This window comes from Sminthopsis crassicaudata, chromosome 1 (assembly GCF_048593235.1).
Source record: "Sminthopsis crassicaudata isolate SCR6 chromosome 1, ASM4859323v1, whole genome shotgun sequence".
In the NCBI taxonomy this organism is placed as follows: Eukaryota; Metazoa; Chordata; class Mammalia; order Dasyuromorphia; family Dasyuridae; genus Sminthopsis; species Sminthopsis crassicaudata.
In genome coordinates this window covers 480,845,218-480,917,306 of record NC_133617.1, presented here as the reverse complement: position 1 = coordinate 480,917,306, position 72,089 = coordinate 480,845,218, and the positions used below count along the sequence as shown (strand labels likewise).

The window sequence follows — 72,089 nt, the reverse complement described above, 5'->3', positions numbered from 1 at the left end:
TTCCAAACTCTTTCCTTTCCCTCCTTTCCTTCTCCCAACCATTTAGAAGGCAAGAAAAATAAAAATCCATTACAAATATATTTAGTTATTCAAAACATTCTCTACAACAATGTAAAATTGGAAAAATAATCACAAAGCAATCAAAACTGAATGTTGGTTCATTATAAAATTTAAGCTTGGTTCCAAAGAAGAGATAAGAAAAGATGTCTCCTTTTGTTTCTTGCCAGGGGTCAAAATCTACAAAATTAATTGAATTTAAACATCATTTTTTATGTGTTAATCAGGTTTACTAATTTTCCCCTAGTCTTCCTACTTTTCTTTCTTAAAAAAAATCCTATTTCTTATAAAATATGGCTAAGTGTGGAGAGATATAGGAGGGAATCTAGGTAATATAAAAACAAAAAAAATTAATAAAAGGCTATTTTTAAAATTGACTCATCCTAATTTAACTAACAAAATGAGTTAAAGAATCAGTCAAAGGTTTTTAAAGAGATATGGACAATTGTTCACTTTTAGTAAATCAATCAAAAGCATAAACTAGATGAGAAAGAGTCCTTAATTAATTTGGAAGGACTGAATTCCTTTGAGTCATTGGACAAAATTATATGAAGCTCCACAGGAAGTATGTAAGGACTGGAAGAGACTCATTCATACCCTGTAGAGCTTTTATAAAAGAGAAAAACATTTTGGAATGTATTTCAACATCAGGCCAACTGAATGGTAAGCTAAATTTACCCAAATCCCTGAAAAAGAATTGATTGAGAGCGCAAAAGAAAGAATATCTGTCTTCTTTCCATCCTTTTGACCAGAGAAAAACTTTGTGGCTTTCAAAAGGTTAGAAGAGTTGGACAAAAATTATCCATGCATGTTTTGAAAATAAAAAGCTTTAATTAAAAAAAGAAAGTTGCATGTCTTTTCTCTTTCAAAACATCTTTCTCCCCTTCCATCCATATATATATATACAAACACATTGGATATTATCTCCCAAAATGAAAGTCTTCACAGTCATGCTATGGAACAGGGGAAATGGAAGTTTAAGAATATGTCCAGAGCTAAATGGAAATTCAGCTGTGAGAAAGATGAACTATGCTAGAGTTTTGCAGTTAGTATGGCATGCAAAGGGAGCAAAGCATAAAGATGGAGAGATGGCTTTGAAGTCAAAAAGACTTGGGTTCAGACAGATAGGTAGTACAGTAGATAAAGCACTGGCCCTGAAATCAGGAGAACCTGAATTCAAATCCAGCCTCATATCCTTACTAACTGTGTGACTCTGGGCAAGTCACTTTACACTGCCTTCAAAAAAAGAATGACTTCAAACTTTGACACAAACTGGGAAAGTTATAGAACTTCTGTTTTCTAACATGATAAAATGAGGAAGTTAGACTACATGAATTTTAAATTTCCTTCTAGTTCTTAATACATAATCCTAGGACAAAATTGGGAGATAATATCCAATATGTATGTATGTATGTATATATATGTATATATATATATATATATATATGTATATATATATATATATGGATGGAAGGGGAGAAAGATGTTTTGGAAAGAGAAAAGACATGTAACTTTCTTTTTTTAATTAAAGCTTTTTATTTTCAAAACATGCATGGATAATTTTTCAATGTTGACCCTTGCAAAACCTTGGGTTCCAAATTTTCTCTTCCTTCCCCTCATCCTTTCCCTTAGAGGGCAAGTAATCCAGTATGACATGTAACTTTTTGACCCACGAGGTAATGCAGAGAATACCCATACCTACTCATAATTGGGAGAGGATATTGATGATGGAAGGAAGGAGAGAGAGAGAGGATTTGGAAAGAGAAGAGGCATATAACTTCCTGACGTATGAGAAAATGCAGAGAATAGCCATAATTAATGGACCAGAGAGGTCTTTGACATTATAGCTCTTCTTCCCCATTTTTTCCTTCTCTTTATTATAAACAGATATAGAGACAAAAACACAGCTATACTTGGAGAGATGGGCATTCCTTTCCAAAGAATAAAACATCATGCCTGAGCATGATGAAGTTATGGAGACACCTAAATGGCATTCTGAGGCTGACAATTAAAACCAAGATGAATAAGACTGGGCAAGATTGAGTTGATGATCTAGAGTATTTTTATCTGTGCTTCTCAACAAAACATTTGGGGACCCTGAGGAGGAATTTTTTTGGTAGCTCTTCCCAAAGCAATCAGCCACCACTACAAGCATTTTTATAAGCTTTAATAGGCTGCTGCCAGCCTAAGATGAATTTTGTGATCAGTGCAATAAACATTTCCTTGGGTTTAGCTTACAGTCTCTTCCCCCAACCCACATGTACCCTTCTTATACACACAGACATGCTCATATCACGTGGGCTCTGCCCTAGCCCATACACATTAACGTTGCTATCTTATTAGAAACTCCTGTCAATGCACAAACACAATCTCACACAGGAATAATCACACTCAGCTCAAAACAGACATTAAAGATTTTCTCTCAGCCTCTCTCCCTGAAATGCATGAAAGTCGATCTTGTAAACACTTAACGGTGTTTATGACCTGACAATGTGAAAACGTATTAGAACTCTGAGGGATATCTAATCTACTAAAATAACTAGGCAAAAAATAGTATGAAACCATAAGCACTAGGATACAAAGAAATCAGATTTAATAAAATGGAAAACATTTAATTCCTAGGATTGGAATTGTCTTTCGGGGGACAAATTCAATTCATTAAGTTTGCTTTGAATAGTTATTGATGCCAACACTGTACTGGGCACTGGGGGAGGGGAAGAGGAAAATATAAAGAGAAATCAAACATAGATTTTGTCTTTCAGGAGCCCCCAGTTTAATTAAGGAGATAAGACAACTGCTACAGCTACCAAAGAAGTAGAGAGGTTGAATCTTAAATTGGGTCATCCAATGCTGTCAGCAGCCTAATGAGGATACCTACTTTTCATTCTGAGCCAGTCAATAATAGAAAAAGCAAGAAGACCTAGAATTTTGGGGCTAGTACTCCTAAAAGGACCCTTATGCATTATATTTTCACATCTGATTTTGCTAATGGGGGGAAAACAAGAGGGTCAGGTGGGATTTTTATGGCTGAGTTATGCCAATTTTGAAGGGATCTATTGTCCCAGGAGTCTTCCTTTGAGTGTCTGTGCTATCTTTGTTCTTGATGTCCTGGGGAAAGTGTCATGCACCAGACTGTGCTGCGCGTAGCCTGAGATCTTGACCACAGAAAACACTAAGGGATTTAGCCAGTACTGATTCTTTGTTACAAGTTTAGCAAAAACTGCTTCTTTGATAGCACTTCCTGAGTTCTGTATTGCATCAGGAGTTGTGGGTCCTAGCCATTATGAACTATAGGACCCTATTAATTCCCATGAAACAGAGGATAATACAAAATAGTATGTCATCAAATATGCCATATAGATACAAAGTACAATAAAAGTTTAAGTGAAGAAGAGATTAGAGTGGGTCAGAGTTGTTAGGGAAGACTTCTAGTAGAGATTTGCATAAGAGAGAGGTATGAGAAGTAGAACACCTAACATGATCAGAAGACAATAGAGGAGTAATTTATCTGACAGTGCAAACAGAAGAAAGAATTGAGGGAAATTAGATAAATGAGAAGAATTTGTCACAAAGCCAAAATCTAGCAAAATTGAAAGAACAAAAGTCTCAGAGATATATAATATGCATAAACATTAATTTTAAAAGTTGGAATAGTTATAAATATATATGTATATATATATATAGGTTTTGCTTCTAAAAGTTAAAGCACATAATAATTTAAAATAAGTAGAAGTACTAGGGAAAGGCCACTCCCTCAATGGGAAATATGTTCATACCAAGAAAGGTATACTGTGAGAATTTATTAAATGCAAATTTGAAATTTCTAGCAATAAGAAATCAGAGACAATTATTTGCATTATTTTTCAAGGTGTTTTTGCCTACCTAATTGCATTTGATCCTTATAACTCTCTGAAGTATGTAAAGGTTATATAGGTATCCATTAGTATTCAATGAAAACTCAGTCAACAAATTTTACCATGTGCCAAATTTTAATCTCCTATGTGTCAGGAACTGTGCTAAGCCCTGGAGATACAGTGTGTGTGTGTGTGTGTGTGTGTGTGTGTGTGTGTGTGTGTGTGTACATATATTCATTTGAAAGGTCGTTTCTCTCAGGACAGTTATAATATGTTGGGGTGACAGGAATAGGAAGTAAACAAATAAAAGGTAATTTATAGCAAGTGAGAGCATTAAAAACTAGAGCAATTAGAAAACCCACTCTTATAGGAGTGGGTACCTTTAGGGAATCTAAGCATCCAAGATATTGCGCTAAAGAAGCATTATATTCCAAGAGGGAAGAAAGGAAGGAGTTAAAGTGATTGACCTTTACAGGAAATTGAGTAGCTTCAACCCAACTATGCAAAACAATAAAAATAATAATAATAGTAAAAAAGCTCTTACCTCCTCTTTTCAGCAGTGGAATGAACTAGATTAGATATAGGATTACTTGTGTTATGATGTATATAATCCTAAAATGTAGTCCTATGTGATGAAGTAAAAATAGTTTATACCTTGTGATCATTTCATGAGGTCAAATCCTCTTTGATTGTATGAAGAAGGGAATAGCTAGTTGGCTAATCAAATGATTTAACCATACCTCTAGGAACTTTAAATAGCTGGAGGAATTCCAACAGTTGGACAGTGCAATGGTGAGCCAGTTCAGTAGTGAAGGATTTCATTTTGGAAGTTAAGAATTCCAGTTCAAAAGTAGAAGGGAGTCTGACATGGTATCACTTTGGGGATGGAAGAATGGGAAGAGAAGGTATCTATCTCTTCTTTTCTACCTCCACTGATCATATCATCAGAGACAGCACCAGTAGGAGACAATATCTCTTCTAGGATCAGAAATGTACATTGAAGACAAACATGGAAAAGTCTTCCAAGGGGAGTTGTGTAAGGACTCTTTGAAAAGAGAAAGGACCTCCAGTATTAGGAATTATAAAATAGAAAGTTTCAGGAAGTGTGACTTTGTAGTGGGTCCATAATTATGGACTCCAAATAAAGTCACAGATCTTCATAGGATTCCATGAAAGACTCTCAATACCATAAATTATGAGTTATTCTTTTGCCAGGAATGTTCACATATACCCCCACTATATTATACTCTAAATTTGAGCCCATTTTTCTCTTGGGTGGTGGTGCATATAGAAGAATGCATATTAGACATGAGGAGCAGAAGTACAATGTTTTTATAATTGTTCTTATGTCATCTAAGTGTCTTTGATAAAATGCTTTATAATTTTTTCTGTTTTCTTCACCCATCACTTTTTTTAAATTACACTATATTTTTTCAAATAAGAAAAATCATTTTCTCTCCCTCTTATCTTTCTCTTACACACACACACACCCACCCACACACACATACACACACCCTTGTAACAATCAAAGCTAAACAAAACAAATTCCCACATTGGTCAAATCACAAAAATTTATGTGTTTTTTGCATCTTAACTGTAACATCTCTCTGTCACAAGGGAAACAATATGCTTCATTCATTGGTACTCTGAAATCATAGTTTGTCATTGAGATAAGAATTCTTCATGCTGTTTGTCTTTATAATATTGTTATTGCTGACTCTGTGCACTTTGCGCTACCAGTTTATAAAATTCTTCTCACATCTTTCCAAAACCATCCTTTGCATCATATCTATAGCACAATATATCCATTACATTCATATGCCATCATATATATTCCTGCTGAACGATGGTCATTCCCTTAATTTCTAGCTCCTTCCTCCTAAAGGAAAAAGATCTGCTGTAAATAATTTTGTGCATTTGGATACTTTTTCTTTATCTTTGATCTCTTTGGGGTATAGACTCACTGAATAGTAATACTTGATCAAAGAATAGTATACAATTCAGTAACTTTGGGGCAGTTTCAAATTTCTTTCCAGAAAATGTACAGCTTCATCAATAATGCAATTCTGTGCTTGTCTTCTGAATCCCTCCTTCCCCCACAACAACAATAACAACTTCCATTTTCTTTTTTTATCATTTTTACTACTCTGATAGGTATGGGATGGAACTTCAGAGTTGCTTTCATTTGCATTTCTCTAATTATTAGTGATTTGGAACATTGTTAACACAACTATAGATAGCTTGAATTTCACTTGAAAACCACTTGTTTGATTGCAGTGCATGCAAGAAGGGTAAGGGGGGGTTACTTTGACCCTGTATCAATTGGGGAATGACTTCTAATCCCTAATTACAAGTCACAGATTACAAATGAGAAGGCTTAATTAAATATAGCCAATTCTTGGCTTATTTATGCTTAAATTGGGGAAGAAGCAGCATAGAATCCCAAAGACACTTAAAAGATCAGTTCTGGAAGGGATCTTAAAGATCAACTTAATTCAAGATTTTTATTTTCCTGAGGAGGAAACAAAATCAACTCTATGGAAAATGTATCCTTTCCCCACTATTAAATCAGTTTAGAATTAGGCATTTTTCCTAGGCAAACACTGCCCTCCGGTGGCTATGTCACTGTAGCCAAGACAACAACAAGTAGTCCTTTTAATCTGTCAAATGTTTCTTTCCTTCTTTTTCCTCAAGCATTAGCGAGTCAAAGCCTTCTTTCGTCTTTTGTTCCTTTCTTTTCCCTTCCTTTCTTCTTTTTGAATAAGAAGGTTCACAGATAAGGGAACCTGGAGTCTGAAGGCTGGGATAAGGTGGTTCATTTCTTTTTAGCTTCTCAAAGCAACACTTCAATGGTGCAACATTGGAAGTATGGTCATACACCTTAGGACTAAAAAGGGACCTTTAAACCCCTTGTTCTTGTCAGGAAAGACATCCACATCTTTACTTTATTTTAGTTTAGTTGTTACATTTATTTTTTCCCAATTATAGGTAAACGAAATATTTTAACATTCATTTAAAAAAATTTTGAATTCTATATTCTCTGCTTAACAGATGAGGCAACATTCATTGGCTAGAGACCTCTCTGGAACCATTAAAGAGATACTTGGAACAGCCCAGTCAGTGGATGGCAACATTGATGGCAGACCTCTTTATAAGGCCATTGATGATATCAATAGTGGTGCTGTGAATGCCCAGCTAGAAAAAAGCCAAAAAGGTGATTTGTAACAATAAATTGTAACATAATTATTGTAACATAAGTCAACATTTGTATAAATAAAAAAGTACAACTACCATGATGTGAAGATATTTAGAAACTATGACATTAAGAAAGGTTCTTCACAATTTGAAGATTGCTAGGATTTTATATGTTGGCAGAGAACCAGAGAGGAGAGAAGTAGAGACCTATCAGTTGGGGAATGATCAAACAAGTTGTGATCTATGATTTCTAGGAAAATTACCATATGGGAAGAAAGGACAACCTTTAAAGATTGTAAGCACTAAATTCAAGGAATGATAGTGCCCCAGGGATAACAGAATTTTTAGCATGACAGAGTATCAAAGAGATCTCCTGAGCTATTCCTAAAAAAGCCTATGAAGGCATCTGGTTGTCTCTCAAGAACATGAGAAAACATAAAGCTCTGATTCTGAATCTTGAGCACATCATAGTAAGGTACTAGATAAGGATTGAAGAAGAAAACAGTTCAAATCCTACCTCCAACACTTACTACCTATGTAGTTCATTTATTCTCTCTGTAACTTGGTTTCCTTATCTGAAAATAAAAGGGATTGGACTCAAAAGCCTCTGTTATAAAATACACTTCTTATAAGATAACAGAATATTATGAGTAACTGAACAGAAAAGCTATATATTAAACAAATCTTTTGCTTCAAATTAGTACATTATAAAAAGTAAGAATTCCCTTTTAATTCCTTTATGGATTCCTTCTAATTCTAAATTTAAAATAAGCTATAAGAACAGAAGTCCAGCTGCAATGGCAGAAGTAGTTTACTTATTGGAAGTTCCTTATATCAGTAAAAATTGAAATGACATTACTGTATTCTAAGAAATGAGGAAATAGATAATTTCAAAGTTATGAGAAGTCTTATATGAATTGATACAGAGTAAAGTGGGTGATGTTATTATTATTTAGTTGTTCCAATGATGCCCTACTCTTCGTGACCTCTTTTGGGGTTTCTTGACACAGATGACCAGAGTGATTTGCCATTTCCTTCTCCAGCTTATTTCACAATTGAGGAAACTGAGACAAACAGGATTATGTGACTTGCCTAGGGTCATATAGCTAATAAGATTCTGAGATCAAATTTGAACTCATCTCTTCCTGACTTTCAGGCCCAGCACTCTATCCACTGCACCACCTACTAGCTCTGAAGTGAACATTGCCAAAAGAATAATCTGTACTAAAACATCAGTATTATACAAACGAACAATCTTTTACAAACTAATGAAATTAATAGATTTGATTAAAAACAAACAAGAAAACAATATACACAACTACAAGACTGTAAAAGGGGTAAAAGAAACTCAATGAATTATATTAATATAATTGCTGATGTTATTAATTATGTTTTGGTATTATTAATATCGATGCTAATTCCAAAAGACTTGTGATAGAGCCATCCACATTCAGAGAGAGGACTATAGAGACTGAATGGAGACCACAGTATTTTCACTCTTTGTTGTTGTGGTGGTGGTGGTGGTTGTATTTATTATTTTTCTTTATTATTTTCCTCTTTTGATCTTGATCTTATTTTTCCTGCATAGCATGATAAATGTGGATAAATATGTTTAGAAGAATTTCATATTTAACCTATCTTGGATTACTTGTTGCCTAAGGGAGAGAGGAGGTGGAGAGGCAGGGAGAAAATTTTGGAATGCAAGGTTTTGCAAGGGTGAATATTTAAAACTATTTTTGTATGTATTTCAAAAAATAAAAGGCTATTTAAAACATCCAAACTATCAGTTATAATTATGCAATAATCTATATGTTGCAATGTAATTATAATGATGAAATTTGGCTCCAATGCATTGAAAAAATGCATGTAGTATGTAATATTGCTTATACATGATTGGTGTGTTGGTTGGATTTGCTGAATTCTATCTTTTCTTTCTTTTGTCTTTTTTATTCATTGTAACAATAGATTTAGGAGGGCAAGTAGAAAAGGTAAAAAAAATTTGAGAAATAAAAGTGAGGTAAAAAGAAGAGATATAAATTAAAAGATTAAAAACAAGAATATGATAATAATAGTCTGATTCCATGAGAATGTTTCTCCTCTATTGTTTTCCAATCAATGTTTTTGTAAGAAATAACATCAACAGCAAAACATAAATACAAAGAAGATTCTAAACTGAAAAGGAATTGATATAATGCATATTCTAGAATTCCTAACCAGAGAGTTATAAGACATTTCCATTTCATTTTTTAAAACTGTTTTTTTTTTTTTGTATGGGTGAGGAGAAGACTAGGAAGTCCTCTTTCCAGCTCCCAAGTAATTGTGTTTTTTATTACAGGCCTCTGAGAACAACATCCTACCTTTATTGTCTAATCCATTAGTAACTCTAATATTGTCTCACATGTTTACTTAATGTGTGACCCTGGCCAAGTCACTTAACCACTCTGTGCTTGTTTCTCATCTGTAAAAATGAGGGGATTAGACTCAGTGGCCTCTGAGTTCCCTCCCAGATTGATCTCTATGATCCCATGTTGAAAACTGCATTTTGAGAACTTCCAATGGCCAAGGCAAATAGAGAGGCAGTTTGGGGAACAGAAAGAAGGAAGAGCACAATAAAGAGTGGTCAAATCAAATTAACAAGCATTTATTACATGCTTGTTTATATGATGGGCACTATGCTAAGAGGATCAAGTAAAAAATTAATTCTCTTGCAAGAGCTTACAATCTAATGGAGGAAACCCCAATAAAAAGAGAGCTGAAAATCTCTGAATGGGTGCCTGGGAAGTCTTTTTTGATGGCCCTCTCCCTCTTGGACCTCATATAGAAAATGATTTGTACTTTATAATTTATGAGTGAATATTATAGTTTTCTTTATTTGAGTCTTTTCCCCTTACTAGACTATAAGCTCCATGAAGGCAAGAACTGTTCCTTCCCCACCTTCTAAACTAGGGCCAATCATAAGACCCTCCATTCAGTAATTGTTTAATCAATGTCTGAATGAATGGATGAATACAGGCATGAGTGAATCACATGCATTCTGGCCTTGACCATTATTATTCATAAACAGAAATATGACCCTTGCCAGGAGAAATCTACAATTCAAGGGAATGTTTTTGACAAGCTCCCCAGAGTTCACATTACTCCCTGAGAGTTGGGCTCTGCCAACTCCTAAATGGTGGCACAAAGATGCTTTTGAGTTATTTGAGTACAAAACTGATTCAAAACAAAGTACTCCTCACAAACACAAAATACGCCATTTTTCTTCCAGCTGAGCTCATTCAAAAGTGGCAACGATTCTGCCAAAACTACAGAGAAGAACTTGGCATTGAGCTGCAGTGAAAGCATGACTCACAGGAAGCCAGAAAATGGAATTTCCTTTGTTGGAAATTTGAAGCACCTGAAAGGGTTTGGGAATACTTTGTTAGTGTTGTTCTGATATGACACTCTTGATGACCTCATTTGGAGTTTTCTTGGCAAAGACACTGGAATGGTTTTCTATTTCCTTCTTTAGCTCATTTTACAGATGAGGAAACCAAGACAAACAGGGTTAAGTGACTTGTCTAAGGTCATACAACTAGAAAATGTCTGAGACCACACATGAAGTCAGAAAGATGAGTCTTCCTGATTTTAAGTCCAAGAATCTATCCACTGCACTACCTAGGAATACTTAGATGTGTTTTTCTTCTAATGCTAAGAAGAAAGAAGAGTCTTATGTATAGCAATGCTTCCAGCTGAATGCTATTCTATGATCACTCGCTTTCCTTATGGTGAGATCATAGGATTTAGAAGTAGAACTGGCCAGAGAATCAGAGTATTTCAGCAATGGATGGGGCCTTGGAAGCTAACTAATTTGATTCACACTTGAACAAAAATTCCCCTTATAGCATACTTGATGGAGGAATCCATTATCTCCCCAAGATAACCTCTTGAATTTTTGGATATTTCTAATTATTATGAAGTTTTTCCTTTACATCAAATTTAGATTTGCCCCTTTGCACTACTGCCTGCTATTCTAAGAAATGCTTCCAATGGGCTATATCTTTTCAACAGATCATCCCTTCTGATATTTGAAAACACCTGTTGAGTTTTTGCTCTCCTCCCATGTCTGTTCTTCTCAAGATCAAACACACTCCATTCTTTGAACAATCCCCATAAGGTAAGATCTGGAACCAACATGGGTTGTCCTCAAAGGTATGCGTATGCTGGTAAAAGTTAAACAACTGGCATTCTGGGGGGGGGGGGGAATTACATGACATGCTTTTAAACGAAATCTCCATTTATTGACCACCTCAGCATTACTTTAAGTGCAGACAATCAACAAAACAATAAATTAAGAAGTTGGGAGGGTTTTTTGCCTTTAGGCTATTTCCTCCCATTTTACAGATGATGTAGCTGGAACTTGGAAAGTTAAATTAATTTCCAACCTCACAAAACAAATAAGAAGCAGAGCCTTCATGGAGTATACAGTATAGAGGGGAAAACAATAGTAATAAACTTGTGAAATAAGTTTATTCTCAATAGAGAATGTGATGCTGTAAAGCTGGGTGAGTGTTGCAAAAGTATGCAGAAGGAAATCTACAGAGAGAAACAAATGTCTGCAATTATCTAAGAGATATTTAGAAATATCAAGAAGTGTCTTAAGGATGGTGTAAGTCATTGGTCACAGGATAATAGATTTAGAGCTAAAATAGACCTTAAAAATCATCTAGTGCAAATTTTTTGTTGTATAAGGAAATTGAGACTCTGAAAGTTTAGGGAAATTCCCCATGATGACACATGGTAGTAGATTCGAAAGTTTCTGAGTCTGAATCTTGGCTCGATTCTTTACTAGTTGTGCGACTTGTATGATCATATCACTTCATGTCTCTAAATCTCAGTTTCCTTACTTATAAGATGGGACAGTATCAATTGAACTACTACTTCACAGTGGATAGAGGAGAGGCTTGCTTTATAAAACAAGTTTTAAAATATTGGTAATATTATTTAGGAGCCAAATGGGCAATGACCAAAAAAAAATAGGGTCCATGAAATTAAAGGAATATTGTGCTATAAGAAGCAATGACCATGAGAAATACAAAGAAATATGGGAAGGTTTAGTATCAACTGATGCAAAATAAAGTAAGCAGTACTGGAAAGACAGTAAACATAATTGCCACAATGTAAATGGAAAAAACAACAACAAAGGAATGGAATAGCCTCATGTAATAATAACAACCAAGTTTGGACCAGGAAAAGAGAAAATGTATCTCCTATACGTCTTTGTAGAAATGGGAGGCTATGATGTAAAACATACCATAGACCATCAAACCTGGTTGCTATGTTGATTTAATTTTGTTGAACTACTTTCCCCTTCCTTAAAAAAATTCTTTATTACAAGAAATCACTCTTGGAGGGATATATTTGAAAATGAAGATGATATGAAATAGAAAATTATTAATAAAATGTTTTAAAGATTATTTAAAAGCTTAGAAGGAATCAGCAATAAAGCAGTTCCTTCTTGGTTTTTGTTTTAGAAGGCTCATGCCTAAAGGTGCAAGAAGCAAAACACTGAGTCTTGGGGAACTAGGCATGTTGAAATAATCTACAAAGATGGAGGACTTGGGATAAGAGGGAAGTCAACAACCTTGTCTGTATACATATGCTAAGAGCCAAGTCAAAATCTAGTCTTATTTCCAGAGGCCTTGCTTTTATCAGTTCAAAAGAAAAGAATGGAGCCTATTTTGAAATAGCATGTGTATTTCCCCATCATTATTCCTCATACACTTTATTCAGCTGGTAGGTCTCTACATCTAATGCTTCCCATTTTCCCTGTGCCAATGAAATCCCAGAGAGACAGGGTAAAGCCAGGAGGTGTCTGAGTCCTTCTTTTCCTCCTGTACAGAAGATAATTATATCTAGATCCATCGGGGTTTTAGCTCCCAAGAAAAGCTAATGGAAGATAGAAAAACAAAGTGGGGAGAAATCAGAACTCTAGACCTTTAATAAGCCCAAGTAAAGTTGAGAAATTGGCACAAGGGAGACTCTTGCAAATAACAAAATGCAAATTAAGCTGGGAGAAAAAAAAATTGGTAATCTAGATTTGGAAATGTTCAGTGCATTTGAAACCCTGTCACAGAAAAAAAGCTTGGCTGTTTTAGGAAAAAGTTTACACTCTGTTTTCAGAAAGCCACATCTTTTCAGTGCAGAGAGAAATAAATGCTCCTACTCAAGGTTTTGAACTGCTATTTTTTGTTGATTAATATCTGAAATTCAATTGATGCTAAAGAAGAGAAAACTAAGAATCATGGAGATGAAGTAACTTGTTTCAGGTCACATGCATAATAAGGGTCAGAGCCCAGTCTTAAAGATATAGATCTGACCTCGTAGGGGAAAGTTCTTGGCATAAATGACTAGGGGGTAAAGGGACTGCATTCTAAGGTAACAGTCACTTTATTAATTGCTGAGTTTATAATTCAGTGGAGCATCGAAAAGAGATATTGTAGCTCATATGGCTGCAATTCTATAGGCAATATCATGTGATTCCAGTAAATGGAGAGAGACGGATTATCTACTCAATATTATGGTGATCCCCTTGCCATTTCCCCACACAGAATATGGACTCAACCAGGGAAACTTAGGACCACCTGGACACCTTTGCCTCTTTAGAGTTTTCTTTTTCTCTTGATTTTAAGCAAACAAGTATCTCAAAGACTTGAGTGAGGTCAAAAGGTACAGAAGGCCCACTGGATATCCCATTGGTGATTGGAGCTGATGCAGCAAAGGTAGATTTCCACATTACTAAGAATGTGATGATTCTACAGTGCAGTGTCCAGATGAAGTTGTTTTTAAATGCCTAATTAGAAGTTTTGCTTTATGTCCTAGATAGATTTAAGTATCAGTCTCTCAGCAGATGATACTTATAGTTATAAATTAAAATACGAAATCCTGTTCTGCTAATGTAGAATAGTAAAGTTTGTTTTTTTGTGCATAGCTGAGGTAAAGTAAGAGAGTAGATCATGACCTTTTTTATTGTTGTTTGCTTGCTTTTTTTCTTTCTCATTTTTTTCCTTTTTGATCTGATTTTCCTTGTACAGCATTTAAGGAAGATGAGTAGAAGGAAGGAAGGGAGAAAAATTTGGCTAACAAAGTTTTGCAAGGATGATTTTTGAAAACTATTTTTGTACATATTTTGAAAATAAAAAGCTATTATTAAAAAAATTAATTAAAATAAATAAATAAGGTCATGGAAGTTGAGTAGATTTAGCCAACTGTTATCTAGCTATAGACTTAGAATCTGGAAAGGGAGGGTATTTGTGGTAACATGAACATGTATATTGAAGTTCCTTTTAAAGAGAAAGTTGAGGTGGAGAGGAAGACTATAAACCAGGCACTAAATTCAGTGAAAGAATAGTGACAATGTCCTGGTTGGTCAGTAAAAGGATATTTAGATATTAAAATCTAAACTGATCAACAAATTTGGAAAGTCACCAGCTGCTGAGTCATGTCACTAGAAGAGGACTTCATAGTGGCCAGAGTAACCAGCAGTGTAATCAGAAGGGAAGTAGGCCTTAATGAGTATCAGAAGATGGGGGAAAATGAGAAAAGAAGAGGTTTAAGGGGAGGAAAAGTGTGTTAATTATGAGACAAATATTTCAAGGTGAACAGTAAAGTAGCTGGCAGAGCTGGAGTAGGATGTTGGTGAGGTATAGTTAAAGAGAATATCAGATTATTTGTTATCTTTGAAAATGGAGAAGTAAGGGATGGAGAGATTTTGGAACACAAAACCTTACAAAAATGAATATTGAAAAGTATCTTTACACACATTTTGGAAAATAAAATACTGTTGAGAAAAAGTTAAAGAGAATGAGAATGAGGTAACAGACAGATGAGGTTGGGGAGAAATGTTTATTCTTAGGCAGCTTAAAAGGTCAGTATCAAAGGCATAGTGAGAGAAAGAGATGAAGGTATGCTAACCATAGAAGAATGAATCTAGAAAGAATAACATGAAGATCTGCTGATGAAGACAGGTGATTAGAAAGGTTGCTGTTCAATATTTTGTGCCAGAATAGGACTCAAACACCTGATTTGCCTGACTGCTATGAATTGGGCAGCATTAGGATCTTTGGGACCCAGAAAGATGGCTTTTCACTTCCCTTGTGCCCTTAGATCATCCAGAAACCTTGAAAGGAGACTAAGGTTAGTTTGTTCTGATCCCTCCTCATCAGACAAGAAAAAGATCTGGCTAAGGCAATGACTATCCATCAGATTCAGATGCACAAATATAACTAAATATGTCATTCAGTTCATTTTCCCAGAGAGATAGAACAAAAATCATTTTGGGGAAGAAGAAACCTCTAAAAACTCAAGTAAGTTCATAGGATCCAAGATTTAGAGCAGGAAAATCTCTTGGAAATATTTTATTCCACTCTTCCACACTTTTCACATGAGAAAATTGATGATAAGAGAAGTTAAATGATTTGCCTGAAGTAACTCATTAAGTGACATCACTGAGATTTGAAAACAAGTCTTCAGACTCCATTGCTCTTTCAGACACAGCATACCTCTCACTATTTTGCTCATCCTTTTATCTCTCTCCATTTCACCCTTAAATTAACCCTTGAAAAAGTTTTGATCACTAGACCATGAGCAAATAAAAAACTAAATCAAACCTGGAAATAGAACCTCATTCTTGCTTTATAATGTGATAATTACAGGCTTCTTTTCAACAAAGATCAAGAGAGGCATGAGGTGAAGAGATGGACTAGATGTTTACTCAAGTTCTTTTTCATTCTAATTACATTCTAATGATGGGGATCATATATAAATAAATATTTTTGAAAAAAATAATGTTTGTTGATATGTCATAATGTATAAAGAGCAGGCCAAGAGGAAGTGAATGCCACTTCTGACATATATTGGCTATTTCTGACTTGAATTGGTTAGAAAAGGTTTTCTTACTTGGGACTTCTTTACCACTAAATTCATCAGTCCAAATACCTTTGTAAAAACCTTTTGTTTTCACATAACCATCATTTCTGAATATGCCCCTTCTTCTCCCCTACCCAAGAAGCTAAACCTCATAAGAAAAAAAAATGCAGAACAAGGGGTAAAGCTCTAATTTATATATTTATATCTCCAATCCAGAAATTGAGTGAGAAGAAAAAAAAGGTTAATGAAAAACATTTGTGAAGCTTGGATTTTGCATTAAACTATCATAAATATATTCAGGGCTATACACTGGGTCAATTAGAAATTAGATATTTAATCTGTCCCTTTCCCCCTATCAAACCACACATCTCAGATATTTTTACAGCCACTTATGGGTGTTTTTGGATGACTGTCTGTCTTCTGTGTCCCCCGAATTAATTCCAATTGAAAAAACACATATAGCCTACTGTGGCTAGAGAAATACCTACTAATAGTATCCACTCATAAACAGTCTCATACTGACAAACTCTCATGTCCACTGTAATCATAGTGTTCAGGCAAAGGTTAGAAAATATGAAAGCTTTCCCTGTATGCTTTTTTCATATAATGCATGAGATATCTATAAAAGCTAAGGCATATTCCTGTTAAAGATATTACTAGCCAGCTAGACTCTACAAATTCAGCCATTGTGAAAGGGACATAATAGGGATAGATTAACCTCAGCTCTGCTCTAAGTTCACATCCAATTATCACAGGTATTATTTTCTCAGTAAAATTGAGATGGGATCCTCTGAACAAAGAGTACCTTCTGAAATTATTGTATACAAAAGATAATCCATCATCCTTCCAGAAGGAAGCTGATTGCTTTCCTGAGAAAAAGAAATTAGGTTATCTTTGAAAATGGAAGACCCACTTACCAATAATATAAACTCCTGGAAGGCAAGGACTGTTTTGTTTTGGTACACTCTAATACATGCACACATACATACACGCCAGCAACAGCAAAAGCAAAAAATAAGCTACAAAGGTTTGAGATATTTTGTGGATACATTTCTACTCATAAACATAATTTATAATCCTCCAATAAAAAGTCATCCAGAGAATACAATTTGTTCAAAGAAAAGGTTTTTAATGATATAGCATAGAATAATTTCCCAACAAATAAGACATGTCCTCCAACAAATAGACACGCTCTCAGTGAAAAGAACAGGTATGTGTAAGGAACACTTTAAGAGTATGGTTGACATGGAATAGAAGGGCAACTTGCACTTCTGGTGCTATCATTATGATAGTGGTCATATGCTGCATGTAATTTCTTCTGGATGTTGCCATCTGCCTGTTTCATGAACCTATGTATAAATGGTACATAGGGTATTGTGATTGCACTCATGGACTGTTTCTTTTTTCCCTTGTGACTTCAGTTGGAATCTTGTCTGAAATTTCTTTTAGCTTAAATTCCAAATATTTAAATTTCAGTTTTTTAAAAAGGCAGGTCTTTCATACACATTACCAGATTAGAGAAACATCAACTGCTTTTCTCTCCATAAGGAGGAGATCTGTCGATTCTTAAAGTCTTAGCAATAAGTGGCTGTTCTCTACTGGATAGTTTTTGCCTCTAGGAACCAAGTTTCTTTGAAACAGAGAACAGCCAATCAGTCATCTGAGTCCACAGGCTTTTATTCTGTCTGAACCTACTATGTCTGGGACTAAATCACATTTATTATCCCTGACAACTATCTAATTTAAAGTTAAAAATTCTTTGTAACTCCTGCCTAATTTCCTTATAGAGAAGCAATACTACAAAACTATTTTGGGAGGGAGACATGAAAAAATGTGGTCTGAGACACTTAAGCCTTTTTTCATCAGAAGATTCTTTTACTCTCTCACAAATGAAAGGGGAGAAGTTTAAAAAAAAACACACACAATTAGATCTATGGTGAAGCCATAACACTGTTATCTATTTCAATATTTTGTTTCAAACTTCAGCCTTCATTGAGTATTATATGAAATGTTGGATTATGTGACCACTGAAATTCTTTCCCATTCTAATATTTTATGATTTCTTCTTCCTTTCCATTAAAAAAAAAGTGCAAAGTGACAAATGAGTGTGTTGGCATAGTGAGGATTTGACATGTATAAGCAGGATGTGTATGATGAAGACCACCATATATCCTTTATAATTTGCTCTATCCCAAACACTGTGAAGCACAGCACCCCAAAAACTAATATATGTTCTATCCATAAAACTAGAACAATGCGTAAAACCAAATAGTTACAAAGATTACATCTCCTGAGTATCTTTCACAATCTTTCTCCAAAAAACTTCAAGAATTTCGTAAGTAGGGGCAGCTAGGTGGCGCAGTGGATAGAGCACCAGCCTTGAATTCAGGAGGACTTGAGTTCAAATGTGATCTCAGACACTTAACACTTCCTAGCTGTGTGACCCTGGGCAAGTCACTTAACCCCAGCCTCAGGGAAAAAAAAAAAAAAAAAAAAAAAAAAAGAATTGTTTAAGTACTCTTCTATAACTAGTTTATCCTAGGGAGGAAAACCTCAAGGAAGTAGTCAAGTATAAAGGACTTTTAAAAATGGAGAAACCAAAACATTGGTCATGAAAACTACTTTCTAACCATCTAGACCCAAATCCTAGCATTTCTAATTCTGAATTCAGTTCTGCAGTTGGCCCATGAAAACAGCTTATATTAGTGAATACTTTGGACCAAAGTAATTCTATAAGGCTACAATGAGTTATCAGCTGCATAGTGTTTGGATTATGGAGAAGAGAGAATATAATTAACAAATATAATGAAGTACAATAGATAACCTATTCTCTATTACTTCTCCCTGTTTCTCCTGTTTATACTTGCTCACTACATATCTTTTTTCTAATTCTCATATGCAGGCCACCTTCTCCTTCACATTGCAAAAGAGACATCTGGTCATCAACCCCACAACTATTTTTGAATATTCACTGTAACCAAATTTCATTTATAAACTGTTAACACAACCAATAGTAATAAAGCCAGATTTTCTGATTCTCTAGTATCATTAGGAATAGATCTCATCAATGCTCCAGAAGGAAAAACTATGATTAAGGACCTTGATGAATTGATAAGCTAAATTCCTTACTACTTAATGTCTTCCACAAAAAAAGTTTCAGTTTATCTCTACTCTTTGGATGCTAGATTCTGGTAGTGAATTTTTGTCTTATCTTGCTCAGAAAGAGGTTCTCATATTATTTTCCTGACAACATTTCCAACCATGTCATATGTGGACCTTTTTTCCCTACTCTACTTGGTTCACTCTCCGTTAGAACATAAGTGTAATCCAGGTTTAGCAAAGTGTCTGGCATATAATAACTGTTTAATAAATACTCTTATCTTTTTATCTCTGTCTCCTTTGGAAAGACTAAGGACAAATTGCCTATGCTGATTTACAGACTTAGGGCTAGAAGTCAAAAATTTAATTCACTATTGATGGATAGAGTACTAGTACTACAGTCAGGAAGACTCATTTTCCGTGTTCAAATCTGATCCAGACACTTACTAGCTATGTGACCCTGGGCAAATCACTTAAACTGGTTTCCTCATCTACAAAATGAGCTGGAACAAGAAATGACAAACCACTCAAATATCTTTGAAAAAACCCAGATGGGATTACAAAGAATTAGACATGAAATAACTGAACAACAAATTGTATTTTTATTTATTTTGTTAAATACTTCCATCTAAGATGCCATCCATATTTTGAGAGAACTATGGAGACTGAATGTGGATGCAAAGCATAATATTTCTACCTTTGGTTGCTTATTTGCTTTTTTTCTCATGGTTGTTTCCCCTTTTGGTCTGATTTTTCTTGTACAACATAACAAATATAGAAATATGCTTAAAAGGATTGTACATGTTTAACCTATAGCAGATTGCTTGCTGCCTTGGGGAAGAGAAAAGTAAGGGGTAAGTAAATGATTATTGCTCTTGAGACTATTACCTAAAATTTAATCCTTGCTTAATTATGACTACAGAATTTTGTCTTTGAGGATATGAGAGAGATTTTGAGAGGAAAAAAGAGACAAACTCCATGTTTGAACCTCTTTTTCTGATCATAAACAGAATAATTCATCTCTAACAGGCTTTATCAGAATGGCAAAAAAATTTTAGACATAACAATAATAGGTTTAAGATTGGAAAAGGAACATATTCCTGTGTATGTGTCTGTAAAATGTAATTTGATCTCCGCAACAATCCATTGCTGTAGTTGGTACTATTATCCTCAGTTTATAAATGAAGAAATTAAGACTGAGATTAAGTGACTTTTCAAAATTAGAGGTAGTAATAAAACTGGGGTTCAAAGGCTTTCACACTCCAAACCCAGAGATGGTTTGTAAATGTAAGATCTTTGAGGAACACTATGCACTATGGTTTACTTCACAGAAACTCAAAGGAAAGGTAGATAAAGTGATAGTTCAAGGAACAGAATTAAGATCTCATTCTTCTACCCAACCTAAAAAGCTCTCCCCTAAAAGTCCTTTCTATTAGTTAAAATTCCATCATTCAAGATTAATTCCTAATGATCCAACTATTCTGAAGAGGAATTTGGAACTATGCCCAAAGGGCTATAAAACTATGTATATCCTTTGACCCAGAAATGCCATTACTGGGTCTGTATCCCAAGGAAATCATAAAGGAGGGGAAAAGGACCCACATGTGCAAAAATGTTTGTAGCAGCTCTTTTTGTGGTAGCAAAGAATTGGAAAATGAGTAGATGTCCATCAATTGGGGAATGACTGAACAAGTTATAGTATATAAAGGTAATAAAATATTATTGTTCTATTAAAAAATAATGAACAAGCTAATTTTAGAAAGGCTTGGAAAGATTTACATGAAGTGTTGCTGAGTGAAACAAGCAGAACCAAGAATACATTGTACACAATAACAGCAAGATTGTGAGATGATCAACTATGAAAGACTTGATTCTTCTCAGTGGTTCATTGATCCAAAGCAGTGCCAATAAATTTTGGACAAAAAATGCCATTGGATCAAAAAAAAAAAAAAACTAAGAAGACTAAATGTAAATCGACACATGCTATGTTAACTTCTTTTTTCTGTTTTTTTTTTTTCTTTCCTATGGTTTTCCCCCTTTTCTCTGATTTTTCTTTGCCAACATGATTCACAAAGCAATGTATTTAAAAATAAATTATTTTACTAGAAAAAAAGACCTATTCCTAACATCTTCTCTGAGGGAAAGCATGTACCTTCCCCACTCTTGATACCAACTTACTGCAGGTCACCTGGTAGGTCAACTCACTTTATTTTTCTAGGGGTATTGATTCCTCTTTAAAATAAAAAGATTAGATTGAGGCTCTTCCAGATCCGACTAAACTCCATTAACCTAAATATTACTGGAAGACAAAAAGCTTTAGCTGACATTATACTTTTGTGTGAATTAGCTTATCTTAATGTTCTTTCTAAACATTAAGCTTGGAGCAGGTAAATATAGGAGTCCAGAGCCACAGGTCTGGCATGCCTGGGGATGAGTCCTAATAATCAGAGGGAATGAAATATTAAGGATAGGAAGGAACATAGGAGGGAAGATGGAGTAATGAAGTGCTTAATCACAATTTGCTTACAGATCAGCTATCCAGTCTTAAATTGTACTTTTCAAGACCTTGGACACATTTTCCTGTACTCAATCTGTAGGAGCAATGGCATGAAAGGGATGTAAGGGAGTCAACACCTTGGCTGTTCCACTTTATTCATTCTTTGGCTAGAACTGTTTTTAATAAATTGCTGGATTTTTCCTTTCTCCTCCCCTCTTGCTTTGGACTTTTCCTCCCTGGAAAACATGCTGTCAATCGCCCATGCCCACAGTACTCTGTGCCTCTAACCAGAGCCCACTGCTGGCTCAGGGCTCAGTGCTGGCTGTTTGCACTTTCCAGTCAACCTCTCACTTTTCCACAGTGAACTGTCCAGCATCCAAGCCAAACACCAATCCCAGTGCTGGTGTCTCTCTTCAGACCTTTTCACACTGCTGCTCTAAGTCTCTTACAAATAGTTGAGAGAAGAGCCAGATCTAGGGATGGCTAAGTAAGGCAGTAGCTTAGAGAAAAACATACCTGGAGGTTTGGAGGAGACATGTAAAGTACATGTGTGTGTGTGTGTATGAAATGATACTTTTATTTTTCTAATATGTGTATTGATATATTTTGTTTTTACCACATCTCTACTTCAAATTTTTCCTTTCCCCTCTATTCCTTAGAGGGCCAGTGTTTATAAGAAAATGAAAAGGAAGAGGAAGATGAAGTTGTGTAGGGGTGGCAGGGGAGAAGAAAAGTCAGTAAAACCAACCAAACATATCAACCAAATCTGACAGTATGAGCAATATTTACTTTATATCCATAATCTCCCACCTTCAAAAAATAAGGTAGATGCAATCAAGAAACACCTTTTTATATTGTTTTATAAATATATATTTTTTAAGCTAGAAAATTCTGTTCTTTGAGATATGATAGACATCTGCCTTGAGTTAAGTCACACAGTGAAAGTTTAAGGACCATATTGGAGACTTACACAAAAAAGGGATCAATTTTCAAATGGAGGTGAGAGTGAAAAAGAGATGTAATTTTGCAATCTTACCTACACAAACACCTTGTTTTAAATAAAGTTAAAATGACTCTAGGGTAAAAATTATATTCCCATGCTAGTGCATTATTGGTAGAACTGTACAAAATAACTAATTTGGAATTATACAAATAAAGTGACTAAAATATCTATATGTTTTGATCCAGAGATTCCACTCTAGGCTCCCAATCAGATAAATAAGAAAAATTCTCCATACACACCAATAATGTATATTTATAACAGTAACTTTTTTTAATAACAAAGAATTGGAAACAAAGTACATTACCATCAATTGGGGAATGACTGAATTGTGGTACATGAATATAATGGAATTACATTCTTACTGTGCTATAAGAAACAATAAATATGAAGAATACAGAGAGTAATCAAAGTGAACTGAAATGTAGTAAAGTAAATAGAACCAAGAAAACAATATATGCAAGGAATACAACAATGTAAAAGGAAATAATAATCACAAAAAAACCCAATTCAATACAAAATTACAAAAAACTAACAAACCACAAAACAAGCATGGCTACAAAGAAAAAATATAAGAACACAGTCCTACTGAACTCTTTGCAGAGGTAAGAACTCCACAGGTATGGTGCATTAAGCATATTTTTAGATCTTTTCAATATGTTTATCAGTTTTGCTGATTTTCCCCCTTTTGTTTAAAATTTGGAAATATTATTGTGTTGGCTGGTTCTCTGGGAAGGAGAAGGAATAGGGATACTAAGAAAAATATTAGTGATATAAAATATAGATTAATAATATTTTACTTAAAAAGAAAAAATATCTGAGGACAGTTCAGATATAGGTTTCCTTGTTAGGTTTACCCTGTTCTTCTAAGACTCTTCCATGGAAAATCATACTAGGCTGATCACAAGGTCTTTAAAATCCCAAGACCACAAAAAGAATGTCTCTGACCTTGTCTCTAGGTATTTCAGAGGTTGATATAAAGTCCTCAAGATAATGATTCAGTGTTTCAGTTACAAAACTTGAGGTATAGCTTGAGGTATAGCTTTAAGTAAACCCTTTAGAGAGTGAGGCTAGAAAAACCTATATGACACTATCAAAAACAAAAGTGGAGAGGGAAGGAAGGAAGGGTCAGAAAAATCTTGGATTGGGAGTCACAAAGCTAAAAATGAATAAATCATTTCCTCCTTTCAGGCCTCTCTTTCCTCTCCTACAAAATAAAGAGGATTGGACAAGATACTCTCAAATCCCTTCCAAGTCTAATATTCTGAAATTTTATTATCTAAAGATTATGATCTTATGATTAAAGAAGCCTCAAATGATTCATCCTAAAGCTATCCTTATGCATTTTTCCAAACCTTAAAATAGTTTTAAAATTCCTGGCCCAAGACCATTTCCAAATAAGAAATTCATAAATTTAAAGATGAAATGATCTCAGATATCATTTAGTCTAATCCCTTCATTTTACAAGTAAGGAAACTCAGGTACAGAAAGGTGCATTGATTTCTCTACAATCACAGAAATAACTTTGTGGCAGAACCAGGATTTGAACATAATACCTCTGATTCAAATTCATTGTTCTTTTCATTATATTACATTTTTTCACAGTTCTTAAATCTCATTCTTATAAGCCTACAAGAAAAATAATGAAAACTTACTCAGAATAAGTCTTCATCCTGGGAACAGTCTGCCATTTTCTTCATTCCAGTATCCTATCCTTACCAAACTGCCAAAGCATATCCAAAAGAATATGTTTGAAAAAAAAAAAAAAAAACCAAAAAACATTTTGGAGTCAAAATATTTTTCAACCAAAACATTTTTCAACCAAACCTTTTAGAAATCCAAACCATCCTAAAGTTAAGACAATTTGAAACCTAAACATTTTAGAAATTAACTTTGTAATTCCAAAATTTTTCAAGCAAAAATATTCTGGAAACGTCATTGTAGTCAAAATATTTTGGGGGGAAAAACAATTTGAAACAAAATCCCTTTAATGTAAACCATTTTTAAAAACCAAAATGTTTTGAAAACTGCTTTCAAACTAAAATTTCATTACAGCACTTGGATTGCTTGGGGACAAATATCTGGATTATAAAATACATAATAACTAATTTGATGAGTCAGACCAGTGACCTGTCCAATCCAGTATTCTGTTTCTAACAGCTGTTCTGATATCCCAGGGAAGAATATTATGGAAGAAATGTTTTCTTCTAGTTGACCAAAAAGCAAAGAGAAGGATGCTATACTGAAACCCCAAAAATGATTTGGGGTGTACAATATCCCTAAAAGTTTATATGGAGTTCCAGGAATTTTTCAACCTCAAGCTAATGAGCCATCTAAAATCACAGACTTTTGAATCAGTATCAGGCATAGGCAATCAAGAAGAATTGACAATCTCAGTCTAGGGTACTTCAACTGGCTTTTGTTAGTTTTGCTGGCCAGGTGGTTATGACAGTTATGGCTATTATGGCTCTTTTTTGGGAAAGATTTTTTAAGCACTATTCCTCTGCAAATGGAAATCCTTGCAGGTGGCCCTGAAAACAGGAAGCCCAGAAAATGGTAGCAGAAAGAAAAGCATGGAGACCACAAAACTAGAAGGGAAAATGGACTTAGAAAAGCCTATAATAGCAGATAGAACTATGATAACACTATCAAAAGACACCAGCAACACCTCAGAATCAGAGGTATGAGCCACCCTGGCAAGGTACAGACCCTGGCCACACATGTCTCCTATTTGTGTGGTGGCCATCTGTATTCCCTGTGTACATGTTCTCTGGTCACATCTCCAGTCTACGCTATTAGGGAAAGTAGTAACCAATGGGAGAGAATATTCTCTTGTGTTCCAGCTTCTTAAACTGTGGTTTGTGATCCCATATGGGGTCTTGTAACTAAATGTGGAGGTTACAAAATTATCATCAGTAAATGTTTGATTTGTGTACCTATTTTATACATGTATTTACCTAGAATCACATAAAAATTTCTTGGATAAAAAATGGTTTTAAATGGAAAAAAATTAAGAAGCCCTGCATTATGTAGAGGTGGAAGCATGTTTTCTTATCACTTTTTTGTTATGTTGTTTGAATAAATGTCTTTTTGTTTAATCTATGTTCTCTGGTAAATAAAAGCAAACACATTGATGGAAGCATGTGAGTATAGTTTTGAGAGCACTATAACCCAATGAGAAGCATTCTGAGGAGCTTGAATATGAGAGATAACCCTGGATGGGTACTACATCTTTAAAAAAAAAATCTGAACTCGAATCAATACAATACAATGACCGTCCTGACTCCAAAGGACTGATGGTGAAATATATCTCCCTTTTCTCCACAGAAAAAGTCCTTTCTATAGATATGAAATAAAGTATATACTATTAGATATGGTCAATATGCTGGTCTATTTTACTTAATTGTGTTTCTTTTTATCAAAGGGTTGGGAGAGCTGGCATCAAGAAATTTAAGTGATATTAAAAATCAATATCCTTAAAGTTCCAGTTATACTGCTCTACATATGCTCCCTCTATCTTATTCACTCCTTTATAATATTTATGATGATAATTATTATATCTGTGTAAATGGCTCCAAAATCCATTTCTACAACCCTGACTTCTTTCTCAAATTTGATTTCCAATTTGACATTTCTACCTATATATCCCAATGACAAATATCTAAAACAAACCTTATTCTCTCTTCTCTAATACTGCAAATCATTTCCTCTTGATTTATCAAGTTCTATAAATGAAAACATCATTCTTCTGGAAAAAAAAAGTTTATTCTGATCTTAACACAAAACAAAGTGAGCATTTCTATATTCAAAACAGACTATAAGAACTTTACATAAAACAATTATATATAGCTTGCTTTTCTGTTTAAGTACTTAATAAATTCAATATATAATTTTCACAACTATCCTGTTCATCTGTTTCTGAACTTTTTGTTAACTTTTGCATATTTAAAAATAGTAAAAATTCTTTCTTTTCTTTTCTTTTGAAACTCTATTGTTAGCCCTCTCTAAAAAGGGGGTGGGGGAAGGAGAAAGAAAACCCAAAACTCTTGTACTAAAGTTGGCACAAAGAGGTATAATCAGACAAAACACCCTGACATCCTGAAATTGAACATGCATGTCTCATTCTATCCCTTCAATCACTTTGATTCATCACCACTGATTAATCATTTGCCCTCTGAAATCATGATTGATGTTTGCATCAACCAAATGTCTAAGTCTTTCAATATTTTTAATTTTTTTTCCTTACTCACTTTATTTTGCATCAGTTCATACAAGCCTTCCTAGATTTCCTTGAAATTAACCCATTCATCACTTCTGAGAGCTTAATATTTCATTACATTTAGGCACATAATTTGTTCAGCCATTCCTCTAATATATGGGCACCTTTCCTTAGTTTCCCATAATTTATAAGTACCTCCCTTAGTTTCCTGGGATAGCTAGACTGCCAAGCCTGGAGCCAGGGAGATTCATCTTCCTGAATTTAAATGTGGTCTGACCCTGGGCAAGTCTTTTAACCATTGGCCTCAGTTTCCTCATTTGTAAAATTGTCTGGAAAGGAAAGAGCATACCATCCAGAATCTTTGCCACAAAAATCCCAAAATGGGATCCCGAGTCAAACATAAATTCAAAATGACTGAAAAACAAAAATTCCTTTATTTCCAGCTCTTTGTTACAACAAATAGACCTACTATAAAAAATTTTTCCTTCAACATTTAATCTCATTGGGGTAATGATCTCAAAGGTATTGTTGGGTCAAAATGTATGCAAAAATTGATAATTTTATGGGTGTGGGCAAAGTTCCAATTGTTTTCAAGAGAGACAGAACCAATTCAGGTTCAAAAACAATGCATTAGTATACCTATAATCCCACAACCCTTCCAACAATTATCCTCTTTCTTATCTTTGCCAATCTTATGGACAAGACATGAAACCTTAAAATTATCTTAGTTTACATTTAATTAATTATTGAGTTGGAGCATTTATTCAGACAACTTAACAGCTTGAAGTTCTACCTGTCCATGTCCACTAACCATTCATCACTGGAGAATGGCTCTTATTCTTATGTATTTGAATTCACTATTTATCTTGAATATCAAACTTAGGCTGAGAAATTTGCTGCAAATTTTTTTCCCTAGTTAACTGCTTCCCTTTTAATTTTAGCTGCATTTTATACCAAAAAAATTTACCTTTATGTAATCAAAATTGTCTGTTTTCTGGGATTCTCTTATTTGGTCATGAATTCTCTAGTTCATAGTTGCTACTCTAATTTATAATGATATTTCATAGTATGTATTCATTTGGAACTTATCTTGGTATATAGGTGGTACAGTACCAACTTTATTTCCTAGATATTTTTTGTCAAACAGAACCTGAGGTCTTTGGATTTTTATTATTTTTATTAGAAGTAGCAATAACAATAGCTAGCCTTTATACATATCTTGTGGTTTGCAAAATGTTTTATAAATATCTCATTTTATCTTCACAACCTTGGGAGGTAGGTGCTCTCATCCTCATTTTGCAGATGAGGAAATAGAGACAGTAAAGTGAAGCTAACTATTCATTTGCTTCTGTGTATTGTGTAGCTAATCTATTCCACTGATAAACTTTGTTTTAATCAAATGTCAAATAGTTCTGATGATCATTACTGTGACATAGTTAAAGATGTGGCATTGCTAAGCCTTTTTCCTTCTCACCTTTTTTATTATTTCCCCTGAAATTCTTGACCTTTTGTTCTTCTAGATGAATTGGCACTGAAGAAGCAAATTTAGTAGTATTGTCATTTTTATTATACTAACCTACCAATAAGCAATTAATATTTCCCTAATTATTTAAGACTATCTTTATCAAATTCAAAGTAATCATAGTTTCATTTTTCAGGTATTCAAGTCAAAGTTTTTCAACACCATAAACCCCTCAAGTGAAGAAATTATATTGAAATCTTAAATGAAAAAAAAAAGATAAATGACATCACATTATGCATGTTCTAAAACAATGATTCTCAAAAAGTGTGGTCCAGAGAATCTAGGGGTTCTCTGAAGGTCTTTCAGGAGTTTACAAATTCAAAATTAGTTTTTATTTCTGTGGCAAATACCTATAAACATAAAATTATTTGTGCATATCCTCAATAGTTTTTAATAGTATAAAGATACTAAGAACAAAAGTTTTAGAAACACTATTCTAAAAGGAAGGGGGAAAAGCAGATTTGCAAGACCTTTCTTATCTTGAATACTAGAATTTTGTACATGAGAAGCAGCTTGGTAAAAGAGAAAGAACTTTTGAATTTATGACCAAGAGACTAACATCCAAATCCTGCTTCTGATATTTATTACTCATAAGATCATGAATATATCAAGGTTTTCTGAGCCTTGATTTACCCAAGAAAATTTTTAGCATCTCCCCCATAGAGAAGTTGTAAAGATAATCTATAGAAAGCATTTTACAAACTTTAAAGGGGTATATAAATGTTAATTATTATTATTCATGCGAGAGAAAATGAAATTTTTAATCATTTGGCTTTCATTGAGCATTTAAAATCTCTGTAAAACTTGCTTTAAATATGTAACTTTACCATTGTAATAGAAGAATTGGAAAAAAGACTAATTTCCCTTTGCTCTGTTAACTGGAAGTAACAGATAAACCAAAAGCTTCCTGTTACTCTCATAAAACAAGGAAGAAAGATCACTCACCACTGGGTGAGAACATAGAAAAGCTGCAGCTGTTTTTGTTTTTAACATCTGGGAGAGTCTGGATGTTGGCCCAGACATCAAATGCTAAATAAAGCTCTGACACACATACAAACATTCTTTCCTTCCTGGTTTGGCCTGTTCTCTGGGGACTGTGGGAATTCTTGAGACCTCAGTGGGCTCAGGCTTTCTTTTGACTGACCAACGTTAACACACCCTCCCAACATGAGCTCTTGATACTTAGAGCCTAGAAATTCACTCTTGGGACATATAAGCCAGGCTAATTGACATCTATTCTCCACTGCTAAGCTCAGTAGCAGGCAATAGTACTATCTTGCCAACCAAAAATGAATTGAGAAAAAAAAATGAAGTGTATGAAATGTTAGGTAGCAGTCTTAGATAAATCTCTCTGCTTTGCAATCCTGATTTCTAGATAATGTTGACCCTTTTCACTCAAGGCTCTTTTAAAAAGAGAATAACTATCTCTTACAGTATACTTGTGAAGGTTCTCTGACAATCAAAAGAAGAAATGGATAATCACAAAGAAAAAATGAATAACTTTCCTCCAAACACAAGCGGGGGCACAGAATTTAATATTTCAATTCTATTATGCCTTAGTGACTAGATTGGTCAGTTATACTTGGGCTATGCTTTTAAAAAGAAATTCAAGTTCCCCTCATTGCCAATACACAATATTCTTTAATCCGCAGCTGTTGCCCAATGCTCCAAATCTCCATTATAAAAATAAGCAGTGTGTAAACAAGAAATGAATTCTGTTAATACATTATTTTCAAAATTCATTTAACAAATATTATTGCAAAAAGTCTGGTAGTACTGTTGAAGTGCATAAATATATCCATATGGTAAACTAAGGCAATCAAGTAACTCAAATCAAGATGCACAAGAAAAATCATTCTTTCCTTAAAAAGATAGATAATGCCTTGCAGAAACAAACAAAATAAAAAAAAACCCCATAACTGAATATAAACCAGGTGTCATCTTTCCCCCATTACTTGGGTCTCATGACAACTCTCATCATTTGAAAGCTTAAATTTAAAAGCCAAACAAGCAAACAAAAAATATAGCATCCCAAGGAAAGAATGGTCTACTATTTAATCTATTTCTCTGCTCTGTTGAGTCACTTGAGTGGTTTGTGTTTGGAATGGTGTGTGGGCTACCTTTGCTCTAGTCATTAGATTTTGGCAAAGGAAGGAAATGTTTATGACATTTCATTATTAAGTAATTGTCTCTATATATGTAATTATATTAACATACACAATGGGCACATAGTTTGGATTTTTTACTAAAATATCTATTTATATAACCTGTATATCAAACAAGTCAGAGGTTAGTCTCTGAATATTCATTTGTTTATGTGTAAAATGGAAATGATAGTACCTTATAAGGTTGTTGTAAGGATTAACTGAGAATGTAGATTGCACACTTGCACACCTCAAAGCACTGTATGAGCCCTCTCCCATTAATATCATACACAGCAACCCCAAAAGCTAATTCACGAAATGTTTGAGCTACATTGAGAAGCATAATGTACAGGAGAGAAATTATATTCTCTTATGCTAACCTGTATACATGACATCTAGAGTACCATGATCTACTCTGGATTCATCTTTCTTAAGGACATTGATAAAATAGAAGGATGGTGAAAGGACTCAACATCATGCAGTTGAATGAGGACTTAGGAGTGACATGATGGCTTGCCTTCAAAGTGTTTGTAGGGTTGCCATGCACAAGAGGGATTACAGCTGTCCTATTCATGTTTATAGGACAAAAGTAGGAGCATTAGGTGAAAATTTCAATGAGATATATTTTTAACTAAGGAAAAACCTTTTAATGATTAGAGACCCCCAAAATTGGTAAACAATGGGTCTCCCTCACTGTCATCTATCAAGGCTAGAAGAGTATTGATCCTATATGCTATAGAAAGTCTTTTTATTCATGTATAGGTTGGTCTGGATGACCTCTGAGGTCCCTTTTAAATTCTGATTCTCTTCATTAATAAATGTCCTTTTAGTATTTGCTTATTACCATTTATATAATGCTTTTCAGCTTACTAAGTGCTTGTTTCACTATCACCCTGTGAGGGAAGCTATGCAAATATGATTATCATTATTTTAAAGATGAAGAAACTGAGGCTCAGAGATGTTATATGACTTATCCCTTGTCAAATCCTGCAATAAATCAAAGCCATAAATTGAGGAATAAAGTATTTTTAATTGAGATGACAGATAGTACAACTGCCAACCTGGGGAATATTCCATGAGTACAGAGAGTACAATGTATTTTCCAATTCCAAGACCCATACAAGGGGAAGAAGAGGCAGTATGAAATAGCAAGGCCTGGTCATTAGACCCCCCCCCAATGGCCTTTGACAATTCAGGCAAGGAAAACCACTTTGTCCTGACTATTCTGCCCTTTCTGCCATGAATCCCAACAGAAGGGGGCAAGGACATTAAAAGCTGAGATCTAGTTTAAGGGAAGTTCCTTTAGCTCTCTTCTCCTTTCTTTCTCTACCTCCTCTTCCTCTGTCCATGTGGTAAGTCCACATGGACTGATGATTTTGCACAGTTCTACCTCATTTACATCCAACTCACTATGACTTATCATGTGGGTACTCTATCTTAAGGAATATAAATTTAATTACTTATACCTCACAAGGCCTCTTGGGATTTGAGAATTAGATTTTCCTCCCTGCCTATTCTTTTTTAAGCTGGAAGAATTACTCTTTTGTCTCATGCAGTATTCATTTATGATTTCTTGAGCTATAGCTCTGGAAAACAACTCTTTGATAAAGCCCATTGGGATTAAAACAGAACTCTTTGACTATTCCTTTAAACCCAAATTCACTCTGATTAATGGTGAATCCCAGCCCAAGACTGTTGAAGACCTTAGCTTAAAAGGGCCAAGGTCTTCCATTTCATCAAGGCCATCTCTAGTCATCCTGATCTATATTTGGCCACTGGACCCAGATGGCTCTGGAGGAGAAAGTGGGGCAGCCCTCCCTTGTACAGCTTTCCTTCACTTAAATCCAATTCACTCACATGTCACAGCATCTCCTCTTTGATGTCTCCCTGAGAACAAAGGACAAACAACAACAAGATGGCTCAAGGTGAATATAGATAGCAATGTTTCTGTTCTGGTCAGAAATTCTGGAAGGTCTTGCTCTTCCTGATTGATTCTTTCATGAAGGCAAAGTCAGTCATTTTTACCTCAATTCTTACCTAGCCTTTAACTACTGGATGCGCCTTGCCTTCAGACAGAGATGTTGGAAAGACTGTAGTTTCAAAAAGCCAAAGTCTCCTGGACCCTGTCCATTTGTCTTGTCACTGAACTTGGAAAGAATGGTACTGATGATTTTGCACAGTACTACCTCATTTACATCCAACTCACTTATAAATTAAGATATCATTCTCCTGATGTCATTAGTCCTCTTTGAGGAGGAAAGACAAAGAACAACAATAAGGTTCTCTGGTATGGGGGACGTCAGGTTTAATTCAGCTCAATCTAATCAACAGTAAAAATTGTCAGAATCCAAGACTATTCCTCTCTTTTTACTACATTGTTTGATACTTTGTCTAATGACAAGTATATAAATCAAGAGTTAGTCTTACTGCCTTGAATCTACTACTTGAGGAGGTACTAACATATATCTGATTTCCTTCCCCCCAGTGGAACAAAGCTTTTTGCTTATAACCTATGTTAGTTCTTTGGTATTTTGGAGTTAACAGAAGTTACAAAATCTCTATGATTCTGGTTATTAGTTACCAGAGTTTAGAATATCTTAAGAATAGAAACTTAAGACATTACTGAAATTCTGACATAACTAGGATCATTAAGGGAATCACAAGTAACATTTGGTATGAACAATTTCCTCTCATTTTAAAAAATAATTATATCCACAATTTTCTGTCACCCTCTAATTATACAACTACTAAGTGATTAAGCTGAGACCTGAATTTATCTCCTTAGTCTAGTATTACCTATTGTTTGTTCATCTCTAAGGTTACCAAAATGACAATGTTGAGTACCAAAGTAATCACACTATCTTAGTGCAATTATACTTCTGTTCAAATCTTAGTATTGAGTTTAAAGAATTATTCTAGGGATGGAATAATGGAATTGTTTACAGACAAAATATTAAATAACTGTCTCTACTCTGACTTGAGAGCAAAACTATACAGATGACCCTATAGCCCATTCTGAAAGTAATCAGAATTCCATAATTTAGCTGTTAGCATGAACTTCTGTGTTTTTTTAAGGGTGGGGTAACAGACTAAATATCTCCCTTTATAGTACAAATTCTACTAAACTCTCTGCCAAAAATATGATGTGGTTCCTAGGAGCAGCCTCTGCATTTCATTCCCAGGAAGGGAATGAAACTCCTAATAAGAGTGGGGGAGCATTCTAAGAAGCTCGCACTACACCAGTAAAACCTCATTTTCCCTTGAAGATGGGAATTCAGAGGACACTTCTAACACTAGTAGTTTGCCCCTAGTGCTTGAAGAGTTTCCATGGTGAATTCATTAAACAAAGAAAGTTAATGAGAAAGTGTTACACAATTGACCTACAATAAGTCACCATAACAAATGTAACAAAAGCAGCTGATGTAATACAACCTTTCCTTTAGGGACCAAAAAGATACATGTACTAAGCAGCTTCCAGAGTTGCCTTCTGATTAAGTAATAGGGCCAATCAGAAGACCACGGCATGCACAAACATCTATGCTCTCACAGTAGTTTAAATTTTCATTTATTTCATCACTGATATCAGAAGAGAAAAATCTTCCATAATTAATTTAACACATAGATTTCAGAGATCATCTAGTCCAAACCTCTCATTTCACAGAGGAAGAAAATAAAGAATAAATAAGTTATGTCCCCAATATCACTAACAACCTAGTAACCAGCACTAAAACCCAGATCAAACTACCAAAACATTCCTTCCCCTTCATCTTTTTTTGATCTGAATGACTAATTCTTCTCCCTTTACAATTTACTAACTTGGGTTCCTTTAAAGCAAAGTAATCTAATTTAGAACAAAGAAAATATTTTGTTTCACTAATCCTTCAGTTATATTGCAACTCTTAAGTCACCTACACTGCTCAGCATCATAATTCAGCACTGAAAACTATCAAAGAGATACATATCTTCATTAGATGGAACTGAATTATTGAATTGAATGATTCAAAAATTGACTAAAAGTCAAATTTAGTAAGTAACAATTCATATTTTTATCAGTCTTTTGGAGGATGGCAGAAATTGGAAGTATCCTCTAAAAATCTCAAAAGAGGAGAAAAATAATAATCAGTTCTCCACTTACTAGTTATTCAATCTGGAGCTCAAAGTTTCTCAAAACCTATTTTCTCCTCCTATAAGATGAGAATATGCACATCTATCCAACCTATCAGAGCTGTTATGAGTAATCAAATTAGATAACGGATGTGAACGTTTCTTATGAAATTATAAAGTACTATATAAATATAAGAAATGATCAGTAAATAAGGATATAATTTCAGTGCATTATACCAATAATGAAAAATCCTTACCAGTTTCTGTAATCAAAAAAGGATACTTATTAATAATAAATTAGTAAGCTTAAAGAGCTTAAAAAGCTGCTTCCTTTCATGATATTGTCTATCAATTTCATTTCCCATATCATAACAAATTCATTATGGCAGTAATGACATAATGGGGAGAGCTATGACTTGTCAAGGAAAAAAAAAAAAAAAAACTTCTAATCCTAGTTTTGATACTCATTGTGTTCCATTACTGGGAAAATTGATTCCCTCTTAAGAGTATCAGCTGCTCTAAGTGGTGAAATGGATAGAGCACCAGCCCTGAAATCAGAAGGACCTGAGTTCAAATCTGACATCAGACACTTAACACTTCCTACCTGTGTGACCCTGGGCACTTAACCCCAATTGCCTCAGCAAAAAAAAAAAAAAAAAAAAAAAAAAAAGAAAGAAAGAAAGAAAGAGTATCAGCTGCTTCTTCTATAAAAGAAAGTATTTGGGCTTGCCCTTTTATATTCTTCCAAATTTGAATCATCATATTCCTTAAATTCTTTACCTTTCCTGTTGCTATTTCTCATTTTTTCTTTATTTTTTTCCTTAATCCTGAGTTTCCTAGTAGTTTTCTTATTTCTTCCAAATTTGTCATCCACTCAATGATCTTGCTGCTAACCCTCCAGGGCAAAAATTCTTCAGAGATGATCACTGGAGATACAAATAAGGTGGTGATTCTGATAAAGTGAAATGAAGATTATAAGTGCCACAAGTATGCTTAAAATTTCTTACAATCTGCCTTTTCTCTTGCTTTTTCAATGTAGTCATCATTCTGTATTGTAATTAACATCACTTTTTAAAAAATCATACGTAAAAGCTACCAGGTTCCCTAAATAGTAAGTTGCTGGAGGAAATTATTAATATCCCATTGATTGCGTACACCACAAAATTTATGCTAACTTCAACTGAGTCTTCATTACTGCATGTGAACCCTTTAATTTATCTCTTACTACCTATTACATTCAACTGCCATCAACCCCTGGAGTTAATTAGTTGCAAACTTTCCCCTCTCAAGTCTACACTCTCACATGACCCTCTTATTCACAGTACTTGAATCAGAAGAATGTCCTCCTCTTTGACATAATTAGCCCCACTGTCCATGGTTTTTATCCCATACTCTACTATCTCATCTAGAAACTTGTTCTAAGCAATCATTCCCTCTTTTTCATGCATTGTCAACTTCTTCCTCTCTACTATCTTCTTCCTCACTGACAATAAAACTAAGCCCAAATGTTTCTAGCACATTTCGAAAGAAAATGACAAAACCCCACTTACTGAGTGAACTATATTACCAACCTTAAAAATAAACAAAATGCAAAACCATAGCTTTTCCTTAAACATGGATTTCACCCAGGAATCTTCCTTATTCCTCTTTTCTCTTCATTAACTGCTCATAGTTTCCATTTAAACTGCCACCTTTATGCAGATGACATCAATCCAACTCTTTACATCTAACCTCTCTCCCTCAGAATTCTAGCCCCCATGTTTCCAGTTGCCCACTGGCCATGAGATTAGAATTAGAAGGGACCTTAAATATAATTTATTTTATTTTCATGTTATTTAGATTAAGACCTGAGGACTGGAGAGACTAAATGACTTAATCACAAAGGAAGCAAAACTGTAAATCAGATCTGAAATTCAGTACTCCATCCACTGCCTAACCAGCATCACAGCCTGTAATTCAAAATGTCAGATATCATATCCTTGCACCAATGAGGGTGTCAGTCTGAACAGCTTTCATTTCACTTGCAGTGGATAACAAGATTCATAGGCTACTTATATATGGTGAGAGATAAAGACTTTGAGGACTCTTTATCACAAAAGTTCTTAATGGCACAAGAACAAATTGTCCACTATTTTAGGAATACATTGTATCAGAGGGAGCCAAGTGGCACCAACACTGGAATCAAGAGAATTTGAGTTCAAATCCAGCCTCAGACACTTGACATTTACTAGCTATATGATATTGGACAAGTGACAATCTTAACTGTCTTACACACACACAAGAATATACTGTATCAATTGATGGAAAATAAAGAGTGACAACCCTTTGAGAAAACTTTTGTAAGGAGCCAAGAGGACAGCATACAGGCTAAGGTCCATCTTAACTCTCCCAACATTCCCCAGAAGAAACCAAAGGCTACTGGAAGACATTTTTTCCAGCCAAAGACACTATGAGAGGTCTGGAGAAGGAATCTGCAAGAAGAGTGGGCAGAGATCTCAAGCATGGCAAAAGCAAGGGTGATGGGCCTCGGAGGCACTTATGATAACAGCAACAGCTGCAGCTTCAAAAGCACTCAATCCAGAAATGGTAAGGGGGTTGGACAACTGGTCAGAGATTACAAAGTACCCTTTACTAGCACTGGGTGCAGCTGGAGCTGATAGGCAACTTTCTTGACCATAAACAGTTCTGAGTTGCAGTTTCAGAGTAAAAAGAAGCACTTGTGATTAGTCATAATGGAACATGGGTAGACATTCAATGAAATAGAGGATTTTCAAGCATTCTTGATGAAAAGTCCAGAGCTGAATAAAAAATTTGATTTTCAAATACAAGACTCAAGAGAAGCATAAAAAGGTAAACAAGAAAAAGAAAATCACAATAATTCCTACTATCATAATTCCTACATGGGAAGTTAACTCTTGTAACTCATAATAACTTTTTCATTATTAAGGTAGATGGAATATATATAGACAGAGGGCACAAGTATAAGTTAAATATGAAGAGATATAGAAAAAATAAAACTAAGTGTTGAGCGAGGATAAATGGAAAGGGAATGCTAAAATTGGGTAAATTATCTCATATAAAAAAGATAAGAAAAACAATTTAACAATGGGAGGGGAGGGGAGGAAGAATGAGCCTTACTTTCATCAGAATTGCTTTAAAAGGGTACAACATACATACTCAATTGGATATGAAAATCTATCCCACCCTACAGGAAAGTAGATGGGAAAGAGAGAGAGGGTGGTGATAGAAGAGAAATAAATTGGGGGAGGGAGTCCAAAGCAAAACACTTTTGAGAGAGGGACATAGTGAAAGGAGAGAGAGAATGGAATAAATAGGGGAGGGGGATAAAATGGAGGAAAATATAGTTAGCAATCATAACTGGGAAAAAAATTTCAAAACAAATTTCTTGGATGAAGGCCTCATTTCTCAAACCAAATTTATAAAAAATAAGAGCTATTACCCAATTAATGATCAAAAGATACAGAGTTTTTAGATAAGGTAATCAAAGTTATCTATAGACAATAAAAATGTTCTAACTCATTAATTGAAGAAATGCAAATAAAACAATTCTGAAGTACTATCTCATACCTCTTAGATTCACTAATAGGACAAGAAAAATTTAAATGTTGAATGGGATATGGAAAAAATTAGACATTAATGCCTGTTGATGGAGTTGTGAACTGATTCCACCTTGCTGTAGAGCAATTTGGAATCATGCCCAAAGGGATATAAAAACATGCATCATACCATTTGATCTAGCAACACCTGTATCCCAAAAGAAATGTAATAAAGAAAAAGGATTTATATATACAAAAATATTTATCATAGCCCTTTTTTGGTAGCAAAGCATTGAAAATTGAGGGGATGCTTATCAATTGAGGAATGGCTGAACAAGTTGTGGTATGTAATTATGATGGAATGCTACTGTGCCATAATAAATGATGAGAAGGATGCTCTCAGAAGAAAAAAAAAACCTGGAAAGACTTACATCAGCTGATACAAAGTGAAAGGTATATGTATAAAGAGCAATATTGTAAGATTAGAAGCTATGAATGACTTAGCTCATCTAAGCAATATAATGATCCAAGACAATTCTGAAGGACTTATAAAGAAAAACACTGCCCATCCCCAGAAAAAGAACTGGTGGTATCTGAGGACAGACTGAAGCATACTTTTTTTACTTTATTGTTCTTGAGGGAGTTTTTTGTCTGTGTTTTCTTCTATAACATGACTGACATGGAAATGTTTGCATGACTACATATGTTTACTCTATATTGAACTGCTTGCCTTCTCAATGAGGGGTGGGGAAAAAGAAGAAAGAGAATTTGAAACTCAAAGTCTTAAAAAAAATGAACATTAAAACATACTTTTACCAGTAATTGGAGAAAAATAAAATACAAAATAAAAATTTTAAAACCCAGGAAAGTAGGGGCCCCAGTCACAGTTTCAAGAGAAGAGCTAGTACTCTTGACTGCAGGGAAATAGCGGTTCTAGCCCAGTCAAGACCAGAGCACATATCAGGAGAGCTGTGCTCACACTTCTCTCTGGATAACTCCACCTTGGAGCACCAAAAATTTGCAGACCCCCAGAATTAACTCTGAAAAAAAGCAGCATGAAAAAAGTTTAGCACTGTGCCTCCCCAAATCCAGGTGAGCAAAGCTTAACCTTAATATAAAGATCAAAGTAAAGAAAGAAAGAAAGAAAACAACAACAACAACAACAACAACAACAACAAAAGAACTTGACCATAAAAAAGCTATTATGGTGACAGGAAAGACCAAGACAAACTTAGAAAAAGACAATAATGTGGAAAACAGCTACAAGGAAAGCCTCAAAGAGAAATGCTAATTGGTTTCAATACTAGCAAGAATTCCTGAAAGAGGTAAAGAAAGTAATGAGTAGTAGAGGAAAAATTAAGAAAAAAATAGATACAAAAAAAATTATTAAAAGGGAATTAGCAGTTTGGTTAAAGAGGCACAAAAAATATTGAAGAAAATAACATCTTAAAAACAGAATTGGCCCAATGGTAAAGAGGCACAAAAATTCCCTGAAGAAAACAATTTCTTTAAAGACTGAATTTAGCAGAATAGGCAAATGGAAAAGGACATATACAAATTTACTGAAGAAAAGAACCCTTTAAAAAGAAATGATCAAATGGGGAAAGTATTAAAAAAAACTTCCTAAAGAAAATAACTCCTTAAAAATTAAATTTGAACAAATAGAAGCTAATGACTCAATAAAACTTCATGAAATAATAAAATAAAGTAAAAAGAATTAAAACTAGATGAAAATGTTAAATATCTTCCTAGAAAACCAAACTGACTTGGAAAACAGAGGAGATATAATTTAAGGATTATTAGATATCTGAAAGCCATGATCAGTAAAAGAACCTAGACACTATATTTTAATTAATTATAAAGGAAAATTGTTCTAATAGAAATTGAAAGAATTCACTGATCTTCTCCTGACATTCCAAACTAAAAAAAATTGAAGGAATATTATAGTCAAATTTCAGAGCTCCTAAGTCATGAGAAAATGTTGTAAACAGCTAAAAAGAGAACATTCAACTATCATTGAGCCACAGTCAGAATCACACAAGATTTAGCTGCTTCCACATTAAAGAAGCAGAGGGCTTGAAATATGACATTTTAAGAAGTTAAGATTACAACCAAGAATAACCTACCTGGCAAAACTAAAGTGGAATAAATAGGTTTTTGATGAAACCATACCTATTGAAAAAAATCAGAGCTGAATAGAAAATTTAACATTTAAACAGAAAACTCAAGAAAAGCATAAAAAGGTAAATATGAAAGAATCATAAGGAACTCAATAAACTATTTACATTTCTAAAGGGAAAAAATGCATTGTGAACCAACTCAAAAAAAAAAAATAGTTTTAATCCCTAAACCTTTCTTACTTTAGTATAAGAATGATATCTTCCTCAGAACAAAATGATAACCCTATTCTGCTCTACTATATAGTAGTGTAGGAGCCCCCAAAACTCAAGGCAGCAACTACTGCCTTTGTATAGATGCCTTTCAATGCAACATACCAGCACCTGCAAATGGCTAAAATCTGTTATAATTCATTATCAGCAGCTACTACCATCCAAACTTCTATAAGTAACCTTTTAAAATACAACCCTTAATGCCCTTCTAAGATCAGTGAATTCATCATTTTCTATAGCACAGTAGCATTTCATCATAATCATATACAACTTGTTCAGCCATTCCTCACTGATAAGGATCCTGGCAATTTTTAGTTCTTTGCCACCACAAGAGAGATGGTATAAACATCCCATTCACATTCTAAATTATAATTATCATTAAATTATCATTACTATTTGTGAATGTCCTTCCATCTTATTTTTACTATTTTCTTTCTTGTTCTTTGAGCAACTAAACAGTTCGATTATTATACAAATTAAAAACAAGGAACATATGAAGAAAGATATTAGCTGCATCCAGAAAAAGAACTGGTAAATAAATAGGATTATTATACTCTAGATTTGGAAGAGGAAAAATAAAGAAATTTTCATGATAACTTTATTATATTTTTGGAGAGAAGAGCAAGATGTATATGGTAAGTTTGCAGTTTCATGCATAATAATCCTATTTATTTTACTATGTTACAGAAATGCGTGTTTTGTTCTGTGAACTGAAAATTTGTAACACAAAAGAAATACAACACTTAAAAGAGAAAATTAGAAAAGTCAGAGGGAACAAGGATGAGTATAAAAGAGCAAGTATAAAATAGATAAATTATTTATAGTGGATATTTTGTGGAAAATAATTCATATGATAGACAAGTACTACAATAGCAATCAATATATTTTATCTTATCAATAATATAATCCAAATTACATTATTGAGAGGGTAATTTAATATAGTGTAAAGAGTACTGATTATGAAGAGGAGATAGCCCAAGATACAAATGATTAACAGAAAATTCCTGTCTTAGAAAAGGTTAAAGGAAATAACCTGAGACACAAATGATTAATAGAATTTTACATCCTTAAAAGAAATTCTTGTTTTATTTACAAAGCTCTCCAGAACCTGATAACATCTCTATATCCGAAGGACAAACTTTGTTTTATGACCCTGATTATGTATAAAATGAATCTCCAAAATTGTATTCCTTGCACTTGTTTTTTCCTTGCCTTGTGCCCACCAACTTTGCTCTGGCATCCCCTTTTTCAGGCACTCTGGCCTTTCTCCCTGGAGGCCAAATGCCTGACTATCCCTTTATACTTATCAATAAAGACTTTGTTTTAACACAGCATTGAGTAGCGAATTCATTCGCTAATACGGAACCTGGCCTTTGGTACTTAGGAGGAGAAGGAAGCATTGAACCATCTTTCCCTTTGAGCCTCAGTTTTTGTCCTCAATTAGAATTTACAAAAACTAGATTTCAACTTCATTTCTATATCTGGATGTCTAGAGTCAGGAAGATCTGAGGTCAAAGTTGTCTCAGATTAGTTGTGTGAACCTGGGTGGGTTACCTAATCTTTGTCTGCCTCAATTTTCTCAACTATAAAATTGCTGAGCAAAACAAACAGAACCAAGAACACATTATACACAGTTAACTGTAAGATTATGTGTTGATCAATATAAAAATTTGGTTTTTCTCAGCAGTTGGGTGATCCAAGGCAATCCCAATAAACTGGATAGAAAATGACATCTACATCCAGAGAGCGAACTATGGAGAACGAATATAAATCAACATATGCTATGTTCACTTTTTTTACTAGTTTTTTTTCCTCTCATGGTTTTTCTCTTTTGTTCTGATTTTTCTTTCCCAACAAGATTCACATGGAAATGTATTTTTTAAAATTGTACGTGTATAACCAGAAAATAATAATAAAAAAGTAACAGCATCTAACTCATAGAGCTGTTGTAAGGATCAAATGAAATATTTGTTATACACTTAGCATAATGCCTAGAATATATAAATATTTATAACAATAATAATATTTAAGACTTACTATGAACCAGGCACTGTACTAAGCACTTTTAAAAATATCATTTGATTTGATCCTTAAACAATCCTGGAGGTGGATGCTATTATTATCTCCACTTTATAAGTGAAGAAATTGAGTCAAACAGAGATTGACTTGCACAGTATCACATAACTAGTAAATATAATGCTTTCCCTTTCCCCCAGTAGCTGTATGGCCTTAAGCAAATCATTTAACTATTCTAAATCTTAGCTTTTGTAAAGATAATGATACTCTACAATTACCTCTTTCACAAGGTTAAGAGGATTAAATAAGATTCAAGTAAAGCACAAAAAGTTCTATATTTACAAATTATGACACTATTACTTCTCAAGAATTAATATTGTATAAAATGTCCCCTTCAAAGAATTAATCCAAAGTGTAAACTTTTTTGTGATGATTGCTTTACCATTATCCCCATCCCTCCACATATATTTATCACATCAAATCTAAATTATTCCTCATTCTGGAAAAACATGCCCCATTCTGCCTCTAGACTTTTGCTTATGCTGTTCCTTTCTTCTGGAACCTCTTCATCTCCATAAAAATTCCACCTACTGGAAGTATATAACACATTAAAGAATAAGACTCCAAACTCAAACTCTTGAGTCGTAGTACAAGTTTTCACACTTTGTAGTTATGACTATGGACAAATAATTTCCTTTCTCAGTGCCTCATCATGTGTAAAACTGTAGATATCAAAGTACTTGGCACTACTTATGATAATTCTTTAATTAATAATTCTATTAATTGTTTAATAATTTAAACATTGTTTTCTAACAATGTTTAAATCATAAAATGCCATGCAAGTTATTCATGGAAATAGATATGAACAGTCCCTCATAGCATTTTGTACTTATATATTTTTCCTTTTATTATATAATGGCACTTAAAACTATGCATTTTTTTTGTCACATCTCACTCTAACTATAGGTTACACTTTCTTTGAAAATAGCCATGTATCTTCCAACACCCCCCCTCACTATATCTAGCACATTGTCTTCATCATAAGGTACTCAACAAATCCTTTTATCCTTCTCTGATCAACTATATATTACCCTATGGCGACAATTCCCTCACTTTTAGCAAACTAGAATCTCACTTCACTGAGAAAACTGACATCATTTATTCTGAGCTCTTCTTCTCCACATTAAAGTCCCTCTGCACTATCTCTCATTCTCTGATTTATTTGAGTCTGATGAAAACATGGTCCTTTTCCAGATTAGGACAAGCTCAGTTACTGTGAGACCTATCTGGGCCCTAGTTCTCTCGAATCTTTTCAAGGAACTTGCCCCTTCAAATCACCATTTCTCAATTTCTTCTCCTTACCTACTGAATCCTCTTTGTTGCCCACAAACATATCCCATGTTTAAAAAAAAAAAAAAGCCTTCATTTTAGGACATCCCTCAAACCATTATTTTCTCTTTCCTCTCTTTCATAATTAAACTTCTAGAAAAAGCCATTCTCAACTCTCACTTCTCAACTAGTTTTTGATCTAATTGAAACTCTTCACTCCAAGGTTACTGGCAATCTCTGTTATTCATAATCTAGAGGCTTCTTTTCAGTTCTCATTATTTGACCTCTGTGTAGTTTGGTACTGACGTCCATTATCCAGCCTCCTGGATATTATCCTCTTTAATTTTCAAATCATGGCTATTTCCTTATTCTCCTTCTATATCTCTCTCCTCAAATTATATTGCATTTATATATGGGGGTAAATTTATCCTTCCAGTAGAATATAAGTTTATATAAGATTCCATTTGAAGATGAAAGTCCAACCATTCCTTTTAAAAATAGTTTTAATATACAATTATGTAGCATTTTAAAGTCTGTAAATTGCTTTAAAATATTATCCATGTGATCCTCACAACAATCCTATGATATAGATGCTATCATCATCCCATTTTATTACTTCAGAATCTGAGGCTTTTAAGTGGCTCAGATGAAAACCTACTTTAGGTTTTCTTGATTTACTTTAGTGCTTAGTCCATTAGACTACTCTGACAAGGACACAAGAAGTGAAATATGGTATAAGGTAAGTGTGCCACTGGCTGTCACTTTCTTGGCTGGGATTTAACAAGATTAGCACTCTGAAGGTTACAGATTCATTTTCATACTTAAGACAAAGACACAGAGTAAGACATGGTGATGATTTACTTTCACAACCCAACTACTAGCTGGCTCTGAAATTCAGCAGAAATTCAGCAACATTATAAACCAACATAGGGGTGACTATGATATTACATTTCATCATCTGCAAAATTAAATTAAATTAATTAATTAAATTAAATTTTTTTAATTTAATTTAAAATTTTAAAGCAATCAATAAAATTTTAGTCTTCTGTTTAAAAAAAGAACCTTCTTTTAAAATTTAATCAACATAATTTTCAGTATAGGAACAATATTATTGATAAATGATCAAACTTAATGCTTGAAACCAATCAATTAATAGAAAAAAAAAATCCTTCGAGTCAATTAACATGTAAGTTTTCCCACTGTTACCAACTGATAATGCTCATTTGTGAAATTTATTTTAGCACGTATTCCTACTGTTTTATGTCAAAAACAGTAACATTTTTGTGGAGTTTTTCTTTTGAGTCTGTTTTTTTCCCTAATATGCAAATGTTTTACATGATGCACACATACAACTTCTATCATATTGCTTACCATATTTCAGGAATAGAGAAAGAGGAAAAAAAGGAACAAATTTGGAACTCAAAAAATTTTAAAAACAAATGTTAAAAAAAATTTTTACATATAATTGGGAAGAAAATATTCCTCAGAAAAAGGCAACATATACTAAAGCTTTGAAATGGAAAATAGGTCAGAAGACAAAAATCCTGTTATTAACTTTTATACCACTATGGTCAAATTTCATAGTTCAATAGTTTCTTCTTGTTAAATTTTTAAGTTAAATGTTCACTTTTTAAGGAGCTGGCTTTTTTGTTTTATAAATATAGGTATGACATCTTGACAAGATAGATATATCTTGACAGACTTGACTAGCTCCCTTTTCTTTCTAGAAATCTTTAAAAAAAAAACTAATTAAACTTTAACCTTAGGTTTCCTAAGGACATTTCAGCAATAAAAATACTCAACTTACATATGCATTTACCACTTAGCTGGAAGAATGACCACAAAAGGCAACAAAAAACCAGACAATATTTTACTCCATCATTTCCTTTTCCATATTTCATATTAAATATCTGAAATATATTAATTTAAAAACAATATTAACAAAGGAACTCAAAGAACACAGGTAATGGAGTAAAAAATGGGTCTAGAATACAAAGTCCTAGATTATTAAAGAATAAAAATTAGATTGTTTGCAGTGAATTCCAGACTTTCCTGTGGCTCCATTGGTAGGAACATCCTAGAAATGTGCAAATAGAGAGGGAAAAACAATAGGGAGAAAATATATATGTGTGTGTATATATATATATGTACATATATGTGTGTATATACATATATATATAATATGCATGTATAATATATACATACACACACATATATATATTCATGATACTTAATTGTTCTGTCTCCAGTAGGAAAAAATCACGATAGGACAGATCGTTATTTTATTTTAAAATAAAAATACAAGTGTTTTGGGGAACTTTTCCCTTGTTGCTTAGTCTTTAAGTAAGTTCTCAGGCTTGGGGTACCCAAAGAGAACAAAATCAGCCTCATAAAGTTTATAAAGCTGTTGTCTCCAGGCTAGAGGAATTTTAGCAAACCAGTCTTCCTCCCAACTACTAGCAGTCCTGTTCCGATAACTAGGGGGGAAATGAAGGAGTTTGTCCACTTTGAGAAGTTGTAGCAGTTGAGCTGCATCTTCATCCAGGGTCTCTAGCTTCCCCACAAAGTCATAGTCAATCTGGCAAGGATGGCATAGGCGGTACACCTGTCTCCAATGCTCATTGAAGGGTGCCAGCTTTTCTGTCCGTGGATCAATTAAGTACTGAATGAAGTCAGGAAATGAGACCTTCAGTCCAGCACTAAAGGCCTCACTGACAGAGGTGGGGAGGCTAGTATGGTTAGAATATAGTTTCAGCATGGGAACTGCAAATCTCCTGTAGAACTCATCATTCTCCAACTCAAACTTGCTCCGAAAAGCTGAGATGAGACGCACAAAGGGGTCACGAACAAATAAAAATTTAGTATACTTCTTCAGCTTGATCTTCATAAGATGGCGTGAAAATTTCCCATATCGACGCCAGAATTTATTGAAAGTGAGATGAGTACTAGTATTGTGAACATGTTCCCTGGGAATGTCTAGGGGGTCTTTATATGGGATACCCTGATCCAGGAGGCTTTCACTTAGAACAATCATCACTCGTTTCCAATTGGTGCAGGCAACCTTTGGCACATAGCAATATATGATTCCGTGGCGGTCATCCACAATTAGGTGATTCAATTCATAATTGGGAATATCATCAAATGAACGATTCTTGGTAGGGAAGACAAAGCTAGAATTGGCACAAAATTCCCGCAACATATTTCTCCTCTCTGCCTGAAGTTTTTCCTGATCTGGGTTCTGCTTAGTATCATGGGTAGACCAGTCATAACCTCTAACATTCTCTTCCATATTACGAAGAATAGGTTTGGTGGAGCCATGAAGAGGAGGCTGCTCAGTCTTTTTTTTCAAAGGGTCATTCTGTTTCCCACTAGAACTAAGCAATTTATCAAGAAATTCATCTACATCTGATACAAATTCTCTCTCTTCATCTTTTCCAGTGGTAGGGAAGGCCCCTGGAGGATGAGGTCTGGAAAGTGATGTGTGCAAGTAGAAATGTGCTGTCCCTACATTATCCCAGTAAACAATTATCAAAAGGATCATAAAGACAGATCCCAGGACAATCCAAAGTCTCAAAAGTCTCATCTTGGTCATTCTGTCTGTGATGGTAAGAGGAACCTCCCCTCTTTCACTCAGGTTCACTTCCGCTTTACACAAGGGTCAGACATTGTACTGTAGTGAGAAGCCTAAAAGATAATAAGAAAATAAGGTTAAAAATTTAAAAATTAAAATCCTCTCTTAGGTTCTCTGAGTCAAATTGGAACCTTGAAAAACAGTAGCTTCCTTTTAATTGATCCTCACTTTATATATCAGTCACAAATTAATTAGGTTCTTAACAAAACTCAAATTGAAATTGGTAATAGATCGGCATTTAGTTCCACATTTTGTACTTAATATTTGAGAATAAGGAGGAAAATAAGTCTACTCTGAAATCCCTTTATCATAACACTAAAGAAGAAAAAGAAAAGGCACATAAAGAGCTGATATAATTACAAACACTAAAAATTGCAGTAATCAATTACATCTCATAAATTGAAATTTTTGATATACAAAAAAGGAAGGAAAAGTATAATGATAATTATAAAAATTGAAACAAACCTATAGAAATAGTGTCAGAAAGGTTAAAGACCAAAATAAGGTGAAGCTGGCAAAAAAAAAAAAAAAAAAAAAAAAAAAAGATAAGAACAAAATGGAACTTTTTTTTTAAAAGCTCCATTTAGAGGTTTAAAAGAGAATAAAGAAGGAATAGGACATTATCCTGGGGGGGAAGGTACTATTTTAACAAATGATAGACAGAAAGCAGAAATTTTCAAGTTTTGGTTCAATATTTATCTTCAATCAAAAAGAATAAACTTCAAAGCTGAAAGAAAAAAAAAATACACAGAAGGAACTGAACTCCAAAAAGGGTAAGGAGATAATATGAGAACTGTTAGCTATTTTAAGTAAATTTAAATTCCCAGGATAAATGTCGAACTTCTCTCTCATAGAGGAGTAGAAGAAATCCTAACAATAGGTCTTTGATCACATAATCTTCAAGGAATTAAGAGAGATGAAGAAAAATAAAAACTCAAAGATTAGAGATAGTCAAATGTTACTTTAAAAAAAAAATATCCAGACCAATGAGCTTGATATTAATACTGGACAAAATTTCAGAATAGATTATTAAATACATTTTAAGCACTTAGAAAATGAAGAAGGAATCATGTCCACATGTGTTTAAGAACAGTGAATCATACTAATTAAACCTCATTTTCTTATATGATAGGGTTAGTAGAATGGGGTGGAAAATGTTGAAAGGTATGAATCCATTTCAACAAAATATTTCATAATAACCTAACAAAGAAGGAGAGGGGGTAAGAAGATAGTTTGAATGATAGAATTATGTGGTTGCATAGTTATAACTACAAAGTGAAAACTAAGGGTTTGATAACAACCTAGAAGAATTTTCTAGTAGTAATACTAAGTTCTAGCTTTGGCCCTGTCCTATCAACATTTTTATCAATAATATGGATAAATACTTAAGATTGAAAGCTAATCAGATTTTTAGATTATATAAAATTAGGAGGTTAAGCAAATCTTTTTTCCCCTTGAGGCAATTGGGATTAAGTGAGTTGCCCAGGGTCACACAGCTAGGAAGTGTTAAGTGTCTGAGGGCAGATTTGAACTCAGGTCCTCCTGATTTCAGAGGTGCTCTATCCACTGAGCCATCTAGCTGCCCCACAAATCTTTTTAAAGATATCTTTATTAAATATAGAGAAAGAGAGGACAGAAAGAGAGAGGGGAGAGAAAATCACCTTTCCTGCATGTGGATTATTAGCAGACACAGGATTCAAAAAGATCTTAAATGTTTTAACAAAGAATCAATACAGTACACAGCATATGCAAAGAATCTGATTTTTGTCAATGATAGGGACTCTGATCATGGAAATTCCTATCAAGGGAGCTCCCATATGTCAACTGTCTTTTACTGAAAAGTTTGAGAGTTCTCTGAAGTACATAAAGATTAAGTGAACTACCAAGGATCACATATAGTAGTAGCAAAGACTAAATTTGAGCCCTGGTCTTCCTGATTGATTCCAAGTCTGAAATACTAACTAGAGTTACAATGATGTCTCCATAAATAAATAATATGAGGGGGCAGCTAGGTGGCGCAGTAGATGAAGCACTAGCCCTGAATTCAGGAGGATCTGAGTTCAAATCTAGTCTCAGACACTTAACACTTCCTAGCTGTGTGACCCTGGGCAAGTCACTTAATCCCAAGCCTCAGAAAAAGAAAAAAAAGAAAAAGAAAAAAAGAAAAAAAAAAAAAATAATGTGGTTAAAGTAATAAACATAAAGATGTATGTTTAGGTTGGGGGAAAAAAATGATTACAAAAGTACAGAACAGTCCTGACTTAATATCAGTAAGAAAAATTCTATTCAAACAAACCTAATAAGCATTTCTTAAGTGCCTATTCTGTGTCAGGAATTGTGAATATCAAGACAAAAGAGTCCCCACCCTCTGGGGTACAGTGGGGGAGGAAGAAGAGAAAGTAACCGGAATCCATACAACAATATAATATATATAAATATAAAATAATTTCAGAGGGGAAACACTATAAATTGCAGGAATCAAGAAAGACTTGCTACAGATGGTGATGCAAGCTTGAAAGCTCCTTGAAAGGAGATATGGAGTCCAAGAGGCAGAACTGAGGAAGAAAAGCATTCCAGAAGTAGCACTCAGCTTGTGCAAAGGCAGGAGATGGGATATGGGAAAAATAAAAACTTAAATGTTTTGATAATAAACAGCCAAGATGATCTACTTTTATATTTAGAGTTATCTAGATTCATACCACCTCTTGAAGCCCTTTCAGTTCTGAGAATTACACTTTAATGAAATGACCAAACAATTCCAGAAAACTGATGATCAGACATATTCTTTTTCACAGAGAAGTAGTAGTGTTCTAATAATTGAATAAATAATTGAAGAATGAAATATAGATCGGTCAGAAATGGTCAGTTTGTTTTGTTTACTTTGTTAGAAAAGTGGCTAGTAATGATAGTACACATCTATAATATCATTGCTATTAGGGAAAATGAAGCCAACAGGTCAAATGAATTCAGGAACTACTTTTACTTTATTTTTAATAGGGTTACTAAGGAATATTGTAAAGTTTACCTAGATTTTAGCAAAATATTTGACAAAGACTCTCATATGCCATTCTTATGAAAAATATGGAAAATTGTAGAATAGACAGCAATTACAACTGGGAAGATTTGGAAATGGTTAAATGACTGAATAAGTTCCTTTCTCTTTAGCAAATATGAACCTTTCCTTGTAATAAAGAAAAACAAATATGCAAAGAGAATCTATACAATAGCGTCTTACAATGTATAAACATTCTTCTTTCACAGTCCCAAAAAGAAAAAGATTGATTTCATTAACGGTTCATGTCTACTTAGATTTTTAAGTAGAATGTTCCAGGAATCTGTGCTTGACCCTATGCTGTTTAATATTTTTATAAAAAACTTGGACATAATTATGGATGACATGATTATTAAATTTACAGATGATGAAAAGGGATAATAACATTACAGTAGATGACAAAGTAATGATTCAAAAAGATCCTGAAAACTGTAACATTAGACGAAATCTAATAAGATACTATTTAATGGAGATAAATGTAAATATATGCTAGAGTTTAAAAAATAAAAAGACAAACACAAAATGGGGAGATAAGGCTAGACAGCAGTTTATCTGAAAAAAAAAATTGGCAATTTTAGCAGACTAATGTAAGTCAATGGCATGATATGGCAGCCAAGAAAGCTAATAAGTAATCTTTGAAAGGAAAGAAATAGCTTCCAGGAACAAAGAGATCTATCTTAGCCCAATCAGATTACATTTGGGATAAGCTGGAGAGTATAAAAGCTGGAAAGGTAGCAAAAAAAGCTAAAGCCAAAGGATTTCTATTTGATCCTGGAAGTGATAGGCAACTACTGGAGTTTACTGAATAGGGGAATGACCCAGTCAGACTTGCACTTTAGAAAATCATTTTGAGAGCTGAATAGAGAGGATGAAGTAGAAAGACTTGAGGCAGGGAGTCCACTAGCAGACCACCGCAATAGTCTAGAGGACTTGTACACCAAGGTGGTGGCAGTGTCAGAGGGGATAATTATGAGAGATCTTACAAATCTACCAGTTTTGGCAACTAATTGGCTACAGGAGGTGGGAAGGTGGAAAGAATAAAAATTTGAGGATGGTGCCTAGGTTTCAAGCCTGGGTGACTAGGAGGATAGTAAAATCCTTTAATAGTAATAGAAAAGTTAGGAAGGGGGAGTTCTGTTATGGAGTTATATAAAGTTCAAAATCTTGAAAAAGCAGTTGGAGATGAGACACCGGAGGTCTACAGAAGTTAGGGATGAATTAATAGATCTAAGAATCATTGTAGAGATTGTTTGAATCCATAGAAGCTGATGAGATCATTAAGTAAAATAGTATAGAACAAAGGCACCAAACTCAAACAAATGTCCTCTGATAAAATGTAATTGGGAAATGTTTGACAAAATAAATAAAAAATATAACACAACAAAATGCTGACTTGTGATTTTCTAGATCAATATGTGACACCTTGTTTCTATTTCACTTTGACACCACTATTACAGAAGAAGAGAAGAGGGACCAAGACAAAAAGAGCCCTAAGGGACACCCCCAAAGTTGTGACCTGGATGAACTACATAAGAGAAAAGCTTTCAGATAGGTGAGTGGAGAATTAGGTAAGAACAGTATCTTAAAAAACTAGAGAAATACATTATCAAGTAAAAGAGGGTGATCAATAATGTCAAAGGTTGTAGAGAGGTTGTAGGGATGAAGAAAAAGACCATTAGAACTTTTGTCAAGAGACCACTGGTAACTTTCAAGAAAGCAGAGTCTCCATTGAATGGAATGATTAAAGACAAATTGAGACTAAGAGGCAAGTAGAGGCTTCTATTGTAGACAGCCTGCTTAAGGAGTTTAGTCTCAAAAGGAAGGGAAAATATGAGACAACAGCTATTAGGGATGGTCAGATAAAGTGAAGGTTTTTTGAAAATGGGTGAGACATGAGCATATAATACACATCAGTAGTCAGTTGGGAAGTGACTAGAAGAGACCAAAGATAAGTGAGATCAGAGGAGGGCAATCTGCTAGAAAGGTCACTTGTGAATGTATAGATAGATTTGCCTTGTGATGAGCCACCTCTTGCAATGATACAGAAAAGACAATGGCTAAAGGCAATTAAGAAGTGTGAGATGAAGAGGGGAGTATAAGAGGGAGCTATATATATTTAATCATACAGAATATACTACATATATTGAACACCTTTTCTAGAAAATCAATATGTCTTCAACTATGGATGTACCCCAAGATTCTGTACTGAACCCTCTTTTCTCTCTACTATACTCCCACTTGGTAACCTGGGGTTCAATTATCACCTCTATAAAGAATACTCCAGGTTATGGAATATTATTGCTCTGTAAGAAATGACCAGCAGGAGGAATACAGAGAGGCTTGGAGAGACTTAAATCAACTGTTGCTGAGTGAAATGAGCAGAACCAGAAGATCACTATACACTTCAACAACAATACTGTATGAGGATGTATTCTGATGGAAGTGGAAATCTTCAACATAAAGAAGATCCAACTCACTTCCAGTTGATCAATGATGGACAGAAATAACTATACCCAGAGAAGGAACACTGGGAAGTGAATGTAAATTGTTAGCACTACTGTCTATCTACCCAGGTTACTTATACCTTCGGAAGCTAATACTTAATGTGCAACAAGAAAATGGTATTTACACACATATATTGTATCTAGGTTATATTGTAACACATGTAAAATGTATGGGATTACCTGCCATCGGGGGGAGTAGAGGGAGGGAGGGGATAATTTGGAAAAATGAATAAAAAAAAAAAAAAAAAGAAATTACACTTCTTTTTGACTCCTGAAAAAAAAAAAAAAAAAAAAAGAATACTCCAATTTATAAATTCAGTCCTGAAATGTCTCCTGAATTTCTGCTTACCATCACCAACTGCCTACTGGACTAGATGCTCCACAGGCATCTCAAATTCAGATGTCCAAAACAGAATTCATCATCTTTCCCCCCAAAAAATCTACTTCTCCTCCAAACGTCCCTATTTCTATGGAGAACACCACCATCCTTCCAGTTAACAAGATTCATAATTCATTCTCTTCTCTCTACTCTCAACCCAAATATCTCACATTTCTATTTCCACAATATCCCCTGAATTTATCATTTTCTTCTAATTATACAACCACCACATTAATTCAGGCTCTCAACACTTCTCATCTAAACTACTGCAACAGCCTTCCAATTGGCCTACCAGTTTCAAGTCATTCCCAATTTCAATTTATCTGATCAAGTCGTTTTTCAAAAGAATGGAGGCTCCAGAATCAGAGGAAATGGGTTAAAATCCTACTTGTAACATGTATTACCTGTGCAACTTTTGGCAACACCCTTCTTCTCAGGGCCTCAGTTTTCTCCTCTATAAATTAAAAGTTTTGAACTAGATGGCCTCTGAGAACCTTTCCAACTCTAGATTTATGATCTATGATAAATAAATATTTCTGGCTCCCTATTGCCAGACATAAATTATACTTTGGATATTTAAAGTTTCTTACAACCTGACTCTATCCTAACACTAACTTTACTACAGTTGAATTCCTCCACATATTCCCTGATCTAGCCCTACTCACTTTCTTGTTCATCCCCACAAATGATATTATATCAGCCTTTGCACCGACTGTCCCTCATTCCTTAAATAATTCAAAAATTCCTTGATTCTTCCTCACTTCTGATTTCCGTTTCCTTCTTTAAAGACACAGACACAGCTAAAACACTACTTTCTGCATGAGGCCTTTTTATTGATGCCTTCCACTACCTCTTACCTTTCATCCAATTCATATATTGTATAATCTAGAGACAACTGATAGAGCATGGTTACAACATCAGGACTAGAATCAGGAACATCTGAGTTCCAGCCCAACTTCAGATGCATACTAGATGTGATGTGAACAAGTCATTTAAAAGTTCTACAATTTCCTCAACAGTCAAACAAGGACAATAACCTATCTCACAAGGTTTTTGTAAGGATCAAATTGGGATGAGGGATAAAGGGGAATCCAGAAGGAGGATCTAAAGGGGGGGGGAGTGGAGAGAAGAAAAGAAAGGGAGGGGAGGAAGGCAGGAAAAAGTGGTTAACAAGGTGCTTAGAACATAGTAAGTGCTATTTAATTACTTATTCCCTGCCCTTCCCCCCCCCCATTTAGGTATTGTCTCCCCCATTAGGACCTGAGCCTTTTGAAGGCAGGGGCAGTTTTACTTTTCTTTTTGTATCCTTGGTACCTAGTTCAATGCTTAGAGCATACCAGGAGCTTAATGTTTGCTGATTGAGTGACTTACAAAGTAATCATTAGTTTGGATGTTTTGCAAAATTTTGTAGAAAATTATTAAAATTTTATTTTTAATTTAAATGCAATAAACAATCTGGTCCTATTCTTGTAGATGAATTACTAAAGCAATATAATAAAAACTTCACTAACAGGTCCACAACTTTTCTGGTATTAACAGCTGTCCCCTTCCAACAGAAGCAAACTTATTTTAACAGAAATTCATGGCCCATATTTTTCTAGCTATTCTCATGGATCTTATTCACAGGTGGCAATATTCTTATTTTTTCAGAGCTGAATTTAGTCAAAAACAAGGAAGGAAGACAAGTTTACTTGTAAGTTCAGCTGAATTGTGCTTCTTTGTTATATGAAAATCAAGTTGTTTCACTTCCTGGCAGTTTCACATTCACCAGATGCCAGGTCTCTGATCTTTCAGTAACAAAGAAGACACAAAATTGCACAATTACAACTCTATTTTGATACTTTCCTCACAATAAGTTCAGTTACATTCTTAGAATTTAAATCTAGCTGGAACTTTAATAACAAATTTTCCCTTCCTGTATTCAACTCAATATTCATTTCTGAAAAATGGACTATGCCAGAGTTGAGTCATTTGACATTTCATTATTTATTAAAAAGTTCAAAGCTATGTGTTTTCTTTTGTTTAAAAAGATGATGCTTATTATGATTCCTTCAAGTTATTCAAACTTTTCCCCCTTTACATTAGCTTTATTAGCTATTTTAAATCTTTTAACCCATAGCCCATTCTAAGTATGCTGGAAAGAAATTTGAATAAAGAATCAAAATGACTCGGTTTTTAGTCCCAGTTCTTCAACTTATTTCTGCCACTATGTGATATTAAATAAATCACTCCTCCAGACATCAATTTCTTCATTTTTAAGATGAAAAAAGTTGAATTATATCTACAAATTCCTTCCAGTTCTAAAATTCCATATAGCATTATAATATCTTAATTTTCCTCCTGAAATATTGATAACTCTATTAAAAGTATTTACCAAATAACCTAAATATAAGGTTTATGTAATAGTGAAGCGATATGTAATCAGAATCCTAAAATTAAGAGGCTTTTCTTGGAATCACAGCTCATCTTCATGCCAAGAACAAAGTAAATTACTAAAAATATTATTTTGTCTCATTTTCTGCATATGTGTATACATAAATGTATGCTGTATATTTCACATGCACAGGCACACGTGCGTGCGCGCGCACACACACACACACACACACACACACACCCCTGTTTGGTCCATATATAACTACATACATAAAAAACATACATACCTAATAATAACATACATACAAAGAGGCATGAATGAAAAGGAAAGACAAAAGGTCTTATGGTTTTTAAATAAAAGGACCTTACTAATACTATTGCAAAAGCCTTGCTTGTCTAGCTAATCAACTTTAAAACCTGAAGTTCAGCAGCTGAACCAGTTTTTCTTCTGCTCTTTCCAATTTTAACCAAAAAGGTGGGGGGAGGAACAGGGGAAAGGAGATATAGCTAACATTTATGGTTCCTGACTTTTCAAAGCCAGATGGTAAGTATTTTAAAAAGCATTGTTCTGTATCAAAAAAAAAAAAAAAAATTTAATTCAATCTTTAAAAATTAAGTTAAAAAGGCAATATTTTACATTCATATTTCTGTAGTAATTTCTAATTTCAAAACAAGTCACATAAATAGCAATTACAAAAACAAAACTACTGAATGTATGAAATATACCTGTGAAAGGAACCTTTTTTTAAAAGTAATCTGGTTGCTTTCCTTCCAAAATACTTATATAAAATATAAATTGGCTTGTGGTCAGTTTGAAAATAGCTCACAGAATTGGCAACAGATGTAGAAAACAAGGAAAAGAGTATGGGTTAAAGAATTTCATCAACTATCAATTTCATTAAAAAAAAAAAAAAACAATAACACTTAAGCATCTTAAATTACTGGCATTGGAGCTTAAATGGCTTAAAACTGACACTGTATTTAACACCTTATCCCATTTTATAAGGTAGGAGTATCTACCATAGGATCAAGAAAAAAAGGTACAACAGAAAGGACAAATTGAGAGTTAAATTAATGAACTTGTGGGTTTCAAAGAAAAAAAACATAACTAAAACCCTGACTCAAAAAAAAAATTATTTTTGTCATACAAATGAGTCCACAGAATTATTTCCAACCAAAAATCTAAGGGGAGGGAGAGAAGGTGGGAGAGAGAGAGAGAGACAGAGACTGAGAAAGACGGACACAGAAAGAACACTAACTTAGCTAACTTTACAAATAAAAAGCAATCCCCTTTTGTATTTCAATCAAATATGATCACATTTGAAAGATTTACAGGGAAAAGCCTATCTTTTTTGATATTTTACTGCAAGAACTTATAATAATAAACATCAGAATTTGGAACTAAGGACTTATGCAATCCCTTTTACAAGAGTAAAATAAAGAAAACATTTAAGATTAAAACTAAAATGCCATAGTTGGAAAGTTAAGTTTGTTTTTGAATATGGGGTGGGACTGCTTATTAAGACTCACAGGGAGGGGCAGGCAATATTACAGGATTGCAAGCCAAAGGCTGGCTTGGCAGTCCGGGAGAAGCATTCTGTGCTGCCATACAAGGCCTCATGCTTGTCAAATGACTGTTCAGACCAATAAGGGGTGGAGGAACTGTTGAAGAAATGTGTTTGTCTCTGCTAAGTAAAGGAATATAAGCATTGCTTTAGTACACTGAAGAACTCTGTATTGTTAAACACAGAACTAAATAAAAAGATAATTGTGTTCAGTAAATCTTGTCTGAAAAAGATGTCCCCTAACTGATAGATTAAAAAAAATATAAACTCTGCAAAGTCTTGTCATTTACTCTGATTCCATATTAAAATTCTTATTTAAAAACTGATTTTCACATCACATCAATAGTTTACTTGATGAAAAATTGCTTGAGGTGTATTTAGTTCATCCTGTGAACATTTTGAAAAAGCTTTAAAAACATAAGGCAGATGGCACAGTGAATAAAGCACTAGCCCCCTAAAGTTAAGAGGACCTGAGTTCAAATGTAGTCTCAGACACTTAATACTTCCTAGCTTCGTGACCCTGGGCAAGTCACTTAACCCCAATTGCCTCAGCAAAAAACAAACAAACAAACAAACAAAAAAAAAAAAAAAAAAAAAAAAACTTAAGGCAGGAAATGAATGAGAAGATAAATTAATCAACATAGTGACAAATAGGTGGATGTTTAACAAATGCCCACAAAAAATGTCAAGTCCTACAGCCTCTCATTACATGACATTACATCCTCTGTACCATGATGATATGGATGTCAAGTTGAGATTCTTTTAAAGTGAGGAAATATTTCATAAGAAGATATACAATTTTTTTCCAGCTACATGTACTGAAAGGTCTGAGATGTAGCAAAGTGATTATTATATGAAGACACAATACTTCTAAGATGAAACTAAGCTTAGCCAAGACTCAGCAAGACTTGAGTTCTATTCCAGCCACTAACACTTATTAGCTATGTGATCCTGGCAAGTCACTTAACCCATTTGCCTCAGCTTCCCCAACTGTAAAATGAGGGTAATAATTGCAACTACCTTGCAAGAATATTGGATCATCAAATGAAAATATTTGTAAAAGTGCCCCATGTTTTTTGGACAACCAGCTATCATTAAATTTGACTAGGCTTTTCACCCTATTGTAAAATCACCTCACTATTTTGCACATAGATGAGTTCATTCTGTCAACTGTTCTACAATAGCTCACTTAATTTCCGGAAGTCGGGCTTTAATTTTGTCTGGTTTGACTAGCTAAATCATTATGCAAAAGGTATAAGGTTTAATCTTTTTTTTTTTTTTTTTTTTGTTGCTTGCAGGTTTTTTTTTAAGGATCTTTCAAAGTTCCTTCTCGGTACTATCGTTATTGTGCCTATAAATTATCTATTCTATCACCTAAACTAAGATAAATAAATGTTTTGAAAGATAAGGAAAATAGTTTAATTATTTTTATTTTTAGGACTAGGTCTCTCTCAAAATGGTCAGGGTTAGCTGAAATCTTTTAGGCACATAGCAGGAACTATATAAAAGCTTACTCTCTTCCACTGCCCCTCTTTTTGTTTGAAGATTTACCAAACTGTTAAAAATGCTATTATACTAATTAATAATTCATATTAGCAAAAGACTAACAGATTTACTAAGAATCTCCAAGATTCAATTTTTCTGTTTTAATAAATTCAATGATTCCAATGTAACTACTCAGATCCTATATGTAAATTTTCAACTAATAGCCAGCTTCTATCAGCCTAAAATCATTTTAGCTAACTTGGCCTTCTTACTCTTGCTCACTCAAGCCAATGCATCTCCCATCTTCAAGTCTTTTCACTGGCTATCAACATGCCTAGAATGTACTCCCATCTCACCCCTACCACTTTAAAATAATTCATTTTTTCAAAACTCTGACCAAGTGCTACCTTCTATATAAAGCCTTTCCTGATAGTGAAAAGCTGATAGTGCCTTCCCCACCAAAACCCAAACAAAAACACCCTTCTATTTACTTTGATTATATAAGTCTATATGTGTCTTCCCTGATAACATTCCCCTAACCTTTGTGGGATCAGTATTATATTCATTTTTTAAAATTTGTATTTCCAGTGACTAGTCCATGGCAAATGCTTAATAAGTAAATGTGCATTGATTCTATAGTACCAGAACTGCTTGTTCTACTAAGAAACAGACCTTGGTCATCTCAATTTCTAAAAGCACTGGATTTTTTCTCACAAACGCAATTCTAGATTTGGGGTGGGGGAAAAGGAGATTGGGGAGAGAGGCAGTTGGGGATAAGGGACTTGTCTAGGGTCACACAGTTAGGAAGTGTTAGATGTCTTTGGCTGGATTTGAAATTCAGGTCCTCCTGACTTCAGGGCCAATGCTCTATCCATTGCACCATTTAGCTGCCCCCTCAAAGCAATTCTTAAAAAAAAAAAAAAAAAAAGTATTGCCAATCTTGAAAACTTCATGGCATTTTATTTGTTAATTAAACTGGCCACAAAACATGAGAATACACACTTGTTTGCAGGTTTCATAAATATCACATAGCTTGGGCTTGTTAATGCTATTCCCATAACTGTAGCCAACAATAATCTATAGTTTCTGTTACTGCTGTCAACATTTGCTCTTGGATCCACTATGTCTCATCTGTAATTTACATTATGGTTCTATTAAAACAGAATAACTAAAGCTGACTTTCATTGAGTTATAGCAGAATTGTACCTTGAGATTATTTCCTTTTTTTTTTTTCCTGATCCAAAACTGCAATTTCCATATAAAGTTGCTTAATTAGTATTTAAATTGATCCTGGGAACAATTTATCACTAGATTTATAAGAATAAGTAGTCAGCAACTAAAGAACTAAACACTTAATTCTTACAGCAATATTATCAATTCAAACAACCTTTTTCCTGCCCCCTCCCCATCCCCAGCAGCTAGAGCATTCCTTTTCAAAACCACCTTGTGTTCATTTTGTCCATATGCTAGATATACTTAAGTATTATCTCCATTAAAATGTAAACTCTTTGAGGACAGGACTTTTTCACTTTTGTCTTTGTATCCTCAGAACCTAGAACACAGTAAGCACTTAATAAATGCTTATTCATTGATTCCTGCAAAAACTAAATGAAAGTCATATATGTGTATACATGTAGAGTATAGGCTAGCTCCCTGGAGGGCTTTGGGGTCAGACAGAATCAGGATAAATTAAAGTCCTTGGTCTTTAAGGGGAGAAGTAAAGGAGGCAGACAAGCAAAATCCTGGATTCTGGAGTCCAGAGTCACCAGCCTCTCTTCTCCTAGTCTTGCAGCTAAGTGCCTCTGGCCTACCTCCTGCCCTCCACCCTATGTACTCCACCTTCTGCCCTCTAATCCTAGCCTATGATTATCTTAACACCAAACATTCAGCTAGCACCAATGGTAAGAAGAGCCATTTATCCAAATATATGCTAATAGTCATGGTTTCACATCAAATAGGTAATTAGCCTTAAATGTTCAGTGGTCTAATTCAAACATATCTTTTTGGAGTTTTAGCCCCCCTACATATTCACACACACATGTACATATGTATGTCCCTATATGTGTGATTGTATCTATATTTATATATTGTATGTTGGTTATATATATTACATGTGTGTATGGGTATATATTATATGTATATAACATATATATATATAACCTAGTTTTCTCTTTTTTATACTTATTTCCTAGGAAATTTCATTCATTTTCATAATTTTAACTAATATTTTTTTGCAAATGATAAAAAGACATCTTCATCAAATTCTCACTAGTCCTCCAAACTAGAATTTCACTCCATTTCCACTTGAATATTATCACCATTTCTTTAAATGGAATATAATCAAATTATAACCTGTGATTCTTCCTTAGAAACTGGCTTTCCTTCCTATATTCTCTAATTCATTAGCGTCTTCAGCCTTCCAATCTTCTAAGCTAGAAATTATCTTTGATTTTTTTCTTCTCCTGGATCCAACAAAATATAAGCTTCCTAAGGGAATGAACTAATTCCCTTTTGTCTTTGTATCACTAGGGCCTAGAACAATGCCTTACATAATTCTTTTTGGAAGAGAACCAATGACAACATGGTGATGTCTTGACTTGTATGTGAAATGGATTACCTAAAACACTTGCACAAAGTTGTAAGCCTTACTTTCTCTCTTCCTGAGTTATCAAAGTCCAGGGGTACAACAAAAGTCAAGGCCATTGGCAATGGCCTGGAATGCAGTGGATGACCCTGGTGTCCTTTGATGTCTGTTCAAACTCTATAATACCTGCTTCTGTTATCTTGATGGCTGTTGGCACAAACTGCTGTCCATCCACTCCACTATATGCTTATAGTAGATACCCCTCTTACTCTAAGAGGTCTGAGACCTGTTGGTTATCCTCAACCTGTGGCCACTGTATATTACAGTTTCTTAGATATTTAGTTACATAGTACATTGGACAATCTGAACATTATCTCCATCAGGAAAACAAAACTCTAACTCCCTAAGATTCTCAGTAAAATTGCTAGTATTTAATACTTACAATTAATAGGAACTAAAGATAAGCAGAGCTGGGTTTTTTTTGATAGTTTGATTAGATTGCTCCCCAAGAACTTAATGCTTGAAATGAATCTACCAATGTTACCAAATCCTGCTATTTCTTCTTCTGAAACTTCTCTTGGCTTTCCCCTACTCCTGTTTCTGATGTACCAACCTAATTTGATCTTCCTTATCTTATGTCTGGATTATTTGCATTAACTTCCTAAATTGCCTATACCTAGCCTTTCCCTTTCAGTTATCTCTGTAAATTGACAAACTAACTTTTGCTTCTATGCTACCATTTGTAATGGCTCCCAATCTCTACAACATCAAGACCAAATTCTTTCACCTGATTTTCAAGGCCCTCCAGAATTTGGTCCTCGTCTATCTAATTTCCCACCTTTATTTAATCCTATAGATGAGCCAGGTTAGCTAGGCTCAGTATCCCCAACCTAAACCAGACTAATTTCCAACCTCTAGTCCGTGCTAATTCTTCTTCCTAGAATTGAATCTTTTCAAATCCAGACTACTCTTCAAGGTCCAATTCAAAACTCCACTTTCATATTGAAGGTGGCTTTATAAATATGCTTTTGTAAGCACAGAAAGTTATAGATAGAAGAAATCATATTCATTTTCCAAATGAAAAAGGAGAATACGATGAAGATAACTGATTCATCCAAGGTCAAAGAGGAAAATTAGGGATAGAACAAAAGTCTACAGTATCTAGAGATTCTCCTCTGAATACCTAGAGCATTTTCAATAAGTATCTCATAATTTAGTGACTGAAATAACTGTAAAACCTTCTCTTCTAAGAAACAAAGATGAGGCACTATAAGTGTGTACCTTTGCATATTCTGTCAGATTTGGTTGACAGTTTGATTAATTTTGTTCAATTTTTTTTTTTTGCCTTATCATTCTTTGATACAAAGGGGAGACTTATTAAATAATGAGAATGGGGGGAGATATATTCACAAAAAAAGATATAAAATTTTTGAAACAATTAAAATTAAATAATTAATGAGAATTGTTTCAACTTTGACTGTAAGCTCCTTGAAGGTTAGGATCTGGATTGTAGCATCTATCAGAGAGCAGAGTGTGACTGCTAAATATTTTATTGATATTTGACTTGCAAATTTTAAGGAAAAATAAAATAGCTTCTACAAAAATCACAAAAACAAGTAAACTCATCTCAAAAGGATAAAGTAATAATAGATTACTCAGACCAGAGTGATTAATAATCCAATAGTAAACAAGGAAACAAGTCAATGACATATAAACTAGATGACAGAATGTAACAACAATGAATACAATAAAGATAAAACTAGAAAGCAATTAAATTCTCAACTTCACTGACAAATGGGGCAAGCTGATTGATCTGTCTGGGTGTGGGAAGCAGCAGAGCCAAAATTAGCGTCACCTAACAATAAGAATAGAAAGCCTGTCTTTCAGACATTCTAATAATCTATGGATGGCAATTACTATGGATACAAGCAGGAAATACTGTCAGTTTCAAGATAAGCCAGAAAAGACAACTACTAACACAAGTAAATGGAAACTTCCTGACCAATCTAGACACATCATAAGCCTGTACAAATTGTGTATGAAATAAACAACCACCTTTTGTTTTCCAAAGTTCCAGAGAGTAAATATACCCCAAAATAATTTAGAAAACAGCTGGAATAAATAATGTAACATTAAAAAATAATTACCTAGAACTATCAGCTTTAATATTGTTTAGCATGTAAATCTCCCTTCTGCTAATAACATGTAGAGCATTAAGATTTCAAGGAAAGAAGAGGATTAATCAGCAGTCTCAAATAGTTCAGATAGAACAGACGATAACTATACTACTGATCTCAAGCAGTATTGCTCCCTCAAAGTCTTATTCTTAAGTCTTATTGATAAATTTTTAGATGTCCTGTTTGTCAAATCAACCTATAATAAAGTGGGATTAAAATGAGGCTTTTTAAAGTAATAGGTTCCCAATAATAATTTTCAATGACATATCTAATAGCTGCATGTAAATAAAGCCTTACATATTTAAAAATATGTAAATTTCAGAGGTCTTCACAGGTGTTATGGTAATAATATAAGCATAAAGATTTTCAGGCAATTTTCAGGAAATAAGTATTCCTACTTTTAAATTATGATTTATTAATGTCTCTATTCTTCCTTTCTACCTAGATACTAGCACTGACCTATTCCAAAAATCAGACTGCAAAGACAACACAAAGTATGAAAACACAGCACAGAGTTGGAAGTAACCCCCTCTCCTCAAGGCCATCTAGTCCAAGTAATCCCAGAACAGGAATCCCATCTATAATATACCAACCCTTGTTTGGAAAACTACCAGAAAAGAGAGCCTACAAATTCCTGAGCCAACTCACAGCTCAAAGTTTTTCTTCATATTGACACCAAATCTGCCTTTCTACAAACTTGCTTCTTACTGGTTATCTAGTTTTATCCTTGGAAGGCAAACAACAAATCCAACCATTCTTCTACCAACAATCCTTCTTGAAAGATAAGAAAGAATTCAGGGTACATGATAGTTATATATGATGCCTACCCTGATCTTTCATCAAATCAAAGGAAAGACTAAGGAGGTTAATGAATGCTACCTGAAATCCGGATTCTGTCATCTCTAGCATAAACACAGTTTAGGCAGGACTAACTCATAAAGCCACTAATGCAACCACTTTGCTTGCCATTCACATTCCTATTCATACTGAGTCTTCTATGTTGTTGAATATAAAATAAATAATTTAATAATTACAAAAACACCATGGTTTGTTGTGTTTGGTGCCAGACAGAATCTCCACAATTGCCAACAGTCTGCCAGTGATGTTGTAATGGCTGAAAGCCCAAATGGAAGATATAAATTCTACTATTAGCAACTAATACATGGTTTCCTTTAGCTGAAGAGGTAAAACTGTTTCTGGAGCAAAAGGTCACTTATGAAACACTATTCCACAACCTAAATACATCATGCTAGAATCTACACAGTAGCTACTTTACAAAAGTAAGAAAGAAGAAACATTAACATTTGAAAGTACCTTAACAGAACCAAGTAGATTTAGTCAATTTAGGCAATAGTGATAAGAATAGTAGTACAAAAAAAATATTCCATGATGGAGAACAGAGTCCTTTCTCTGCTGAAATTAAAAGTTAACTAAACCAGAGTGAGGGAAGAAAAAAAAAAAAAAACTAATGAAAGCATCTATAATACTGAAGCATCTTTGTGCTATTGAATAAATACTTTTTCTCCTTTCCAGCTCAAAAGCAGTAAATGAATTAATAAATGTACAAACAAAAACTCCACAGAATCCTCACTCCCAAAGAGATCTGGGTTTTTTCAATGCAAAAAACAACACAATTCTTTAAAATCAGGCTGGGAATTGAAGAAGAAGAAGAAATACAAGATAAAAGCAAGGTTAGGGTTATTAGCTCAAAAAGATAGGGTTTAAAATTAATAAGTTAAATTGTTTTCTGAGTGGAAATTCTATCAGTTTACACATATATGCACATGTATGTGTGGATATCTACACATATACATGATGTGTTGCTTAGTTATGTTCAAGTCTTTGTGACTTTTTTTTTTTTTTTTTAAGTAAAGATACTTTAGTGATTTGCCACTTCCTTCTCCAGCTCACTTTTTAGATGAATAAACTGAGGCAAACAAGGGTATGTGACTTGCCCAGGATCACACAGCTAGTAAGTGTCCCATGCTGGACGTGAACTGAAGTCTTCCTGACTCAGCACTCTATCCACTGCACCACCTTGATGCCTCATAATGCATATACACAATGTATGATGTATGTATATAAGTGCAAACATATGTATTTGCACATTCATATAGCATATATCGCACATAACATGTATGTGATATTGTGTGTATTATGTAATGTTTGCTATGTGTGTATGTTATGCATATACATAAATATACATAAACATGCACATGTATAGATATACACACTTATATAGAACATTGTACGTGTATATTTTATATAACATGTTGTACATATATGCATGCGTGTATGTATAGGTATATACATATATGTATACATACCTATACATCCACTTGTGTGCATTTATATAAATGCAACAGTTTCCCAATATCAATTTTGAAAGGCACTTGTCTAAGTAACAGCTGGGAGGTATTAATTTGAATGCAAATTACAAAAGGTTTCCACAGAAGTTAAAACTGTACATACATGTACATTACACACACACACAGTCCTGATGGCACATGGACCCTGGAGTTCATCATTCGCCCGAACAGGAAACTAGGATGCACTAAGCCGGAGAAGCAGAAGAGCTTGGGGGTGGGGGAGACATCTTTCTCTCTACAGAACTTTGACTCCAAGGTTCTTACCGATACAAAAGGATGCTTCCTACCGCCTCCTCCATTCCCCCTCCTTCTTAGGGGAGCCCAGACCCGGTGTTAGCACTTTCCCTTTCCACGCCCTCCTACGTGCCGATGTCTTAATACCTTAGAGAGGAAAGAAGGAGGGAGGAGGAGGAGGATTAGCCCCGAAGAGCGCGAGAAAGGTGGGCTGGACGGAGCACCTGGCCCCGTGCCACATGCTCGCACGGACTAAGTGTTAAATGACTTAAGGGCGGAGAGGTGTCGGGGCCGTCCCCGAGCTCCGGGATTCTCAGGCTGGGATGGTCCCAGGAATGTTCCCGATGCAGGCGGGGCGGGAGCGCTGGGGGTGCGAGGGCTAACATCCGCCTGGACCCTGCGTCTAGTGTGCGAATGGGCGTGCGTGCGAGTGCATCGAGAGTGCAAGGATGAGGGTGAATGCAAGGGGGACAGACCTGCAGCTGCAGGAGGTCACGGCAGCCCCTCGCAGCCGCCGGGGGGACCAGGCGAGCCCGGAGCTCCCGCACCCCCGGGAGGACCTGGCAAGCGCCGAGACCCGCCAGGCAACAAGCGAACCGTTAGGCAAAAGCTCCCCAGTGCCGGCTGAGGTCCCCGGCCGCTCGCCTCGGGCCGCCCCGTGCCGCCCCTCCTCCCTCTCGGCTCCCCATCCCTCCTCCGCCCGCCTCCCTGCCCGGACCTCGCTTCTCCTCTCCCCTCCTGCGCTGTCCCTGTCTCGCCGCTCCGTCGGCCGTTGCCTGCCTCGCGCCACCAGCCTCGCCTCACCTCGCCTCGTCAGTCAATCGCGCCGCCGCCCCGCGAGTAGCGGATCATAAAGAGGCCGCCCCATTTCCCGGGTCCCGCCCCCCCGACCGCCGAGGGGCACCTCCTCCGACTCCGTACTCTCGCGAGAAAGAGGCAGAATTAGAAGGAATTGGGTCCGAGGGATGCAACATTGCGCCTGCGCTGACAGCTCTAGCTCTCTCTTTCGCTTTTTTTTCCCTTAAAATCCCTTGCGTCTTTTCTCTCCACCTCCTGTTCTCCCCTTCCCCTGCCATGTGGCGCCTTATTTATGATTTGAGATGAGCTCCATCCACCTGGTTCAACAAGCTCCGCCCCCTCTCTCTTTAACCAATCCTCTAGGGTTTGTAAGTCCCCGCCCCTTTCAACTCCGCCTTAAGCCGCGTGCCTGCCTTCTACAGTCGCAGAAAGAGGAGGGGGTGGGGTTGGGGAACTAGCGTAGGCCGACAGCTGTCGGCCAGTTCATAAAATAAGCCCTTCACTAACTTCCTCAGCCCTGAAAAAGCCCCGATCTAATTGGTAATCAGTTGATTTTCCGTTTATTGTAACCTCAGCTCTCAGTTGCAATCTTTGCTGATTTAGAAACATCCATTGCAGCTGGAGAAATGACGAAAATGAACTCGAGGGGGACAAGACTTCTGAGAACTACCAGCTTTAGCTGAAAAGACGCAGATAACCTACGATCACTAAACCCAGGATTAAACCGTCTCTTTGAATGAGCACTAAACCCAATGACCTTTTCTTCACATTTCCGCAGGATTGGACCGCTGATTATTCCCTCTTCCTTGAAACGCTTTTTCTCCAGTGTCCACACTACACTGTCCTTAACTTCTATTTTCTAGCTCCTGTTTAATTCAGTGATTCTTCCTCTTTTCTTATCTAATTATGTTTATTCCTTAAAGTGTAATTGTTGGCCAGTGCTCTTTTCTTTATGGTATCTTCCTCAAACTCAAAGCTTCGGCTATCTCCTTCCTATTGGCTTCCCCGCAGCTACCAATCATTCTAGGAGACCTGTAATAATAATTAAAAAAACAAAAATAAACAAACAAAAAACCTGACCCTACTATAGTCCCCTACAGCTATTGTTCTTTCTCTCTCCTCCCTTGGACACCCACACTAGAAAAAGCAGTCCGAACTTACGGCCTTAACTTTTTTTCCTCTCAGTCACTTGTCAGTCACAAGCAATCTGACTTCTTACAGCTGATCTCTTAGTTCTGTTACCTGTCTGTCGGGCTTCTCTAAGGACCCTATTGTTTCTCTCGCTCGGAAAGCGTACCCATTAGTTTGAATACAAATGCGTTAGACTGGTTAGAATGAGGACTCCTCAGATCACTAAAAATTAGAGCCTAGCTCAGTCCCCCTCAAGAGTGAGACTTTCTCTTCCCAGCCTATCTACTTCGGAGTTTTAGGGTGAGTCACACTGTTCAGAGCAAGAGATGGATTCTAGGATCCAAACCTCGGGAGAGATGTGGAAAGGGGAAAGAAGCCCTAGGCACATTAAAGCCACTTCTAGGGAAGCTTTCATTAGGAATAAGGGGAAGAAAGGAGCTCTCTGGGGGTGTAACTGGTAGAAAGGGAAAGCCTAATCCCTTATAGCAATGGTCCTCAAACTTTTAAAATAGGGGCCAGTTCACTGTCCCTCATACTGTGGGAGGGCCAGCCTATAGTAAAAACAAAAGCTCACACTCTGTCTCTGTCCCTCAGCCTATTTGCCATAAACCGAAGGACCACATAAACGTCCTCAGCATACCGCATCTGGCCCGCAGGCCAGAGTTTGAGAACCTCTGCCTTATAGTTTTCTATTTTAACTAATTTTAAGGAAGTACTAAACTTAATTGTTTCTATACTATATTGTGACTGCCCCAGTTACCTACTTAGCTCTGAAATATGCTGATTAAAGTTATCATTTGGAGAAAAGACTCTGAGAGGAGTAGGGGGGATGAATACTATGCAAGATTATATTATAATTCCTCAGGCCAGAATCTGGCAAAAAAAAACAAAAACAAAAAAAACAGGTTGTGTAATATTCCCAAACGTTGCCTTTTTTCCCATCTACATAAAGTTCTTTTAGTCCTTGAAGATAACCAGTTTCTCTATGATCTTTTATGCAGAAGCTTCTGTGGGAAAAAGTCAAGCCCAATCAGAAGCAGAAAGAGAGATAGAAGAACAAATAACATACTTCTAGTATATGCTTATGTTGGAAAATAGAGACATTGTTGATGTGGATTGACGATAACTATGCAGTTTGAGGAAATATTTTATATGGGGAAATTGAGACACTAATTCACTGTTGGGAGATCTGTGAATTGATCCAACCATTCTGGAGAACAATTTGAAACTATGCTCAGAAGACTATAAAACTGTATATATACTTTGATCCAGAAATACCACTACTAAGACTGTATCTCAAAGGGATAAAAGCAAAAGGATCTATATGTTCAAGAATAATTATAGTAGCTCTTTGTGTGGTGGCAAAAAAATTGGAAATTAAGAGGATTTCCATCAAGTGGAGAATAGCTAAACAAGTTGTGATATATGATTGTGATGGAATACTATTTTGCTGTGAAAAATGATGAGCTTTCAGAAAAACTTGGGAAGACTTAAATGAACTGATGCAAAGTGAAGTTAGCAGAACTAGGAGAACATTGTACACGGTAACAGCAATATTATATATAATGACCAACTGTGAAGCAATATGAAGATCCAAGATAATTCTGAAGGGTCTGAAAGACCTATGATGAAAAATGTTCTCTACTTCCAGAGAAAGAACTGAAAATCTGAATGTAGGTTGAAATAGACTGTGTTTTTTTTTTTTTAATTTTTAAAAAATTGTCTTGGTATTTTTGTCCCTGTTTTCTTTTGATGAGAACTAGATAAGGAACACCTAAATGAAATTAGGTTTAATTGAGGTCTAGTGGCAGGTTCAGGGTACAGGGTACAGGGAGTCAAATAGGGTTCTCCTGCAACCCCTTTGGATTCAGCGCAAGGATACAGAGTTAAATGAGGTCTAGTAGCAGTGCAAGAGTCCTCTGTAAAGGAATTTACAGACCCAAAAACCTAGATTGATAAAAGAGGTTTATTGTGGGGTTTGGAAGTAAAGTTTAGTTAGTAAAGTTGAGGGTAGAGATAAAAGGACACTGGAACCACAGTTCCAGTGGGCAGAAATTCTGACATGGCCGGCATAAGGATGCCATGTTTGGGACCTCTGCAAAGAGTGGACTCCAGTTTAGCCCTTTTTATAATAGGGGGGCTTTGGACCATGTGAAAGGGCCCGTGGGTGAAGTCCCAGGTTGGCTTCCTGCTTGAGTTCCAGCCAGGGTTAAAATTTGAATAGAATTCAGTGGGTTTTTAGATACTGTTTGTGCTTGGGGTGGGGTCCCTTCCTTGAGGCAGAGTCCAAGGAGATTTTAAGAGTTTTGGGGTTTTCTCATTACTTTCACAACATGATTAATATGGACATATGTTTTGCATGACTGCACATGTATAATCTTTATCAAATTACTTGCCTTCTCGAAGGAGAAGAGTAGAAGGGATAAGAGAGAAATTGGAATTCAAAATTATAATTTTAAAAAAAAGTCAAAACTGTTTTTACATGTAATTGGGAAAAATTAGGTATTTAATGAAAGAAATGGAAAAAATTTAAACCAAGGAATTGAAATGGTGGTTTCAGTTGAAGATTTAAGAAGGCACTTAACTTTTTGAAGCTTTAATTTCTTCATCTATAAACATCCAAATTAATTTCTGCATTGACTGATTATTTTGAAGACATACAGTCCTCTCTCTCTTTAGTCTGTCACTTTTTCTCTCTTTACTTAAAAAGAAGTTTCATACACAGCTCATCAAGAATAATGGTTCAACTGGATATTGAGTGGATGGGCATCTGTCCAGAAAACCTGAATTCTCACCTTGTCACTGTCCAGACAACCTGAGTTCTCACTTAGTAATCCTAACATCTCCCCCTTTCTTTTGATTTAGAACATAGGACAGTCATGACCTTGAAACATAAATCCATCAATATGGGAAGTATTACAGATAATTACATAAATGACCTTGAAACATAAATCCATCAATATGGGAAGTATTACAGATAATTACATAAATTACATAAGCACATAGTAACATAGTAACATAACACATGCTAGAAGTATATAACATAATCATAAATTGAAAATTTATAAATGTCCATAAGTCCATTGTCCATTAGTCTCATCTTGTGTGAGGAAGTCCAATGATTCCTGCTGGTTTTAAAGTTCTTTAACAGTCTTCTTATTATCCATGCTCTTTCAGTGTCAGATGTTTCTTAGATCTTCTCCTTTATTTTGAGGTCTTTCTCTTTTTCTGTCTCTCTCTGATGGATAAGGCGAATATGACTCGTTGGCACCCATCTGATTCCTTCTCCTGCTGAAGAAATACAAGCAAACCCTCTCTCCCAGGCAGTTAACCTATCTAATTACCTTCTATTTACCACTTTCTAAATCTCTTCTCATCATCTGGCAATTACATTGGAATTGTTTGCACTGGACACAGCCCTGTTGGTTTAAAAGGCCTGTATTCTCCCCAAGTGTAATCCATTTTTGCAATCTGATTGCCTTTTGGCTCACTTATCAGGTAATCCCGTTCTACCATGTGATTGCTTTTCTGCTGGTTGATCAAATCAGAGTCCTGACCTTCTAAAGACTCTTTGGGTATAACATCAGCTGCCATCATGCCGCAAGTCTTTTTTGCCTGGGGCCCTGGACCTGGGCCCCTCATCCCATTTCCCTGAATTATTCTACACTCTGATGCCCAATGGAGTCCTCTGTTGCATTTTGGACATGGGGTTTTAGGTCTTCTTTCACCCTGTCTTCTCACTGTATCTCCATACCTACACTGAGCTCTTAGATGTCCAATTTTTCCACATTGAAAACATCGCCGAGTTTCTCTAGAAGTCCCTTGCCAGGAGGGACCCTGCCTTTCCACATTCATCATTGTCCGGGTGTAAAAAGCATTTGTTCCCACTGTAGCACAGCGTCTTATGATCTCCTCTAAAG

At 35.0% G+C, this 72,089-nt stretch overlaps 1 protein-coding gene across 5 annotated transcripts; it reads right to left on the bottom strand.

Moving 5' to 3' along the window:
- Positions 1–46,154: 46,154 nt before the first annotated feature.
- On the bottom strand, positions 46,155–67,113 carry CHST12 (carbohydrate sulfotransferase 12). 5 transcript variants are annotated; one of them, XM_074281168.1, is made up of 3 exons: positions 66,959–67,080; positions 66,271–66,387; positions 46,155–47,571 (listed from the first exon to the last, which is right to left on the bottom strand). In XM_074281168.1, exon 3 carries the CDS (start codon positions 47,477–47,479, stop codon positions 46,220–46,222), a length of 1,260 nt encoding a protein of 419 aa, XP_074137269.1. In that variant the 5' UTR covers positions 47,480–47,571; positions 66,271–66,387; positions 66,959–67,080; the 3' UTR covers positions 46,155–46,219. The 5 variants fall into 5 exon arrangements, with proteins under 5 accessions (XP_074137269.1, XP_074137270.1, XP_074137268.1 ...); XM_074281169.1 differs by lacking the exon at positions 66,959–67,080 and adding an exon at positions 66,717–66,917; XM_074281167.1 differs by lacking the exon at positions 66,271–66,387 and having other exon boundaries at positions 66,959–67,113.
- Between the last annotated feature and the right edge of the window lie 4,976 nt (positions 67,114–72,089).

Excerpts from the sequence above, each read along its gene's own strand:
- CHST12 (XM_074281167.1), bottom strand. The coding sequence starts at position 47,479 with ATGACCAAGATGAGACTTTTGAGACTTTGGATTGTCCTGGGATCTGTC.